At 46.7% G+C, this 70611-nt stretch overlaps 2 protein-coding genes across 7 annotated transcripts in view; one reads left to right on the forward strand and one right to left on the reverse strand.

Annotated features, from left to right (window-relative positions):
• Positions 1 to 573: 573 nt before the first annotated feature.
• On the reverse strand, positions 574 to 44739 carry SIDT1 (SID1 transmembrane family member 1). Of its 4 annotated transcripts, XM_030471997.1 has the most exons (26): positions 44313 to 44739; positions 30101 to 30222; positions 28935 to 29105; positions 28678 to 28723; positions 25815 to 25916; positions 24547 to 24630; positions 23829 to 23922; positions 22679 to 22750; positions 22195 to 22288; positions 20594 to 20637; positions 17455 to 17526; positions 16164 to 16312; positions 15467 to 15540; positions 14865 to 14931; positions 13668 to 13741; positions 12972 to 13095; positions 11785 to 11902; positions 10726 to 10862; positions 9021 to 9129; positions 8600 to 8614; positions 7844 to 7920; positions 6784 to 6830; positions 5517 to 5622; positions 5079 to 5189; positions 4526 to 4639; positions 574 to 3625 (listed from the first exon to the last, which is right to left on the reverse strand). In XM_030471997.1, the coding sequence occupies exons 1-26, from the start codon at positions 44553 to 44555 to the stop codon at positions 3563 to 3565; spliced, it is 2529 nt and encodes an 842-aa protein (XP_030327857.1). In that variant the 5' UTR covers positions 44556 to 44739; the 3' UTR covers positions 574 to 3562. The 4 variants fall into 4 exon arrangements, with proteins under 4 accessions (XP_030327857.1, XP_030327858.1, XP_030327859.1 ...); XM_030471998.1 differs by lacking the exon at positions 8600 to 8614; XM_030471999.1 differs by lacking the exons at positions 574 to 3625; positions 4526 to 4639; positions 5079 to 5189; positions 5517 to 5622; positions 6784 to 6830 and having other exon boundaries at positions 7890 to 7976.
• Positions 44740 to 51357: 6618 nt separating this feature from the next.
• Positions 51358 to 70611, forward strand: part of SPICE1 (spindle and centriole associated protein 1) — a 23429-nt gene continuing 4175 nt past the window's right edge. For 2 of the 3 annotated variants that reach the window (XR_003989445.1, XR_003989446.1), the window contains exons 1-13: positions 51368 to 51471; positions 51941 to 51988; positions 52972 to 53112; positions 57297 to 57399; positions 58174 to 58295; positions 59992 to 60089; positions 60393 to 60532; positions 60757 to 60897; positions 62342 to 62604; positions 64049 to 64180; positions 64821 to 64968; positions 66302 to 66526; positions 68953 to 69344. Coding sequence is in view for 1 of the 3 variants with exons in the window: in XM_030472001.1 (XP_030327861.1) it covers positions 51388 to 51471; positions 51941 to 51988; positions 52972 to 53112; positions 57297 to 57399; positions 58174 to 58295; positions 59992 to 60089; positions 60393 to 60532; positions 60757 to 60897; positions 62342 to 62604; positions 64049 to 64180; positions 64821 to 64968; positions 66302 to 66526; positions 68953 to 69344 (2037 nt within the window). In the remaining 2 variants the exon portion in view is untranslated. Of the gene's footprint in view, positions 51472 to 51940; positions 51989 to 52971; positions 53113 to 57296; positions 57400 to 58173; positions 58296 to 59991; positions 60090 to 60392; positions 60533 to 60756; positions 60898 to 62341; positions 62605 to 64048; positions 64181 to 64820; positions 64969 to 66301; positions 66527 to 68952; positions 69345 to 70611 lie in introns of all 3 variants that reach the window. The other variant, XM_030472001.1, reaches the window with a different exon arrangement.

The following is a 70611-nucleotide window of genomic DNA, read 5'->3' on the forward strand; positions in this document are numbered from 1 at the left end:
CCAACCTGGTTGATTTCATGATTCTCTGATTCTACCTTCCCCGAGGGCAGTCACCTGGAGGAGGACAGAAGGACTAAAGGCAGAAGCTGCACCTCAGGTCAGGGCGGCTGCACAGCAGAGCTTGACATGGAACTCCCAAGGGCCCAGCCAGGCACCCAGCAGGGAGAGCCATGGAGGCAGCGCTGCAGCCACCGGGTCAGGGTGGGCCCAAAGAGCTGAAGTACAAAGAGCAACCAGCAGACAGGGCAAAAACAGAGGCACAAAAGCAGCAAGGAGACGATTCCATCCCTTTCTCCCATCTCTTAGGCTTGAGATGCCTTCCTTGCATTTATTTTAAGTTACTGCATGTTTTCCTGGTTGTTCCGTGCTGTTCTCCACCCTCTCTCTCCCTCACTACTACCACCTTGCAATTTTCATACTGTGCTCATCCCTGCTTAGCTCAGTGAGCCCATATGTTGCTCTTCTACCTCCCACGTTGAGCCTTCCAACTGCTGCTCAACACTATTTTTTTCTGACATTCCTCTTTATTGAAGATATCAGCTTCCCAGCTAGAAACAAAAACAAGCTTGGACAAGGTCTGAGACTGTAGACTATGGAAGACACAGGGAGAAGGAATGAAAATGTGTGTCCAAAACTGGACAAATTTTGGGGCACACAAGCCCCTTCTTCAGTCTGGCACAGAAGTGATATTCCTGCTACTCGAGGGCCTTATCCCAGAAATCCTTGATTTCTGCACACTGCAAAATACATCAAGAGCAGAACATACTCGTAGAAGAGGAAAAGCTGCTCACCCTTCTCCACACCTAAACACAAAGTAAGGACAGTCCTGCAAGGCAAGATCCCATCCTGCACCTGACTAAGCAGGGGTGTGAAGGCAGCGCAGTGAGCAAAGAGCACTTCAGGTTAGACTCACAAAGAGCAGGATCCAACACTGGATCCTCCAAGCCTTGCTCCCCCCACCCCAATTACCTGCTTGTACACCAGTTACGACCATCTGCCAAGACCAAAAAGTGTTCGAACTAGTGTCACTCTTCTTCCCATCTCTCTGCCTCAAGGGAACTGAGGGAGGCAGCATTTGCTAATTCTAGTAAGAAACCACACAGGAGTCTCTTGGCCAGACTTGTCCACTTCATATGAAAACACTCAGTGAGCTCTGGAGTGCTTTACAGCTGCTGCAAGGAGTGACTGGTGTATGGACACCAGAGAAACCAGGCAGTTAGAAGATTAAAAGCGAAGCTCCTACAGGAGGCAGATGCTCTAACTGTTGAGCCTCAGGCAGCAGCAGGGCAGTATCTCCACTTCAAGCACCTTTAATCACTCCAGAATTGCTTCCCACCTTGCCAAGCTCCCACCTTAGATGAGATCTACACATCTCCCTCCAGGTCCCAGAGGAGCAAGACAAGCCTTGACTCCAGTGGCGGCTTCCTTTGGTTTAGCACTTCATGGGAGTTGGTGCTGAACCCACTAGGGCTGGCAGCCACTTCCCAGAAAGTGCAAGGAAGCTGCAGGCAAGCCTGAGTAGCCAAGAACACATGGCAAGGCTGCAGGGTGGCTGAAAGCAAAGTGTGGACTCTCCTCAGCTTGACCCTCCTCTGCTGGTGCTACTCAGACAAAAGCAAGTGTCATCTCCTTCCCTGCAGCCCATGTTGACACTGTTAAGGAAGAGAAGCTTGTGCTTCACAACAAGCCTGAGAAACATATCGCTATGTCCAACATGAATCATTCACAACCCCATCCACACAGCAAACCTCCCAGGTCAAGCCCAAAGCACTGTAACACCAGGCAGCACACAGGGACCACCACCTGCATGTTCTGGCATGCCCTGCCTGAAACACAGCTCCATCTCTGGGAAGGTAACAGCTAGCAGCCTTTTGTGTCATTCCTCCTCCAGCCTCTCTTCACTCTGCTGAAGGGGTCTCAGTGAGAAACAAGTGTCTGATCTTTATTTAGCCTCACAAAGGCAGTTGGGTTCAGAAAACAAGCAGGTTGTCTGCACCTATGCTTTGTGAAGGTCCTAGGGATGACAGCAGCTCTGTGACACCACTGAACACCCCTCTGCCCTGAGTGCTCTCTTTGCTGCTGTTGAAAGCTGGAGCAAGAAGAATTCAGCTCACCCTGCAGAGCAGGGAACCAGGAACATTCATTTTATTGACCATCTTGACAAACTCCAACTTAGGAAAAGTAAAATAAAAACCAACTAGTGCAAAACCTTTCCAGGAGATGCAGACTTCTCCAAGGAGAAAATTACCACAGCCTTCTGCTTTGGTAAGCACAAGTGGAATGGAGCCTTTGCATCACCAGGTACATGCACATACTCCAAAGGAAAAATGCTCAGACAATGACAAGAATAAGGACAGCAGGCCTCAAAGAATACTTTTTTAATTCAAAATTAGCAAAACAGGTCACATTTTAGATGCAAGGCCTGAAATAATTCACACCTTATTCTTGTTTTTTAAATAACTAAGAACTGAGGAAGAATGCAGAAGCCATTTAAAAACTTATTCCAGATGCAGAAGAGTTGGAGAGCAGAGAAGTTTGGTCCAGATCTTTAGCCAAAGAGCTCAACCCCAACTGCCCCAAAATCTCCTCCACACTCCCAGCCCAACAGGGATCCTGCTTTGCCAAGTTTGCCTAAAGCCAGCTTATGAAAGGAGAAAGTCTGAGGCTGCTGGATGGCTTCTCCCTTCCACCTTGCTCCTTTAGCAAGGCCATGCAGCAGGAGCCAAGGAGCTGCCAAGGAGCTGCCCAGTGCACAAGGCTACAGCTTCATCACACTGTCTCTCTTAGGGCCACTTGAGGACAGCAGTTCTGGTGTTGCGAAGGACACCATCACACTGAGAAGTGCTTGCATGGAAGCCACCAGCGAGAACTGATGCTGTTCAATATGAGTAAGAGAGGGGCTGCAAGAGCAAAGCGGGAGGTTCTGCCCCTGGCAGAGCACTGCTGGGCAACCCTAGTCCATCATCTCCCTGCAACACTGCAGTGGTTTGTTACCATGGCTCCCCACCAGCTACAGGAGGAGCAGTGTCCCACTGCCACCTCAGTTTGAAGTCCTTTGCTCCCTTGGCGGCTGCAGGATAGGAACCAAACGCTCTCCCCATGATGCCAAAGGAACTCTCTGAGGGCAGCAGCCTGCAGGGCACAGGCACCAGCTGCCAATGCAGGAGGAGCTGCACTGCACTTCTCAAGCCTGCTCACCAGAGAGGAAGCAGAGCACATCAGCAGGGAGGAAGGAAAGCCAAGGTCTCAAACACACCTCCTGCTTCCTCCCTCTTCACTGGCTCCAGCACCCACTGCACCTGTAAGCCAGAGGGCTGTGCACTGGCCTCAGCGCTGGGTCATGCCTGCCCCAGACGATGTGGTGGGATAAGAGAAAACATCATCTTCCCTCCCAGTCCCACCTCAGTTACTGCAGCACCCTTCATACTTGCTGTGGGATCTGGCTCCCCTGCTCCCACGGTGCTGTTGGCCACAGGAGCAGGCTCATTCCCCACAGATGCCAGTGGCCCAGTGGCTTTGGCTGAGCAGTTTGGGACGCCCCTGCGCCCCCATCCCCTGGCACTCAGAACACCGGGATCTTGTCCCTGCGCACCACGTCCAGGTCATCATCCAGGGTCAGCAGGACCTGAGGAGGAAAGCACGAGGCAGCTTCAGGTCTCGCTGGCCAGCCCACAGCTGGGGAGAGTGACCAGCGCCTGACAGCATCTCATCACAGGGGGGTTCCACCCAGGCCACATCTCCGGCATGTACAGGAGTCACGACAGCAACCCATGGAGATATGCCAGATTCATTTTGCTTCCGTAATGCTCCCAGCAACTCTGGCAGCACAGCTGAGAGGTAGCTCTGCCTACAGTGCTGCCAGAACCTGAGCGGGTAATCGTGCCTCAACTATGATGGAGATGCTGCTTGTAAACTGGTCCCTCATCACTAGCCTCTGGAGAGAGCCATCCAGGAGGCAGCAGGGTGGGAATTGCTTGAGCGCAGCTCAGGTGTTGCAAGTGGCCAGGCAGTTCCTTCATAGTTTGCACCTTGTGCAGCTAGGGTTAAGGTCCCCCTTTTTACTTCCCCAAAACAATATGCTCTGACCCCATCACAGGGGATGCCTCCACCTTTGCCACCACACAGACCATCAGGCCCGAAAAGAGGTTCCAAGTAAAGGAGCATAGGAGCCAATTATGGGAACGATAGAAAGCTGAGGAGTGAGGTAGAATCCCTTCCTGGGAAGTCCTCACAAACCTGTAAGAGGGTTGGTCACACCAGCAGCCCCTCAGCTTCACCACAATAGCTGTGTGATCCACAGCCCCAGAGGGAATTTGATGCCAGGAAGCACAGGGAGGAACAAGCCAAATGCCAAAGCCTGATCCCTGATCCCACTGTGAAAGGTGTCAGGAGGCAGAGCCAAGCAGAGGAGTTGGGCACTTCTGTGGGGTCCTGAGGCAGCCACAGCTCCATGTGCACAGAGGGACAAGGAGGAAAAAGAGAGCATGAGGCCATAGAGCAGAGTGGGAGGCTCAGCAGGACTCACCAGAAAGGAGAAGAACAAGGCAGCCGCGGAGAGGAAGTGCCAGACATCATGGTCATCAAAGAAGCCCAGCAGGATGCAGGGCCGGTTCTTTTCCCGGGACTCTGCTGGCGTCTCCTAGGGGAGCAGGCGAGGGGTCAGCACCCAACAGCCACTCACACAGGGACCTTTCTGGCCATGTTGGACCCTCTGGAGATCACCCTGTCTTAACTCTCCATGCAGAAGCCAGGAAAAAGCACTGTGCTGGCTGGATATGTGGTGAGAGCAGGGTGGGAATGCAATGTCATACTTAGACCTGGAGATGGATCTGGGGCCACACACCATGACTGGGGGTCCCTCTGGTCTCCACATCTGAGGTCCTGCATAGCACAAGCTGCACAGCCCCCACACAGCCTCCCGTGCTCCCATCGCAGTCTGCTAAAGGAGTTGAACCCCTTCAGCTCTCCAGGAGCAGCCCAAGACTCTTCCCCGGAGTATCTTTTGTGTAAAACGAATAACAGGAAGGAAAGATGATGAGACAGAGATGGACAGAAGGTGAGTGAAAGGGGAACTTTACCTCCCAGCTGCTGAGGGTCTGGAAGAAGAAGTAGAGGGCAGCTGCCCACACCACTGCTGTGGCCACAATGCAGAACATAGGGATGGGCAGGAGCTTCTCAGAGCTGCGGAGCTGCAGACAGGGAAGTAGCCTCACATCATGCCCTGAGCCCTTCCCAGGGTCTGGAGCCATGCATAGGACTGACATGCCAGCCAGGACCAGCTGCAGCTACAAAGGGCTACCCACCCCAGGGAAACACAGCCCAGCCAACCCCGAGATGGCTACACAGCATCCCTCCCCAACACCAACACCTTGTCTCACCCTTAGCCCCACAAAGACCCTTCCACATCCCTCTGCAGCACCACAGGAACACAAACTGCAGCCAGAAAAAGATGCCCATCCTTTCCCCTTTGAGAGAGTTGCCCCAGGGACAGGACAGCTACAGCTGCCTCCCTTTACCTTCATGATGATGTAGAAAGCCAGATACAACAAGAGGTTACAGATAAAGATCCCCAGTATGTAGGAGGCGAAGTCTCTGGGCCGATACACCAGCCCAAAGACAGCACTGAGAGAGAGGGAAGAAGGGATGTTAGACAGCCCTTTCACTGGGGACAGGGTACATCCCCAAACTGACAGCCACCCGTTGCCCCTCAACCACAGGACACAACAACACTGCCACAGCCTCCCAGTTCCTTGGAGGAAATGCACTGTTTGCCTCTGCTCCCTGCCAAGCAAATTTGGCCATGGTCAACCCCTGAGAGCAACCGGAGACCCCAGAGGACAGACAAGGGCCCTGGGTTGCTTCCAACCTACAGCTGAACACATCTCACTCAACAGGAGTTGGCTCCAGACCTGTAGGTTTAGCAGAAGGCATGTCCCTGAGAAGCACCTTTTAGTGAAAAGCAAGAGCTTTCCACTATGATTTTAGGTCTCACCCAAGAGCTAATCCCTCCCATCCACACAGATACTGCTGAGTCAGACTCTGTGACTAACAAGTGTCTGTCAAATCTCCTGCACCTTGGCTGTGCCAGAGACCTTCCAGCTACACAGAAAGCACATGTACAGCACAGTGCAACACCATGGCACCAGACCAGGTATGCCTCACATGGCTCTGTAGTGCTGCACTGCATCCTGTGATAGGCTGAGAACATTGGGGCTGTTCAGCCTGGAGAAGAGAAGCCATGTGGAGACCTCAGAGCAGCCTTCCAGTGTCTGAAGGGAGCTACAAGGATGCTGGAGAGGGACTCTTCATCAGGGACTGGAGCGATAGGACAAGGGGTGATGGGTTCAAACTGAAACAGGGGAAGTTCAGGTTAGATATAAGGAAGAAGTTCTTTACTGTGAGGGTGGTGAGGCACTGGCACAGGTTGCCCAAAGAAGTGGTAAATGCTCCATCCTTGGCAGTGCTCAAGGCCAGGCTGGGCAGAACCTTGAGCAACCTGGTCTTGTGGGAGGCATCCCTGCCCATGGCAGGGGGTTGGAACTAGATGATCTTACAGTCCTTTCCAACACAAACCAGCCTATGATTCTATTCTATGATTCTATGGATCTGCTAACCACCAACACTCATGAGATCAAGCTTCTTGCCAAAACATGTCAGAGGGGCTCCAGCACAAGATTATTGCACAGACACTGTTGCATTTCCCCACCACTTCAGGCCACCCATATGTCACTACAGAATCCTGCTGCCCATGTGTACACAGGACATCAACACCCCACTACTTACAAGGACCAGTTGACCAGGTTTCCAACAATGAGCAGCACCATCCTGTCCTGGGAGAGAAGACACTGATGATCATATGAAAGCAGAAGGAAATGCACAAAGAGGCTTCTGCCTCAGGAATTCATGATATCATCATGTGAGGATTTGGAGTCTGGCTCCTGCAAACACACGCGCACCTGGCTCTTAAGCTTGCCCTGCAGGAGCTTTTTCCAGATGGAAACTGCTCTGGCCCTTGCAAATCTGAAGAAAGTGCTGCAAGGAGGAGACTAAACATCTAAAGAAGCACAAGCCTAGCACTTAAGAATCAGCCCCAGGAGGTTCTGCAAAGCCTTTGACTGTTTCCACTATTCTCCTCGCAAGATTCCTTCCCTCTCACCATTTTACAGAAAAAATTCTTGCACAGAGGGAGGATGTGCTTGAAAGAGGCAGCAGGGGAAGCTTTGGAATACCATCCTGCACATACCCACAGGGCCTGTTTTCACCCATCTCATCATTAGCTAGGGAAGCCCTGGAACTGCAGCAGGCAGAGAGGTTACATCTGTGGAACATGTGCATTTATGCTTACAGCTGCTTTCATGATGTAGCTCTTTCAGGCCAGCCAGGCTTACTTTATGCCTGAGTGCACCGAGTTTGCTTGCAAAACTTGGGCTGACACTTATTCAGAGATAGGAGAATAAATAAATTTTAAAACATATAAACAGGATGCTCATGGATAAAAACTTCATTTGGCTTCAAGCCCTCATTAGCACTCTGTGCCAAGAAGAAAGTCAGTGGGACACAAGGTAGCAGCCACCATTTCTTACTTTTTGCTGTGTGCCCTGAGGTGCTGTAGAAATAGCAATAGCTGTTGCTTAAGCCACTGAACAAAATAGTTACTGCCCTCCCCAAAGAGGGAAGCTCTGTGTGCTGCACAGAGCCTCACAGCCATTCCTTTGAACATTGGGGAAAGCAAAGAAAGGAAGCGGGGAGCATCATTTCTCAAACAGCCACACCTCTTTCCTCTGCACATTGCCTAGAAAGCGAGCAACTGCTGAGAGAGGTGCCAAGGTGAGAAATCACCTACCATATACATTGGTCGACTGCACCGCTGGATACAGTCTGTGTACAGCACCATCACTGCCCGTCGAAACATCCCCAAGTCTGTCAAAGAAGAGGATAAAAAGCCAGAACAGCCAGCAGAGTGAGCTCTGAAATGCCTATGGGGGAAGACACAGACACCCGCTAGCTGACAACAGAGAACTCAGCTTGTGGATGGTCAGGGTGTCAGCAGATTCATTTCTTGCCCTTTGGGAGCAGAAGGGAAGCCACCATAGGATGTGGATAGCATGTGGCCAGAAGAACAAGTAAAGCTTTGCAACCTCATCTCTGGAAGAGAGGTGTGTGTGCAGGAAGGGGGAAAAAAATCACCTTCCATGGAACAAGCTGCCAGAGCAGGGAAACATCAGGAACAAATCCCACAGCCCTGAGAGGGTCCTAGAGGGCCAGAGCAGACTCAGGACACTCTTGCTCTGAAAATCACTGCAGAAGCTTCACTGGAGAGCCATCAGTGGCAGTGGGATGGATGGACATGCATACACACACACCAGCCACAAATGTGGAGCTTGAAAAGGCTCCTGCACCAAGATCAGAGCTCTCCTGTGCTGTATCACTCCTTTCCTGCCAAGGAACAGGGCTGGCAGTGCTGCTGGCAAACTGACTTTGCTTCTCAAGAGCCCACCCCAGGTGGCACACACATCCCCACACACATCCATGCATCTCCAGCTGCTACACCCCTGCTTAATCCGTTCAACAGAGAAAAATGAGAGCTGCTGACAGTTACCTGAGTCAGGGCCATCTGAGGCAGACAGGAGCAGAAGAGGAAGGAGAAATATGTTTGCAAGCAGAGCACAAGAACCAGCTTCCCCACCAAACCCTCTTCCCTCTCATTCCATGACAGGGTTTTTTATGTAGCTCACTGCTCTGAGCACAGCGCTAGGTAGAGCTGTGCCCTCAGAGCCCAGCTCTTCTGCCACCACAGCGCAGACAGGTCCTGCTGGTTCCCATGGGTCTGGGAAGCAGCAGCACGAGCACTTCAGAAGATGCCAGAAGAGCATCGGGTGGATAAGAGGACAGGATAACCCAGAACACAAGCACAGGCCACGGGACTGTGCTCACAGACACGCTGCACAGGCAACTCATGCAGGTGAGGGCAGGAGGCACCTGCACACCCGAGAGCAAGCTGGTTCAGTCACAGCACTTACCGATCTTGAAGCGGCCCATGTAGTAGATCTGGGTGCTGAGAGCCAGTGAGGCCAAAACATGGATTATTGAGAAAATGACCCAAAACCAGATGTCATTTTTCCCAAACACCTGAAAGCAAAGACATATTAAAAGCAAATGGAGCTCAGTTATCAGCAGGTTAATCCTTTCCTGTCCTGTATCATTGTGGGGTATTTGACAACCTCACTGAACATGGAAGAGAAACCCCTAATCTTCCAACCTGAGAACAGATCTATAAATGCAAAACAAAGTTCAGAGAAGCAAAAGGAGCTCAGCATTCTGGAGAGGAGAACAGTCTTTCTGAACGCCCCTTCAATCAAAACCAGCAGCTTGGAAGGACAGCAGCTGGCCCAGGGAGCAGAAATGGAGGGACCCCCAGGCCAGTCAAGTTCTTTCTGCTGAGCTGGATTTCTACAAAGGCTGTCAGGGAATCAAACATTAACAAATGCACTGCAGTAGGCCAAAAAGCACAAAACTGCTCTGCAGGCAATTGCTCCACACTTTCGCTTTAAGATCTGGAAGCGACATACAAATGCAAGTTAATGCTATATTAAAACCTTAATTTTCCAGTTATACATTAAGGAGTCCAGAAACTCAGGTCTGCCATCAGGCTGCCACCACACACTCCCCTCCCCTGGGGCACAGAACTTGCCTGAACTTTTTCTTTGGTGGGGGAATCAAGCAGAAAAGCCATCTCTATATGAACAGAGCAAGGGAAACATGCAGCTTATAAGCTCCACTGAACAGCTTAATAGCATCCCATAATAAAACCCCAGTGTTTTGAACCTGGGTGTGCAAATCTACCATAGCTATCAGGAGATTCTTAGAAAGTCCCAAGTTCACCAGCTTGCCTTATTGGACAGTCTCCTACTCAGAGGCCTATGCAGAATCAACTGGTATTCTGCTTTATGTGTGGTAATAAGGGGCTGACAGCCCACTGGGATCTAGCTGCTACTTCAGAGCACCTGAATGGAAATGAGTCCCTCAAAAGCAGGGAAGCAGAGACCTCCAAGGTAAAGCACAGGTTGGGGATTCAGGCAAGCCCAGCTCAGTACTTGCAATGCTATGAGCAAGTAGGCAAAGCCCTGCACGAGTCTGACCTGTCCATGACTACTGGTGCACAAGAGCAATTCTGGTGACTCCTTCTGTTCCAGTGCCCTTCTACAGGCAGGTCCAGTCCAGAAACCTGCCTGGGAGCCCCCAGGCTGTTATTGTAGCCCCGCACTTCCCCAAAGATAGGAAAGCCAACTGCAGGAGCTGTGCCCAGCAACACAGTGTTTTCCAAAGGCAGAAAGAGGCACAAGCCATCTGGTAGAGCTTGTCCTGGAAGCTCAGCCAGCCTCACCCCCCTCCTCCAAGTTGAGCCACCATACAAGAGACCAGCTGCATGCTTGGACACAGACACCCTGGATACATGAATTTTTCCACTTAAGAAGGAGGGCATGTGGTGGTCAAAGCCCAAAAAGGAGCTCAACTAGAGAAAACTGCTCTGCTCTTCCCCTCGCTGCAAACCCAGGGGAAGGAAGGAGGAAAACCCAGAGTACCAGAAATCCAAATGCTAGTAGCTGCTTAACACACTCTTACCCTACTCTACTGCTCCCCCCCCAGCCGTTTGCCCACTTAAGCTTTGTTCCCAGGCACACCATTTCCTCCCCAGAGAAGCAGGTAGGTAAGAGGGACCCATACCACTCCAAGGACAGCCAGACAGATCACCACAGCAAACGAGGCATAGGCAGAGTAGGCACTGGCATTGATGTCTGGGTGGCGGGTCTGGTAGAGCTTCAGCATGCACAGTCCTGCGATCATGTACATGAAGGAGGTGTCTATAGAGGGAGCACAACAGGAACAGTTAAAACAGGTACTGTCAGTAGGCTGAGAAAGCTGCTCCGAGTGCTCATAAAGAAGTGCAGCAGCAGGGCCAAACCCAAGGCTGGCAGACACAAAGCCCTGATGCTGCATTATGTTGTACAGCACTTTGTGCTTTGACATCTTGCAGAACATGCCCCATGCTCTGGGGCAACAAAAACTAAAAAGGTTCAAAATAAAGGCCCACAGAATGTGCCCACAGGGCAAGGAATCACAGAATGGTTGAAGTTAGACCAGACCTTTGGAGGTTGTCTGGTCTAACCCCCCTTGCTCAAGCAGGGTCAGCTATGAGAGGGCAGTGTCCAGTCACGTTTTGACTATTTCCACTGAAAACTTCACAACCTCTCTGGGCAACCTGTTCAGTTTTTGGTCACCTGTTTTCCTGGATGGAGTTCAGATGGAACTTCCTGTGTTTTAATTTGTGCCCACTGCCACTTGTTCTGCCACTACCACTAACAAGAGTCTGGCTCACTCATCTTCATTCACTCTCATTGGGTATTTATGCACATAGACAAAAACCAGCCTGAGTCTTCTCTTCCTCAGGAAGCCAAAGGAGGCCACAGAGGAAAGTTTCCACAGAGATGGCAAACAGAGGCTTCCTAGGCTTGAGCACTTTGCCACTCAGGCTGTGTGCTTACTATCTTCAAACACTGAGCTGCAAAAGGGAGATTTTGCCAGCAGTGCACTACCAGAGTCTGAAGGTGTGGAGAGGAGGCTGAAATGTGCTAGTCCCCACTGCCTCCTGACTGAGCCCTGGAACAGGCAGATTCCAGGGAGGTTTGCAAGGGTAGAGGGATGTGAAAAATGAGCAACTCAGCGGGAGACAAAGCATGCTAAATCCTACCTCCAGCTCAAAAGCAGTAAGGAAACTCAGCTTACCAAACTGGAAATTGGAGTAATTAGGGCAGACATGGTAACAGGCACTGAGCACCCCTTCCATCATTAGAGCAATGCCCATAGCGTAGAAGAGACCAAAATGCTTTGGGATCCCATAGTCCTGGAAGAGAGCAGAGCTGTATAGTAAGTACTCTCGCTGTCCTGATGTCAAAGCGAGCTTCCACTCTCCATCACTCCATCCCTCCTAACCCCTACACACATCCTTCAGTCACCAGTGCAGCACAGTGTGTGCTGTGTGCAACCACAGGCTCTGCATTTAGCCACACTGCATAGCCAGGTGAATCTACAGGCAGCAAACCCAAGCTAATCGCACAGAAACCTCTGGTCTGGAGACCTCAGTGTCTTGGTACTGACACCCTGAGACTAAAAATCTCTTCTCCTGTACCTTGTGCCATGATACATCCTGCCCAAAATCGAGAGCACTGGGGACCCAGAATAGCAGCCTTGCTCTTGTGGTCAGTAGGGGGTTAAAAGCACCTCAGGAGCAGAGCCCATCAACCCAGGTGAGACGGCATCTCCATCACAATCTGGCTGAGATCTCATTTGAACATAAGCAGCAGACCCTTAAAACTGCTAAGACCTTTACTTGGTACCAAACCAGTGAAAATGGAATTGTTTGTCCCCAGAAACCACCAGCACCACTGCCCATGGGGCTGCAGATTTCTCCATCCTCTCCCAGACCATACTGAAGCAAGCTCTGGCTACAAGCAGCTTTGCTTCAGAGCTAGAGGCAGCCACATTCTTCTGGGTTATCATAGGCAGCTCTATTACCTCTTGCTAACAAGAATGCCAACAAGGAACTCTTGATTGTATAAGACAAATCAAACCTCACTTTAAACAAAAACATCTTGGGACACTCCTACTGTCCCAGTTCCTCCACAATAAGCACTGTGCCACAGCCACGGGAGTCATTCCTCTACTCATCTCCTTGTCTTCGCAAGCCCAGGCTGGGTCACAAAGGCAGTATGGACATACTGTAAGCAGCCAAGTACTGGGGTGTGCAAGAACATAAGCATCCCACTGAGACCCTTTCCCAGGGTTGGAAAAAAGAGGAGGATTCAACCCTCCAGCAAGGAAGGCAAATGGAAATCCACTGTGTACCACTCTGGTTTTCAAGTTCTCCCTGTCTTTTCTCCCTCCACTCAGCCCCATGCAGCCATGCTTCCTACCAGTGTATAGACATCTTTCATCTCCATGGCGCGACGGTGGAGAATGTCCCTGCGCAACACAATGAGGAGGAAGAGAAAGCCCAGCAGCATGTGGCCCACGTTGCTGAGGATGTTGTTGAAGGCACTGCAGGGAAAAAGGTGGTTTAAGACAAAGGCAGCACAGCAGCAGGAAGCTGAACTCTGGGCCATGATAAGCTGAATCCATTTTGCTTCCCCCCCACCATCCTCCACCTCAGCAGCTACCAAACACCTGCCAGTTTTACACCCTGGATGGCAAGTTTAGGTTGAGTAGTTCACTTGCAGAGGAAGTGTTAATTTCACTGGGGCAAGATTCCCAACTCTGAGCTTTCTTTGCACTCCCACATTATTTCAGAGGAACGCTGCACTGCAAGGTCTGATCTGAACTTCTTTGCTGCTCCTTGGATACAAATTAAAGTGTCCAGAAGAGCATGGGAGCACCTCATTGCTGTGCCATAGGTTTGCTAGGAGAACCCACGTGCCATCTGATCCTGGATGCATGTGTCTCACTGCAACAGAAAGCCACTGCTGAGCAAAAGAGAAAGCTCAGATTCCTAAACTCTCAGTGGTCTTAACACTCTTACTGTGAGCCTGGCAAGGATAAAATCCTGACTTGGGTTCAGCACAAACTCTCAGGAGGCACAAGACAATAACGCAGTGACCGCAGGGCTCACTCACCTCAGCACCCCAAGCGGATGAGCGCACAGGAAGTTGTAGTAGCAGATGTCCTGATTGCCTGTCACATTCACTACCTGGACAAAGGGGAGATGGGAGACCCGATATTAGCAAATCCTCCTTGTTCTGTGGGGTTTGCTTCATGCAAACACAGCACGTACACGAGGTGTACCAGGACACAACCTAGCTCTAACACTGGCGCAGGGGGGTACTGACATCTGCAAGTGAAGCTTTTAGGGGGTGGCCAATATTGCAGAGGGGTTGGACCAGATGACCTTTGAAGGTCCCTTCCAACCCGAACTATTATGTGATTCATAGAGTCATAGAATGGTTTGGGTTGGAAAGGACCTGAAGATCATCCAGTTCCAACCCCCTGCCATGAGCAGGGACACCTCACACTAGACCATGTCACCTGAGGCTCTGTCCAACCTGGCCTTGAACACTGCCAGGGATGGAGCATTTACCACTTCTCTGGGCAACCTGTTCCAGTGCCTCGCCACCCTCACAGTAAAGAACTTCTTCCTTATATCTAGCCTGAACTTCCCCTGTTTAAGTTTGAACCCATCACCCCTTGTCCTATCACTAAAGTCCCTCTTGAGGAGTCCCTCTCCAGCATCCTTGTAGGTCCCTTCAGACACTGGAAGCTGCTCTGAGGTCTCCACGCAGCTTCTATTCTCCAGGCTGAACAGCCCCAACTTTCTCAGCCTGTCTTCGTATGATAAGATCTTGCCACAGGCCACAAACCTGACAATGGTCTTCAGAGGAAACATATTTTGTGCTCTCAAACCCACCACTAATAGATCTGGTTGCAGATACCTGAATAACAGCAGGATAGCCAGGGTGGGGAGAAGGGAGGAGAAATCACTCATATCACAGCAAACCCTACTTGCTTTCAGTTCTCTTTTAGAGATAACAGCAGATTCCTCCTGCCTCTAAAATGAAACAGGCCCCAAATGAGACATCAGATGGGCAGGAAAGGCAGCTACGCTCCCACTTCCCAAGCAAAAATAGCAGAACTGCAAGCTTGGCAAGCCAAGCCCCAGTTGACACAGAGCAGAGAGAGCAGCTAAGGCAAACTGCTCCTCAGCCTAGCAGGGTTCCTGGGTTTCACTGTGACTGTCATCCTTACACCATGCAACCACAGAGCAAGTTTAACGACAAAAAGACCCAAACAAGGAGGACAGACAGAACCCAACGCACCGTCTGGTAAGTGATGACGAGCTGGATGACTGGCAGGGCATAAAAGACTGCAATGGTGATGATGTTCCTGGAGAGAGGAGATAGTAGAAGCAGTTACACACACCAAAACAATTGGTGCACACCCAGGACAGATGCCCATAGTGCTTGTGGAGGAAGGTGTACACCTTGATGCCTAAGGGCACAGACCCTGCAAGCTTTATACCTCTGCCTATGATCTCCTGAAGCAGGAGATTAAACAAACGTGGGGCAAATGCTAAAGGCACAAGAAAAAACAGCATGCAGACCACAAGCTCATGTGTTCGAGTGCCCATTTCTCCCCTTCCCCAGTATGTTCCAGCACACCGGTTGTTACCACGCTTTAAAGCAATTCCGCAAACCAGAATCCATTGCCAGGATCACATGTGCACTGGTCCACAAATATCCTTATTTGAGGTACGTGGGATCTGCAGTTACTGGTTGGAACAGGGTCAGAATGTGTAGCAGGGTGGTTCAAAGAATATCCTCATGTCTAAAGTGTGGTTCAGAAGAAGGGCACATGGACAGACTTCACAACCAGAGACTGGTTCCAGAGCTTGGGCCTTATCAGTTTGTCTTCTCCTTACCAGAAATAGATTTTGTATTTTTTGCTGACAATCCTTCGGTCCTTCCTGGACAGGTCTGATAGATAGAGGAACACCTAAAATGTTAGTGGGAGGGGAAAGATGAAAGAAAACAGAAAAGAACTAATGAAGACTACAGAAGTATTGGGACAACATGCAGCTTGGTGCTATCTGGACCATTTTTTTTTACACAGCAAACTCATTGTGCCCTTTGATCCTATGGGGAATGAGTTCTGCAAACCTCTTTGGCCTCCAGGAATGGCTCTGACCACACGGAGCCATGCGGGTTGACAAAAGGAGGCATTTTGAGAGCTGCTAGCTTAAAGGCCCTCTGTATATGCACTGCAGTCACGCTGCTTATACCAGATAATGACATACTCTTGCAAATTATTTCCTCCCTATGCTGTTGCACCTCCTTGGACTTTTTGGGACATTCTGTGATTCTTTCTCCTTCCTCAACAGTTCCCAATACATTCTGATTGTCCATATTAAACTGCTCATTTCAGCAACACACTCAGCATAGCAGGAAAACTTTCTAGACTCTGACAAAACCCACTAAGCAGCACATTCAGCTTTATTAAATTAGATCCACCTAAAAGAGAATCTGAAACTTCAAATTCCTGGCAAGTGACTAGTGCTGGTCCTGGCCTTGGTGTGTCCACGGGCAGCAGCACGGCCACAACTGCCGCACCAGCCATACCTTAGTGCGGATGATGTTCTTATCACTTTCAATCTCTGGCATGGTGTCGAAGTCACTCTCCTCCTCCACAGAGCTGTCTGTGTCAGAACCAGCCCGTGGCCCGCCCTCAGGGGAAGAAAACTGTCGTCCACCGCTGGAGCTGGACTCATCTGGAGCAGAGTGAGAAGGAAACAGGCAGGGTAAAGGCTAAATCCCTCTGTGCACAGCAAGAAGAAAGCTGCCGAGCTCCCAGCCAGCACACTGCTCATCCTGGCACGAGTAGAGCAGAAGTTTCTTCTTCATTTCCCAAATGCTTTTAAAGTGCTTCCTTGGGAACTGGGGAAAGGGTGGTGCTGAACTGAAGCCCTCTATTCCAGGACTTAAATCCTCCTGAATTTTTCCCAAACCTCATGAAGTATCAGTTCTGTGCTTCTTTGTCAAGCATTCAGAGACATCACACCTTCACAGCCTAATAACTGGATGACATCTGGAGTATCAGGTGCTGACTTTACACCACAGTGAACAAATGCATCCTCAGCAAGGACCAAAAATTACACAGAGCTACTCTCCTCATTTGAGCAGCTGCCTCATGCTGCCTTGGACCTGCACCACCCCACCCTGCAACCTGGGTCCCCAAGATGTCAAATTCCAGGATTATGCTCAGAAGTCCACAACACTGAGCTATTCAATACCAATCCCTCCACAGGAGGGAAAAATGGTTGTTAAGGACTAAGAAATACTCTGGCAAAGGAAGGCACTGCCCATCATCTCTGACTAACAGGACCATTGAGAGGTTTTCTTCCTCCTCTGCTACCAGGGAGTAGTTCACCTGTTGACTGACATTATTTCTCCCATAACGAAACCACAATAAGCTTTGATTCTGTCTTGCCTTGCAGTACACAATTCTTCAACCTTCCAGTGAAAGGCATGGTCCCAAGGCAGGCTTGATGAGACCATGACAGATTCCTAGAAGCTTGGTTGGAAGGGAGCTTTGTCAGTCCTCCTGCCTGAAGCAGGATTGGCACCAACACTTACCAGGTGACTTGTCTAGCTGCAATGAACATTCCTAATGACAGAGCCTCTCTGGGCACCTCTTCCAGAGATGTGCCACCTTTCTGATGTAGATGTTTTGCCCTGAAGCGCAACCCGAACTTCCCAAGCTGCCATTTATTTTTGTTTTTCCAAGTAGTTGCAAGCTGCTCGTAAAGCAATTTGCTGGTTTACTCCCTTCTGGCTTTAAAGCACCTTAAAGTTCCTTCTCGTGCTCTAAGCAGAACCCTCCCCATGCCCCCAGTTCTGGAAGATACTGTACCAATAGCACCATAGCTGCTTCCCTCAGGGGTGCTGGCTGTGATGGGGTGTGAAGACGTCATGATCCCAGATCCTGCCATGGAAGCAGACCCAAAAGGGACAATTAGTTTCATGTCAGTGCTTCAAAACATATCTCTGAGGTGAACACAAACAGCTTGAAGAGCTGGAGGGCTTAGGAAAAGCATCGGTTCTCCAGACAGATGGGAGTCTCCCTCTAGGGGCATACTGTGCAAAAGGGAAACCTCTGCTTTGCAATGGGAAGCAAACCCATCCCTTTCAGCCTCCCCACACAGGCTGCACAGAAGTACAAGCCTCCCTCCACCTCCTTGTAGGGATCACATTATGGGGCTGTAAGACGTGGCAAGTTCTAGAGCAAGTCTCCCAATACTCAGAGCACCCTTCTGAATTTCTAATTCTTCTCCTTCCCCACCTCATGCATTTGTTCATTCAAGCCCAAATTATTGCTTTCCTTTGACACATTCACAGTGGTGTTGCGGCTGTGGAGAGCTGGTCTCCATTTCAGCTTCTCTACCCTCCTGCCTCATCTCTCTAACAAGGCAATGAACAGCCCTGAGGAGCATCAGAAGTGGACAAAATGGCATGGACTGAGAACCAGAAGGAGGGCTCTGGCACACTGCAGCCCCCCACATGACACCCCTTCAGCCCTGAGATGGGATTAGCAGGGTGCTGTTGTAGGTTGCCACAGGACTAAGATCCACCTTCTACTCATCACCTGCTGTGCAACCCTCCCTTCTCTCGTGGCAGATTTTCCTGTTGCTTTAAAGTCATTTGGAAATCCAGATCACTGAGAGGAGGGTGAAAGAAGCGTTCTCCCATGTTCATGGCACCACGCACAATTCCTACTCCTGTCCATCCTATCCCACAAGAACGCTCCCTCCTAATTTTAAACCAGGTTTTATCCTCTCAAGGGACCTGTCAACCTTTTCTCCCAAGTAACCAAGGAAAGATTTAAACCTGGACAAAGCAGGAATGACAGGGAGAAGAGGTACTCTGCCCTAACAGCTGCTCTGGACCCAGCTCAGGCACTAATTTCAGTCCCACCTCACAGTGTGCAAGTGAGTCAGCAAAGTAAATGTACCACACTAGGTGTGGTTCCTCCAGCAATGCCTCCACCAGGTAGTGATGATGTGGAATGGGAGGTGTACCATGGGCTTAGGAAAAAGTTAACCATAAAAACTGGGCATAAGGTGGGTAACAGGAGCAAAGGGGCACATGAAGTTACAGGATATTCAAAAACAAAGGGCAGAGACAGATTGCTCAGCACCTCCATCCACACTTTCTTGGTGGGGAAGGGGAAAGAAAATGGGAGCAATGAAGGCAACAAGATATAGGGGTACTTTAGAGGAAGAGAAATTCCAGTGGGTGGGAAGAGGAGAAAAAAGAACAAAAACAAGAGAGAAAGGCAGCATGCCCTTGGTGATGTGGAGGACAGGGAGGATGCTAGTTACCATTTTATAGGCATCAGTCAGACGCACACCCTGCAGAGACACAATAGAGAAAGCAACAGCATGTGGGCAGGACACGGTTCCTCCCCAGAGGAGACGTGGCTCTGATGTGCAGTGCCAAGCATGTGAAGGTGCCAGAGTACAAGGAACAGGACAGGTCACAGAAGGAGAGATGCCTCTGGGAGGGGCTGTGAAGGAACTGTGCTCCTCTGTCCTGTCACAGGGCCGCTGTTCAGCACTCCTCCCTGCCCAGGAACCCTCCAGGTCTGTGCTGAGCACAACATGTGTCCTGCAGCTTCTGGAGGAACTTCCCAACCACCAGAATTTAACTTGCACCTCTCTCCAGGGCAGCTTGGAAAGCAGCTTCTGAGCTGCCTTCAGCACAGGAACCCTCAGCTGCAGCACCAGCAGCACGCCCTGGGGCTCCTGGTCTTAGGCGGCTGAGGCTGTGCCTCCTTGCCTTAGACAGTGATCCCTTGTCACCATCCTGGAACTCTTCCATGGCCTCCAGCCTCTGCAAGGTCCCTTCAGTTTTCCCAAACTCCCCTGACAAACAGGCCCTTCCCACTTCTCCGGTGTCCTAAGACCTGCTGTTGTCTCACAGCAGGATCCATCCCAAATGACTTAAAATTAGAATATTTTTAAGTGCATCTTTTACAGTCCCCTGCTCATTTGGTTGTGAAGAAAACCTTTCACACACATTCTACATACAAGGATGCATACGTGGACCTCACTGGCTGAAGAATCCATATGTCCCCAGGTCCTCAGCAGAAACATTAACCCAAGTAATGCCAGGTCAGAGCGAAGCTCCACTGTTGATCTTTTAAGTACAGCTCAGTTATACTAGTATGCTTATCTGGTGGCATGTAGCAGACCAGAGAGACTGAAGGAGATGAGGATTAAAGAAGGGAACTCAAGAACCTTTCAATGCTGCCAAAAAATAACATCTTCCCTTTCTCCAGAAGAGGGGTACAAATGACAATGCCCTTAACATCACCAGTGCTTTGAACTACTCTGCAGGCACTAAATATTTAAACAGCCTCCAACACTGCTCCAAAAAGCAGGAATTCCCAGTGCCCCCCCTCACATGATGAAAATTTCCATCTTCTACTGGTAGCCTCTCAGATGCAGCTATGTTTGTATAAAGCAGAAATCTGCAGTATGTTGAAAAGTGGGTGCAGCATAAAGTAAACTGAACCCAATACCACAAGTAAATACACAAACACCACTACCTAACTGTATCGGTCATTCACTCACTTGTTAAAACACTTCCAGTTAAAAACAAACTAAAATTTAAATTAAATTAAAAAAATTAGAGTCCCTATGCTTAAAGCAAGGAGAGGAAATCTTAAAGTATAAAAGCTGGCTAACTCAGAGTGCCTTGCTTAGAAATGAACAGACCTGGCATCAGGAACATTAGTCTGTAGCCAGATTTAGACAAGGCTTGCCCTTCCTCCACCCCTCTAAAAGCCAGCTCCTTGAGGCAGGGTGTCAGGACCGGGTTCAGGAGGGCCTGCTTCAGGTGCTCTTGTGAGCGCAGAGAGAAAGCTCTAACATCTTTTATTAGCACCAGAGACTATGTGGTACATGTACAGGGAAAAAGGCTTGAAGGGATAGAAGGTACTTGCTGTGCTGTTCACTTAAAGCTGTCACATAAGGAAAGAAAAACCTTACCATCCTCAGGACACAGCCTCCCAGCTGAAGCCTTCCTCTGAACCCTGAAAAGGAACACACAGCGCTTATGAGATAGATAGGCAACAAACCCCACCACCTGCCAGCCATGGCAGGATTATCTAGGACACCAATAGGTAAATATGGTACAACCTCAAAAAACCAAACCAACCCGATATAAATAAACCATAAAAGAAACAAACAAAAGCAATAAAAAAGGAAAATACTGTTTGGACCAGCCATGGCTCAGCCGTGACTGCCGGCTACCCAGCTCTCCACTTCCCAAAGCAAGAGGGGATTTTTACCCCCTCAAGTGTCCACCAGAGGCAGGACAAGCAGTTACATGACCATCCCCTCCTACCCTGCTCAGCATGGTGGGAGAGAGTCTTAGGCCACCTTCCCAAATCCAACTCCCCTGCTCAGGGGACAGAGTGTGTAAGAATCTACTGAAAGGGGAGCAGGACCTAGAGGTGTGCATCAGCACAATGCTTAAGAAACCAATACCACCTCCTCCAATGCGGATGCTGAGCAGGGGAGGGGAAGAAAAAGCCATATACCAACAACAAAGAAAAAACAACAGCAAAAAAGAGCACACACACTTCAGTAATTTCACACTTCAGCCAAGCCCCTATCTTGAAATTCTTCCATTTCAGAGCATCGAACTTTTAAGATCCCCTCTTCTGAAGCAGCTGAAAACCTCTTCCCATGTTTTTCTGAGGAGTGAGGAGCTGGCTGACAAGTGATGTTCCCACAAAACCAACCTGTTTTTTGATGAAAGCTTTACATGACTCTTCTCATGCCAACCTTTGCCCAGTAGGGCAGGAAAGTATGAGAAGGGGCCTCCCTCCTCTCAAGTCTCCATGCTTTGGACAAAGGATTTACTTAATGGTTATCACTGTCTACACAGGCAGCAGTGACTGATCCCAACAAACGCCACCATCCCCACCACCTTAAGAGCACTTGCCAGCTGCCCCACCAAGGTTCTCATCTCTCATCTTGTGCTAGCTGTTACCCACACTACAGGGGCAAATCTTACCTCCCTTTTAGGCTACTGTCCCCTTCCTGTCCCTCCAGTCCTTCCTCTCACTCAAGAGGACTTCAAGGTCACCTCCAGTGAGCAACAAGGGACTCTGGGGCAGCTGGGAAGAGTTTTGTTTGTCATTTTCCCCTCCTCCCTGCTTTTTTTTGCCCTAGAACAACCTGTCATGGTACCTGTGCCCAAGTTCACTTCAGACACAGATATTCTCAACACAAGCCCAGGCTCCAAAGTCTGGGCAGGGGAGACAGGTCAGGAAGGAAACCAGCACTCTCAGGACTCCACGGCCCTATTTGGGTCACTGCCACTTATTGCAGTACTCAGTCCAGCACTCTGGGAAGTACCTTTTCTCCACTCCTTTACGGGCTGGAGAAAAGGTACCCTGTATCACACTGCCATGATCCCCATCTGGCTGATGGTCAGTAGGAGCCTATACTGAGTAGTCATGGGCTTCTTTGGCTGCTCTGTTCAGAGGATTGCTGCCCCACTTGCCCCAAACGTACTGCAGGGTGAGGCATCTCTGAGATGACAAACAGAAAGGTTGTTCTTGTAAAACCCCTCAACTCACCTGATGTAGTGCACAAAAGCAACAACCACTGAGCCCAGGTAAAAGGAGAGGAAACTCAAGAAGCTGAAGAACATGGCCTGGACATAAACAGACTCTGAGGAAAGAGAAGGCATCAGTCAACTCAGAGCAGGGACAGCCCCTCTCAGAGCCAGAGCTCCTATCCTGCTCTTCCCACCACCACCTGGTGACAACACCCAGCTCAAAACAGCCCTCCAAAACCCATTCACTTTCCTAAAGAGGAATTGCCAGAACCTGTTGCAAGGTCTCCCCCCATTTCTCCACCCCCAGCCCTAGTTGGTCTGCCCATGAGATCACCCTGTGCCACACAGCAGCTCCTGGAAGGGACCAGGGCTCCAATTGGGTTTTGACTCCTTTGCTGGTGCTTTCTGCACTATCTATCCCACCAGAGGGCTGCCAGCCCAGCCATACCCTTCTACACAGAAGTGCCAAGTAAAGTTGCATTGCTCTGCCCAAAGGCACTGACTTTTAACAGAGGGCACAATCGTCACTTGAAGGTTCTTTGTCCGCTGCAGGTTCCAGGTACGGTTGGCACTCCCTGTGAGATGCAAAGTGTACAGCAAATATAAAAACAAACATTAAATCTCTGGCCCTGATCTTAGGTCTCTGCACTTGCAAAAACACCAGCATCTGGCTTTTCACTATCACCTGTGTGTGGTTTTGCTCTAAACCTTACTCAGACTTGTCAACATACAGCCTTTTCTGTATGGTTTCCCCTTCCTCTGTATCCACAACCTGTTTTTCAGATAAGAAGTCCCTGCTTGACCCTTCTATACATTGCTCAGGTCTGAATGCCTGAATCCAAAGAGCATCTTATCTCCTATTCATCTAGGCCCCAAAGGGCACTTTCTCTCACTACAGGTACTGTGACACCATTTTTCCTTTGGCCAAAGCTCTGCTGGCAAATCACTTCTGTGCAGGTTGCCGTGCTACTGACTGGCTCGGTTTCAGCAGGGCCCAGCACACCCTGCCAGTACAACTCTACCTGATCCTAAAACTATCAGCAAAGACAACCAGAAGGTGCCAACTCTCGTTTTAGGGGTGAAATTAGGAGAGGGGTAGGAGGAAGGGGCTGTAGAGGGAGCTCAGTATATCTGTTGGTTGCAGTCTTGTTTCTCATACAGGAGGAAGCCATCTGATTTTGAGGATAGGAATGTCCCCACTCCAGCTACAGCCACCACATGAGCGGTGGAGACTTTGCTTTTACCACTGCCCAGGAAGTGGACACAGTGTTTTCTGGTTGGGAAAGGCAACAGATTTGTTCTACTGCCTTTCCCAACCAAAGAGACATTAAAAGTCTCTGTGAAATTTTCTCCTAAAATTACTATTTTTTCCAAAAAGCTGTAAACAGCATTCCCTGGCCATCTCCCAAGACTCCAGCGACTCCTCTGACAAGCACATAACCCTAGCAAGCCAGGCGCTGTACCAGTCAGCCACCTCCTAGATTGGCCAAGACTTTTAACCTACCCAACAATATCAAGTTTATACTTTACTCTTCCTCACAGCTACTCGGAAAAGACAGAGCTATGTGACCATCCCGTGCCATCCCACAAGAAGGTCCCAAAGGACTCCTGCTGCTCCACCAGCAACCAAACCCATCTCCCAGCACAACTTACCATGAATAGAAGAAGGCACAGAACCCCCACAGGCATAATCCTCTGGCTTGATGACGAATACAACGAAGAACTGCTCACCTGGAAAATCCTTTCTCTGCGCAGAAGGATAGAAGAAGACAGAATCCATGAGACGTGAAGGAGCCTCTCCCTCCAATGCAAAGCAAAGGCAGGGCTCCAAAAGGCCAGAAATCAGGTTTTAGTCACTAGACAGGCACCAGCCTTACAGAGACCTGCCTGTTCTGCACAGAGCTTGGCTTCTGGGGATGCTCCCCTCCTCCTTGCTGACAATAAGCTGACTGAGTCCAACACTATGCAGTACAGCAGTGCCCCAGTACAAGCAAACTAATACTAATGCATTTATTTACTTTAAGTACTGCAAACCATCTGCCTAAGCTTTGCTTATTATAAAGGCTCTATTACCACCACTCAATGGTAGAAGAGCCAAGGTTCAAACAGAAGGCACCTGGCTGCAGCCACTCTGATCCAGAACCTCAGCACAAAAAGCGTAACACACCTACCTAAACAAACATAAGCGAGGTTTTGTAGTAAAAGGTAATATCACTTCTTCCACTTATATCAGCTGATCTGAAAAGCAAAAGCTTACAGCACACCGGAATCTAAAGCAAGCTAGGAATGCACAGGACAAGCCAGTAAAACAGACAAACAAAACCAAAACTAACCCAAAACGACAACACTGTGACAAAAATCAGCATCTCACCTGCACCGTTATGGCTGCCTGCTTAGTCATAGACTGGTATACACCGTTGAACTCCACATTATGGTCCAGGTCATACACTGGGCACTAAAACAGACACAACTAAGGGTTAAACCAGGAGCAGAACCTGAACTAATTTCACAGAGAGCCTGCAAGAGGACAGAGCAGAACAGCAGAAAAAAGGCCCTGCTCAGAGTGGCAAGGAGAACAGAACAACCAGGAGCCATTCAGAAGTGAGGAAAGCTGCTCTGAAGACACCAGTTGTGGCCTGCACTCACTGATCTTGGCATTATCACAAGAGGGCTGCAGTTTAATCCCAGAAGCATTCAGCCAGATTGATCACTCCGTCATTCCCACAGGGCAGTGTATATGCTCAGCTGTACACCGGTTGTGCCATGCTTTGCAGTCTGTACTATATGCCAAGTGCTTGCCCTCATTTTACTCTTTCCATTATTCTTAATACCTGGTAGGTTGAAAATCACCTGTTACAGTCTCCCCTCCTGCCCTTCTACCATTCAAACACAACGATGTGGGCAGGAGTTGATGTTACTCATTTCTCTCCTCACCCCAGGTATTAAAGGTGACTGCCAGGACTTCAGAGCCAGCAGCCAAGGCTGCTGCACCTCTGTGCACCATCGTGTAGCTCTGCCACCATCTTGCTGCTTCCACAATGCAGGTCCTTGCATCATTAAGGGAGGTGGGAAAGAAACATAAATATAGGGCTATTCCCAGCTGCAAGCAACAGCCAACTTCCACGGCAGGGAACAGCTGATATGTTCCCATGAAAGGGGATCAGTAATTGCATAGAGAGGAAATAGAATGGGAAAGGAGGAGAGACCTGATGTCTGGAAATCAGAAGCTCCCCATGCTGCCCTGAGCCAGGGGAAGGCTCCATCAAGGGAACAGCACTGTCCCCTCCCTCAGCCACCAGCATCCCATCCAACACCACTCCATGGAGGCACAGACCCATGTCACAGTGCAGCAAGGTATTAAACCTCATGAGGGGAACATAGCAAACTGTATACAGGCTGCAGAGGATCAGCTTGTTCACCTATTTGCTATAAAAATCTTGGTACAAGCTGCTTGAACTCAGCAGCCCTGTCTTTGCCTCCTTCCCAGTTTCCACTCCTCTTTCAGGGGCTCTCTTCACCACCACCACACCAGGCTGAAGCTGCTCTCAGGTCTTTTCTCTCTGTCGGAGCAGAGGCCCCCTCCCAACAGGACACAGAGCTCCAGCAGGCAACTCCTTCCCCTTCTCTGCTCAGGCTTACCACAATGTCCTGGACGGAGACAACGGAGCAGGGGTAGACTGCATCAGACACCACTTTAATGATGACTGAATCGACATCCTGAGGAAATCTGTACAGAAAATACTGAGGAGAAAACAGAGTGCTGAGAGTTATGGTCCAGAAATCACCCTTGCCAGGAGCTTCAGAGCCATCCTAAGATACCTGCACTGCTCAAGGTGGACTTTGGGCTTGGATGTGAAGGCCTCTCACAAAAATTCAGACTTAATAGGACCTTACGCTACAGAAGAGCGGATTAAATATGTACGGACAACTCTCCACCTTACACAGCACACTGTTAGACACAGACATCTTGAACATGCAAGATACAGCATAGTTTCGGCTCCCCTTAAACTTTTTTTCTACCTGATCAAACTAAAGTAACTTCATTTTATACCCTACTCCATTCTATGTTGCTTTGAGCAGTTTCCAGATGTTTCCATACTGCTAGCTGTACTTTATGTGGAACATATCATAGGAGTTCCTCTCAGATGGATTGACTCAAAGAGAGGCTGTGAGAAGTATTAGGTCAAATGCTTGAAACTCTGTCAAGTTCCCTAAATAAATGCCTGATATTAGTTTTAGGATTTAAGGGTTTTGGTTTTGAGGGCAAAGGGTAATGGGGGTTTTATCACTTCAGCTTTGAAAAGAATTCAGCTATAGCTCTGAAAAAAATCGGGAGATGCTAACACCTACCAATATTCCTACTTTTCCTCTGGGGGCAAGGAATGGTGGGTTTTGTGCTCCCATACTTTGAGCAGGCCCACAGGACAGTCTGTGGGGTCAGGAAATGCCTTTCCCTGTCCCAACAAAGGTCTTTTCAGATTTGGGTAAAAGATGTCCCAGGCAACAGCATTATTTGCCTCTTCTTCCACTAAAAGTTTGATGTACTAGACCAACTGGCTGCTGAAGAAGGAGGGTTTTGTGCCAGCAGGCAGGCTCGTCACAAGGGCTCCCATCACCCTACCTGGAGCCCAGATGTGGCTGTGCAGGCTCATAGCTGCAGTTTCCATGAGGGGCTGATGGGCACCTCACCCCACCATAGAGAGGAAGCAATGCTGAGGACTGACACCAGCCACCATCCTCCCTTCCTTACCAGAGCTCCTGCTCTAAAACAGTAGCTGAGACAATTCCCAGCTGGAAAGGAGCTTCCTTTGCACCATATAAACATCAGTGCTGAGCAAGGGCCAGCAGTTTCCTATTTCTCTTCCCCCATCCCCTTCCCAGGAAGCAGGGCCCTCAACTGGAAGGGCAGGGAGAAGCAGTAAATCACAGGGGCTTTTTCCAAGTTTGTCCATTTCTACGATAGCATTTATTGCCATAATCCACCTCCAAGCAGGGTCACTTCGCTGCTGAGGGAGCACCTCCAAGTACAAGTCCTTACAAACGGAAAGCTCACCAAGCAGGTTTCTCTAGTGGAGCACAGTTCTATCTCCACCAAGCAAGGACACTGGCGGCCTGAGCTCCTTGGTTTCCCAGGTGCACTACCCTTGTAAAGTCATAGGTCCTTGAGGAAGTCACCCATGAGGACTCTTCTATCATCATCTTTTTAAGCCACGCTTATACCAGAGTACAGAATTAACATAAGGGCCCTTGAGACCTACAGTTCTCTGCTGCATAGGCTGTGAATAGTATAAGCATATTCAGGCAACACTCCTGACCTATACAACCACATCTAATTTCTCCTTCTGCCCTAAAGCATGAGCTAGGTTCCAGACAACAACTCCTTCAGTTGTTTTCTTGTCTTTTTCCAGTCTTAGGGCTATACCAAAACCCATCTAGATTTTGAATTGCCCTTTTTTTTCTTCCAATTTCCCCCCGCAAACTACTTAATACTTTGATATACAAACTCCTAAGCACTATAGGAATGAAGAAGCACTCATCTTCTGCTCTATAACATCTGGTCTGTAATTAGAAGTCATTGATCTCATATTATTAATTGTGATAAATAACAGACCAAAGTCACAAAGTTAATTCCAGGCCAGATCCTAAAGACTCAACATTCAAATTACAAGATCCTAAGTAATGAGGCTTTAGAGTCACCACCATTCCCTATTGCTTCTATAGCATGTAATACTGCATGTAATAAGACATTTGACAGCAACAAAGATTAGCTGGAATGCCTGGTAATAGGAAACCTAAAATTAAGTGGTGTTACTAACAGTGATAGCACAAACAAAAGTGGAGTACCAGACAGCCTGGGTAAATTACATACTTTCCCAGTTCTAAAAGCTCCTGTATCACTATAGTTACTGCCAACAGCATTTTCATTCAAGAGAGGACTTGTAGTATCTGCAGGGCTCTAAACACAGCTGCTCAGCTGGATGTGCTGAACATGTGTGCTCTCTTCTGAACTAATAACCAGGCATTTAATTTATCACCTCCCAACTCACCTTGCTGCCATGAGCAAGGAATAGCAGTGTGAGTTCTGCTGTATCTTTAGCTTATTTATGAATTTATTTTTCTCCAGCAAAGACTGTATCTCGGCAATTGAACCAGCACTGGCTGGAACAAGATACACCATCTCCTTTCCTATTAAGTGCAGCAGTTCAATGGCCTCTGGACTTCTGTACATTTCTGGAATTTCCTGAACTACAGACACTCTTCATTTGCTCTGGTCATGGTTTTTTGGTTTACATAATTGCTTTGCAAGAGGACCCAAACACGCCCCTAGAGGGGCGGAGGCACTGTTACCTCTTCACTATATCCACAGAAAATTCACGAGTAAAGAAGTTTCCCTGCATCCTAAGAGAAATGACCTAGCCATGTAAGGCTTTTGCTATCTCTAACAAAAAGGATTGCATCAACCATTTGCATGTGGTAAGACACACACAGGACTCCTCCTTACCTGGGGCTGGGAAGGGCTGGCAGTGAAGTTAAAGGCTTTGTTGGTCCTAGAAAAGAAATGCCAGCATGTTGAAGTCTAAAACTTTCAGAGCTGGAACACACACAAAATACCTTTAGATTAAACAAAATAAAACATAATGCCCTTTTTTTGTTGTTGTTCTGGGAAGGAAAAAGAAGGGAAGAGTCGGCAGATTAACCAAATCCCTGTAGAACAGATACATGAAGAAATTACATTTGCGTTCTCACATCCCAGCTTACTCAAGTTGGAAGTTCTCAAGCCTGGTGACTAGCAGCTCATACGCAATATTAAATGGTGCCATGGAAGCGACATCCACAAATATGATCTGGTCAGAGGATCCTGTCTCAGGTGTTGGCTCAGAGGGACAGAGGGTCCGACTCACTTCTTGGTAATTGTAGGTCCTCTGATAGCTACAACAGCCAGGGGAAGGAGGGAAGGGAAAGTTGGATGGAAAAGAGAGAGAAAGCAGTTAAAAAGTTGTTTGGCAGTTCCAAGAATGACATAATCTTCTGCTTGCATAACTGAAATACTAATCTGAACGGCCAAGACCATCGAGCCTTTTATTCAGAGCTCAGACTCCACCTCTGTTGCATCTTGTGGTTTGCACAAGGGATTGGCCATCCCCAACATTTCATTTCCCTCGAGGCTGTCTGCTCCATCTGCAGATCTAGCACATCTGCCATTTGCTGGAGGCAGAGAGAGCAACAACAGTCCAGGACAGCCACTGCTGTAACCTGCATCATTTGCCCTGCATCAGGCAAAAGACTGCAGGATATCTGCTGCCAGGCACCAGGATTTCAGTGACAGGATGAAACTTCCCATCTCAGATGATCTAAGGTGCCTGCAAAGTCTCGGTACTTGCAGCCTAATGAGCTCTGAGATTGCTGAAGATACAACAGCAGCATCACTTTCACAAAGAAAACATTCCCAAAACAACCACCAACCCCCATAATAGACTCAACTTCGGTGTACGTGGGGTGACAGAGGAAAGCCCTTATTCCCCAGAGGCACTGTAACACAGCAGTTAGGGTGCTCTTTTGAGAGCTTGTTCAAACCCTGCTCCACACTAGAGCACAAGAACTACTTGCACACACTGTAAGCAACTGTGGAAGTGACAACAATGCCATGTGGTAGATTCACTGACTAGCAATACAGGCAGATCCCCAGCAGACAAACCTGCTGCTCCATGTATGTATTTGAGAAACCAAGAGACAAGAGCAGGCTGCCAAGTAAGAGGTTACCTACCAAATCCTGGTCTTCCTGTGTTCAGCTGACAGTAAGCAAGCATGCTTTGCAACCAAGCCCTGCGGTCTACACAAGCAGCAAGATGTAGCACTTGAGGAAGGCTGATGAAGGATATAGCTGGCAGACAAGTGTGTTACAAGGAAGAGACTCCAGTACTTACAGGCCTCGAAAAATTAGCGGGACCTGCCATGAGAGCACTCCCTTCTGTTGGCGAACCACAAACAGGACAGGATATTGGAGGTTCTCAGAGCTGCTGTTCACATACACCCGCACTGCATCGACCTGTGGCAAGAGAAAGGAAAGTACAGATGGGTGTTAGCTGAAGGGAAAGAACAAGACAGCTTCAAATCCAGGTGGGAGAAGCCTGCTCCCCTTCCTCAGTCTGACCTAGATGCTGGCAATATCCACAAGGGGACCAACACTGTCACTGGGCTGGTTATTCAGATCCAGAGGTCATTTACAGAAATGTCTCCTTGCTGCTGCTCTAATCCAGAATCACAGCCCTGTCCCCAGGTCACAGGTGATTGCCAGACAAGACACAATGGACAGATGCAGCAGATGTAATAATACATCCACTTACCCAAATGGAAGCAACCCGAATAACTTGTGTTATAAAAGCAAGCAAACACACGCACAAAACACAGACCCAAGGCTACAACTGAGAATTTTCTTGCTTGGACTCTCATGTACCCAACTCAATCTACATTACATCAAAGATGACTGACGCCAACATTTATAGTTAGGAATGAAAAAGCAGGTTAGCAGCTAGCACCTGGCTCTGCTGTAAATGATAGTGAGATGACCATAACCTATACATACACCACCTAACAAAACAAGATACACTGCTGACTGCCATCAACTACACAAGGAAGGCTGTTTTGGGTTGTGAGCAAGGGTTTTAATGGAACCCACTGCACCAGCAACTGGAATTTCTCCTTATGTTATGTAGCCACCACACAGTTGCAGAGGTAGGGCAACTGTGGAGTACACCACCTTCAGTTTACTACTTGCTCTGAGAAGCAAGCAAGCAGTCTGTATGCACCAAATGGCAATGCCACCACTTCCATTTCCATTTGAAGACAACATCCCATCAGCTTTCTCTCCAGAGCTGCACACGCCGCTCAAGAAAACGGGGGATGAGAATGCATAACTTATCAGAAGAGACAGTACATCTCTATTGATGACATTGATGGCTGATGATATACCGATGATATGATGTGATATGAAAGCATATTAAGTAGATAAGATATACACATTTTAAGCCCACCACATCTTGAAAGATTAGAACAGTCTCTCACTTGATCAGTGAAACACTTTTCATAGATATCTCAACTATATGCCCTCCAAGAGCAGCAAAAGTAGAAAAAACATCCAGAGTTAGCAAGGTAGCAGAAGGGCAGCTACTCCAGATGGCAGCTTATACATACACTGAGCAACCACCTTCACAGGTAGCTCACTGCCTGGATGAGACAAGCCCTTAAATCCAAAGAGGACAGGCAAGCCTTGGAGCCTAATTTCCTTGGGAGCCTCTATCAAGAATCCATTTTGAAACAGCAATTCCTGCCCTTGCAGGAGACAGTAACTCACAGCACCTAACATAAGCATCCCATCCTCGCCTTTTGTAAATTTACTGCATCTTGCTCAAGGCAGAGTTGCTCAGGGCTCAGTCAGGTTCTGGATATCTCCACAGATGGAGATCCCACAACGTCTCAAGCAACCTGCTCCAGTTTTGGACTTCCCTCACAGTTAGGAAAAAAGAAGGAACGAGAAAAGTTCATGTGGAATTTCCGTGTTTCAGCTTATTGCCCCTTGTCCTGTCACTCTTACCCAGGCACCCACTGAGAAGAACCCGGCTTCCCCCTCTTCCATCAGGTATTTATACACATTAATGAGATCCCCTCTTCCCCGGGCTGAGCAGTGCCAGCTCTTGCAACCTCTCCTCATAGGAGAGATGCTCCATCCCCTTAATCATCTCTGTGGCTCTGCACTGGACTCGCTCCAGTAAGTCCATACAATTGGTGTACTGAGGAGCCCAGAACTGGACACAGTATTCCAGGTGTGAAAGCTTTGTAACTGCCCAAGGCAAATCTGCAGAGCGTGTGACCCCCTATCTTTTACAAGACAAGGCCACCTCTGTAAGAACTTCCTGGACAAGCCCAACAGTTCAACTGCTCATACAGGGACTCATTAGTGCTCCATTCACACACATTTTTACCCTGACATCCTCCTGCTTGCCTTAATGTCTGTTGTTGAATCCAGCCAAAAGATTTAGCACTTTCATTTCCTGTGAAAGGAAAGATGATGAAGACCATGGCTGTGGATGCGATAACACAGCTGAAAAACTCTGCAAGCTGGACCCAGTCAAGGCCCTACTCCGCTCAGGCCTCCTCCTGCTGCTGCTCCTCACGCAGGGTATGTCCCTGAGCAAGAGCTACTGCCCTTGTGTGCACAGAGCTACAAACTGCTGTAAACACCAATAGCTGCTTCTCTCTCCTTAATCTACAGGTGAATACACTGAATTATAGAATACCAGGTTGGAAGGGACCTCCAGGATCATCTGGTCCAACCTTTCTAGGCACTGAGCATTTATTTTTTGAGATCTTAAGGCTCTCCCACATTAAATGCTTTACTAGACTAAGCAGTCAAGTTTCTTTCAAGGAAGGGGGGAGAGAGAGAAGAGACGGAGAAACCTGGCTATGAATCAAAGCCTATTAGATGTTTACTCCACTAACAATAAGCAATGCCAATATTAATTCATGCTGTTAAGGACTGATCATCTATTTTCAGGCAGCCCCAATGCTGTGGCAACTGCCACTCCAGATGCCTGCAGGGCCTGCTCAGGTAATCAAAGACTTTTGTGAGTTTTAGCTTCCCCCATATAGTTAATATGCAACTACTTAAAGGCCTCTTGATTTTGCAATGACATGCTATATGCCCACAGCAGTCATCATCTCTGTTTTACAGATGCCGAGACTCAAGCGTGCAAAAAGAGACAGAAGGGCACAAGCAACATGCTCAGAGATTAACTTGTGGCAGTGACTGAGACATTCAAAGCCTGAGATCTGCTCCCTGTATAGTTTGCGCTGCATGACCCTCAGAAACATCAGGTTAAGAGGCACAGTGCCATAAAGCCTGCAGCTCACAGCTCTGTCCCCTTCCTGCTGCAGTACTGAATGGCCGAGAAGCTGCTGCATTTGCAACTACCTGGGGTGCACATTCCCCCCTCCAAGTCACATCCCTCTGACTCCTTGCAGCAGTTGCCCAGCAATACTCTGCTCCCCAGATGACAGATCTGTAGTCTCTCTTCTGGGCAGCACTCAGGCATCCCACTCTCCTCCTCTTTCATGCTCTGCTGATACCTCACGTGGAGCCCCTCGCCTGTTTTTTGAACCCTGGTGCTCCTCAAAGCTCCAGTCTTTGCAAACAGACATCAAAGCAATTTTGTTCATGCAATTACACAAATTCTCATCCCAAGGTTGTTATAAAATTAGTGGAAGTGACCTCCTCAAGATGAAACCTCCATCTAGCCTAATCTTTGATCTTGATGACCAAAGCTTGTGCAGGATGAGTCCTGGAGGACACCCAGTGCATGGCTTACCTGTGTCTCTTGTACCCTTATGCTAGAGAAGGGCTGCAGCATTTCCCTGGGAGTATCAAAGAGCAACAGCTGCCTCAGAACAAACATTCAGGACTAGGATTTCTGCTCTGCATCTAGGCCAGTATCAGGAGATACTGCAGCCTACACAAGAAAGGATTTATCACTGACCCTGTGGCACTTCTTCATTTAAAAGGCAAAGGTCCAGGCCACTAACATGTTTGGTGCCCACCATGGCATAAGGCTCAACATCTCAAAAGGACATTGCTGTAAATCTCAGAATCCCAGAACGGCTGAAGTTGGAAGCTCATCTAGTCCAATGCCACTGTCCAAGCAGGGCCACCTAGAGCCAGTTGCCCTGTCGGGTTTTGGCTGTCTCCATGGATGGAGACTCCACAACCTTTCTGGGAGACCTGTTGTGGTGTTTGACCACCCTCAGTTAAAAACCACAAGTTTCCCATCTATCCCAGAGAAGGGCAACAACAGATTTGGTGATTAAAGCTTCAACAAGGAGAAGCCTGAGAGGGGTGAGAAGGTCCCTCCTCTCTGCTGTGATTGTGCAATTAGACTCCTCATTTGGTTTCCCTCTCTCCACAAAACTGAGCTGACCATACACCATCTACACCATTTACTCAGTTTTGCTGCAATTTCCATTATCTTATACTATTGCTAGTAAGAAATAGGATTACCAGGAGGAGGGAGGCAAGATTCTCAAGGCTCAATATTCTTTAAAATCTAAGCACTTACTCTCATTTCTTACCCGTGAAAACTAGTATATGCTATACTACCACCATACATGACTTCTCTGCACCATTCCTGTGTTCAGCACTCTGTACTTGCTTCCTGTAACAGAGGTTAGAGCTCCTTTGCCCTGTTCCCATGAAAGCCCATGTTCAGGTGCCTTGAGCTCTTTTAGATCTGATAATACCTGGGGCAGCATCCAGCTGCATGAAGGTAGGACCACCTCTGGTCTAAATATGGGCTTACAGGAGTGATCCCATTACTCTTCTTTCACACCTCTCACCTTTCTCTCTGCACTCTCCACAGGCAAAGCTGCTTCCCAGGTCACATTCAAATAGGGTACTTCAGACAGAGAGGAACATCAGAAAGTCAGGAGCAACACTAGAGAGCAGCTCATTATGAAGATCCCAGAGTACCTGAAATTTCACCTCAATATACTAACAGTCCACTTGCAGATACCTGCAGTTAGGTTTGAGGTGGTTCTTGGGAAACAACTTCATGCACCAAATGCTTCCTTTGAAAGCCTGCAATAACCATACTGCTGCCCTTTGCACCGAGGCAGGGGCAGGACTGCTTCAGAGACTTCTGCTCCTCGCATTCCTTCCCATTGCCAAACCTCTGCCATGTGCGACTTCTCTCTTCACCAGCCAAGCTGATGGCAGTTTTGTTTCTCAGATGAATGACCTTGAGCTTTTTTCTGTATTTCAAGGTGGCCAGAGCACTCAGACAGCTGAATAAAGAGAGGGCTCTCAGCACTATATAAAAACGTGTTAGACCAGGAAGGACAAATATTTGTACTTTGGTTCTATCACCACCCTGGAGATAGGGGGAGGGGGAAAAAAGTAAAGAAATAAAAAGAAGTGTATCTGAATCCCATACTCTAGATGGGAACAGGCAGAAGGAGCCAGGCCTGAATTCACACAGCTGAACAGGACCAACATGGCTGCAAACATGAAGGAAAACAAACTGGACTCTTGTTGACACAGAAGAGTCCTTGGACTGTTTATTAAGTCTGCGTTTCCCACAGAGATTACACATCATCTTAAAACTGTGGGGATGTGAATTTAAGGGCAGGCACGAGGTTGCAACAAGAGTTCCTGCTGCAAGCAAAGCTTTTCGAGAGGTTTCCTGTGGATTCCTTTCCACCACCTCACACCAAGCAAAGCCTTCGAATCACACCAGGGCTCCGCCACGTTCTCTGCCGCACCTACAGACAAGCCACTCCTTGCAGGACCTCTGGGGATTATCAGTCCACATTGCGACAGCACTTGGGTATGGACCTCAGAAGGCACCCAGCCAAGCCAGTGGGCAGGGAACGCATCCGGCAAGCAAACACACAGGCTGCTAGTTACAATGGAAGGTCTCAGTGCAGGGTGCATCTACAAACGCCACGGAATTACTGCTGTTGCACAAGAAAGAGGTGCTTCATCTTACATAAACCCCAAAATTAAGTGAAGGATGGGCTGCAGCAATTGAAGCAATGAATGAAGCACATCGTTGTCCGTGCCTAACTCAGCTGCTCTTCCCACTGACAATGCAACAGTGGGAAGCTGAGACCCTGAAGGAATAGATACAAGACAGTGACAGGCGTTACAGAACCTCCTTCCTGCCCTCTTAATGAGACAGGAGCACCACTTCTGTCTGACAACAAAACAAATGGAGCTCAGAGGAGCATTCCCCTTCAGCCTTTCTCTGTCTGACTTTGTGCCCTAACGTCAGTAAGTCTTAATTGCCAAAAGCCATCTGTCAAATAACCTTGGCCCACAGTTTTCTTACAGCATGTCTGCCAGGAGTATTAAATACCCAAAGCAGCATAAACTAAGCAGCAGACTCAGTATGTCAGGCACAGCCTCAGCCACGTTAATGTAATTGTTCCAGGATTCATATTTTTCATTTCAAAGTTCCACTTTGTCCAAACATGCTCTGTGGATTTACAGTCTGCCATGGTCATTCCCAGGAGTTCACTTGTTTGCAAGAGTATCTGTGCAGCATAAATGGAAGACAAATACAAAGCATGTTAATATTTACCTTTTCCTGGTTTTGAAATCTTGTCCTCTAACCAATGTCACTGGGGAGCCTCCAGGACGGCCAGAAAGAAAAATCAGGAGTTGTCATGCTGGATGAAGGAGGTGCCTGTTCCTGACCACCCTCAGGCTTCAGGAAGACATTAAAGAAAAGTTCTTTTTTTGAACAGCCAGTTAAGAAACAAACTATTCTCTAACAAATAGCATCTTCCTAACCCACAGGAGCTGGAACTCTGGCTTAGGGCAACCCTTAAAACAAGTGTTTAGAACCTTTCCAAATCTGCTGCCACCCAAAGCTCACAGCAATAACTCCAGGGATTACTGTCACACCACCAACATCTGGTCCTTTCTTGGGTCCCAGGTTCTTCACTTCAGCAACACTTCAGATGTGCATTGAGTTACATATCCCACATGTTGCCTTCATCTCTTTGTTTAAAACTATTGTTCATTTGTTTTCAACCACACTGAAGTAGCTGTTTCCATGCCCAAAGAAAAACATAAGCATACAGTAATGAAGGCTGTTTCTGAAATCCTGTGTTTCTCTAAGTACACGCAGCAGAAAATAACATTTGCTTATGCAAACATACTAAACTATATTCTCAACCCAAGCAGATGGCACACCCTTGCAATACAGCTTTTACAGACTGCACTTTCATTCCCTAAATATCCCCCAAAAGAGCAGATGAGGGCTGTATAGGAAAAGCTTTCTACCCAACAACTTCTGCACAAGTTATTTAAGGACATTTCAGGCTCCACTTACAATGCAAATGTTTGTAATACGAATTGCTGCGCTGTTCTTGGAAAGGGTTCAAACCCAGGAGAGACTTTTTGATGAAGTTACTCTTATTCAGCAAATTTTTAGGGTTTTAATCTAAACATTTTGGGGGTGGGAAAGGGATGGTGAGGGGAGACAACAAAACCTGAGCAGCTTTGATTTCAAACAACAGGACAGCCCAACAAGAGAGTGATTTGAAGATTTAGGACAAAATCCAAATTCAAAAGAGATGCTTCAGTTCAATGACAAGTTATCAGGCTTGACAGCATTAGCTTACACATTAGAAATAAAACTAAAGCACTTGCCAGCACCCAAGTCACCATCTGAAGGTCTGCAGGCCACTCTGCAAGAAAACAGAGTGGATCTCTCAGACTTTTTTCTTAAAGCCTGCAAACCGACATCCTCCTTCAAGATGTGCTCTCTTTTTCCCCTCCAGATAGGGAAACCCACAAAGAACAAAATCCTATGAAGCTAAATAGTAATTTAAGTTTGAAGGGATCTCAGGTGGGCACATGATCCCATCCCCAGCTGAAAGCAAAGCAACCTCCCACACTGCCTTTTCACTTAGGATATCCCATTTTTGCCAGAGCCAATGTTTCCAAGAGTGTATTTTCTGCTGCAGAAAACAACAGTCCAGCTCATGTTTTCAGCACATCCCCACTCCACTTCTCTCATAGTTTACTTTTGCTTTCTTCTGCAAGCAAGAGGTTTTCACACAGGGTGAGGAGTGGCCAAGAGACCCCACTGAGAAGCAGCAAGAGCATTCCAAGTGCTGTGTGCTCTACATGGCTATGCTGTCGTCTCCTAGGGTTGGTTGTTTCCTTTAAAAGAGATTAATTACATACACAAAAATTATTCCAAAGGGATTCTGTTGAACCTTGCTTGGCTTCAGACATCATATACTAGAACTTGCTTTGATTTTTCTTGATCTGACATTGTGCCAACATTTCTGCCTCATAAGAAGTTTAATACTAGGCTCCAGAAATGGTGTGCTGAGGCCCTTCCAGCATGCTGTGGTGAACAGACTAGTTCCAGCAACCAAAAAGTAACAGTGTTCAGGTCCTGGAGACCCTGCAGTAACAAGAGCTCTACTGACCTTAGGAGATCTTCTCATTCAAACATTCATAGTCTGCCCAATTTATTTGGGTTTTACCTGCATCTTTGTGGCTAAAATGCTGAGCTTCCACTCAGCATTACTGGAAGACAGAACCTTACCTGTGCTCCCCAATACAGCTAAGGTTCAGCCACTCCCAAACAGAAGATTAGCAGTTTTATTGTATGCATGGTATAGCTGCAGGCTGAAACTTGAACTAGAGCCAAGACTAACATTATGGGGAAGATGCACAGGAGAGCAAGGGAATACTTTGAGGTAGTTTAGTTCCCACCTGAAGAGTTCTACACATGAAGCCCAAAACCAGCTCAGAAGCAAGAGGTGAAAAAGTGGTTCCCAGAGTTGTTATAACAGACATGGCTGCTGCTGGAGTGGGACCTACATTCACATGTGAAACAGAAGATTTGATCATTGCCACTTATTAAACCAGGTTGCCCTGTGCAGCAGATCAAGGAGTTTCCCTGCAGCTATGACAGATGGCTTTTGTCTGAGCAAGTGACTCATCACACAACCCCAGAGGAACGTATGGGTGAATTCCAGTTCTGGCTCTTTGCCTAGAGCAAAGGAAGCGCAGCTGCCATCTACACCTGGGATATAAGAGACCCATTCACCAAGGGACAGAGGAATCCAAATGCATTATGCCCTTTGGGCTGGAAAAAGCACTTGGTATCTATTAGAGGGTCACAAAGCTTCAGGCATCTAATTGAAAGACTTCTGTTCTTACTAGTGTTGACTTCCCTCTTCCTTTATATCAGCCAACTTTTTCACATCTGCAATCATGAACGAAGGAAGGGTAACGATGCTAGCAACCCTCCATGAGCCTCTCTCACTCATTTACTGAGGGTAATTCTTTTTTACTTATCACTCCTCAGATAGACTCCACATAGGAAACAGTCACTCCAGAGCTACACATCCTCATTGAAAAGTCACTCCCGAGCTACACATCCTCATTGGAAAGAGTCACTCCAGAGCTACACATCCTCATTGGAAAGAGTCACTCCAGAGCTACATATCCTCATTGGAAAGAGTCACTCCCAAGCTACACATCCTCACAGGGCACAACTGCTCAGCAGAGAAGCCGCAGCTTAATCTACTGCCAATCACAGCTTACAGCAGGGCTGGGCCATATGGTAACTGAGGCTCTGTTCCTAGTCCTGGCAAGGGAGGAGGAGGAAGAGGAGGAAAATATCACCCACTCTTTCTCCTAAAATAGGTGCAGCCCACTGCTCAGCTTGAGCTCACCATATAGGCGCAGCCCACTGCTCAGCTTTTGGGCTCATCATATAGGCGCAGCTCACTGCTCAGCTTGAGCCCATCATATAGGTGCAACCCACTGCTCAGCTTTTGGGCTCATCATATAGGTGCAGCCCACTGCTCAGCTTTCGGGCTTATCACAACTAAGATGCACTGCATGAATGTCCAAGAGCTGTGTCTGGATTACAGCAGCTTTGCTTACAAATGGAAAGATGGAAACTTGTTCTCCCGAGAGATATCTGGACTATATTTAGGAAACCAAGTATCTCCCAAATCATGCCTTCAGCTGACCTGAGCTCCAATTAGGAAGAAGAACTTTTGTTGTCTCCAGCAGTCTTCTTCCTCATAATACTGTCCTATGCCGCTTGGGACCTGGTACAGGAAATACTCACATGCGCAATATTAGTAGCATTTGTGTTTTCAGCAAATCAACCACTAGCAACTGCCAGAGCTTACAGTGGTGGAAAGAGTCATTCACTTTTAATTCCTTTGGTACTCCCACACACACATTTTTTACTTTTTGGAAGCCTTTGTATTATTGCAAGCACGGAACTAAGCAGCTTCTCTCACTTGTCACATAAAGGTTTCTCCAGTAAATGGTAAATCCAGCAGAAATATGCTACAACTCTTGTTCAGTCTTCTGGGTAGGAACACAATGCACAGACAGCTCCAGCAAATCAGTTCTCCTTCTTTCCAGCCTCCCAAGTAGGGACATGTTGAATATGTTGAATTGGAGATGCTCTTGAGTGTGCCCATTTTTTCCCCATCCTGGATGACTCCAGTTTAAACAATACTAAAACAAGGAATCCTATTTGCCCAAGTAACTGTTAACCAGACTTGTGATAGTCACATCTGCCTTTGCTGTTAGACCAGGGGTGCACAGTGACAGGCACAACAGCTGGGTTTATTACTATCCTTTTTACACTCACAGTTAAACATTAAACAAACAGCTGTGCAGAGGGAAAGATTTCCAAGTGCAGCCAGGAGGAGGAGAAGGGAACTAGGAATGCAATAAGGCTACCCCAGAACAAATGGAGACTTTCCACCATGAGGAAGGAGTTTCTCACACCCCTCTGTTCACAGGCCAACTCGAGAAGACCCTTGCAGCAAAGGTGGCTTTGCTTCTCCTCACACCGCTTTATCCTACAGCTCCACTTCAGGAATTAAGTCCTAAATCCTAGTTGCCAAGTTCAAAAAAGCCTGACATCTCCTGCCTCAAGACACAAGATGAAGTGTGCACAGCACATAGGAGGATTTTTCCCCCTCCACACATGGAGACCTGGCAATGTATACATGCATAAGAGTTCCAGTCAGGTGACTTGGTCAGCATATGAGTAACCTTATTGTCATTTTACACATCCAAGAGTTGCACAGAAGGGCAGTCACTTGCCTGTCTCAAAGCGGCTCTGCTCCAGAGACCTAAGTTGTACTTTCTTCACTTTGTACACATCTGCTTGTGAACAATCTCATAGGACTTGCTTTTCTCCTTCCCTTGTGCATGCAATGCATACCTGTATCCCAAGGAGCAAGGAAGATTATGTGGATGAAGAAAATCCTTTGAGATCAGGCAAGCACAATGCTTCTCAGAAAGTGGTAAGTCTCTAAAGCACCAAACAGGATGCTCCATCCCTGGCAGTGTTCAAGGCCTGGTTGGATGGGGCTTTGAACAAGCTGCTCTAGTGGAAGGTGTCCCTGCCCGTGGCAGGGGGGGTTAGAACTAGATGAGCTTTAAGGTCCCTTCCAACCCACACCATTCTCTGATTCTATGATATGATTACCTCCTTTCTCTCATCCATCATTCAAGCACTGCTCTATCCAGCTGCACTGCCAGATGTGTCCAGGCAGCCACAGCACATGTGCAACCAGAACAAATCCAAAGAACTGATGGGTCACAAGCCAGCCTTCACGCCTTACCCTTGGCTCTGTGTCGTCCCTTGCTTTGTAGGCCTGCCCTCATGGGGGAGAGCAGCAGAGAGGGGAAACCAGCAGAATTCACAGCTCAGGAAAAAAAAAAAATCCCTGTTTCAGAGCCAGACCACTCTGGCCCTGGCTCTGCTTCAGAGGGAAAGCCATTAAATTCACCCACTGCAGCTCTTCCACATGGAAAATGCTCTTTTCATTCAATTATATTTCCTGTAACTAAGGTTAATGGTCCATGTGATATCTGCCTCAAGGTATCAGAGCTTCTGGCTGACCTGCCATCAGCACAGAGACAGGAAGAGACTGAGAAAGCCCAAGACGAGCAGAGAGCTCACAAGTGGCAGGCAACTGGCAAACGCTGGCTGACATTCCACTCTCTAAGAGTTCAAGGCTAAAGATTGCAGCAGAAGGCAAAGACCAGTACACCGAGTTTTTGCAGGACTTGCATTCCTTCAGAAGATCCAATAAATACCCAGAGGGCAGCACATCCCTAAGTATCTACACAACTCTTGCACAAGAAAAACCTGCCCGCAAGAGCATGGTCCCAAATTAAAGTCAACATTTCCACCATCAAGCTTCTAAACCTTGAGGAATCCTCATCAGCAGGGAGATGCAGGACCACCAGAACAGATCAACCTCTGCCTCTGACCAGGCTTGCGAGAGGAGACCCAGCCATGTTTGCCTCTCATTAGTTCAGGGCTACAGTGGGGAGGGGGCTGCACATACCTGCAGCCATTATCCCAATTAGGCCAGACACCTTCTTGCAGGCTTCTGCTGGCTCAGCTCAGGAACAGCATCTTTAGGGCTTCTCAGTGAGGAACCATAGAATGGTTTGAGTTGGAAGGGACCTTTAAAGATCATCTAGTCCAAACACCCTACCATGGGCAGGGGGACATCTTCACTAGATCAGGTTCCTCAAAGCCCCATCTAACATGCTCCCAATGATGGGGCACCCACAACTTCTCAAAGCAGCCTGTTCCAGTGCCTCACCACTCTCATCGTAAAAAAATTTCTTCCTTACATCCAACTCAAATCTATCCTCTTTCAGTTCAAAGCTGTAGCCCCCTGTCCTGTCACTACAGACTGTTTAAAAAAAGCCTCTCTTCATCCTTCTTATAAGACCCCTTTATATATAGAAAGGCCACAATAAGGTCTCCCTGGAGCATTCTCTTCTCTAGGACCTTCTCTCTATCCTCAGAACCTGTTCTGGGCATCCCTCGCCAGAAAGCCTGGGACAGTCCATCTGTAAGTGGTCTTTCTCTTCCAATTTAGGTTTCACAGCAGGAGCTGGTTGCACAGCCCTTTTAAAGCACATTCCTGGCAGTGCTTAGAGAGTTCTGCATTTAAAAAATATTAAGCCTCAAACCTGAGGTTTCCCATCTTAGATATGCCCTTGACCTGCTCAGCATCTCTGCAGCGATTTCACGTTCCAGCACACAGGAACATGGAGATTAGTCCACTAAAGTTTACGCTTAAATGCAGCCGTAGTCTGGACTAGATGGCTCTTCACAGCCATAGGAATGGTTTAGTGTCTGAAAGTAGCCATTGAGCAGAAGATGCATTCAGATGCCCACAAACACCACGGAGCAGCCATGTGCTCCCTGCCTGCCTCCTCCCACTCTGCCATCACCCTCGATCTCCTTCTTTGTGGAAGGTGTCTGGCAAACACACATTAACAGACATTAAATCAAAAGAACTAGATTCCTTTTAGCTGCAGTCAGTACTTGCACTGTCACTACTAACAAGCCCTACTAACATGTGGCCTGCCAACAGACCCTCATCCTAATGCCCAATAGCTTTAATGCCTGAAAAAGCCTAATGTACATCACCACCAGCTTCTACATGCCCAAAGTGTGCTTTTGACCTACTGGGTTCAGTGGTGACACCCAACAGGTAAGTAATGCCGGGCTCAGCTGCATCACAGCCCTGACACACAACTCCTGCCTCATAAATACCAGCAGCATTTTATTACATAGTACCACACATAATAGAAGAAAGAGGAGTCTTTAAAGCTCTGGAATTTCAGAGTAAAGCAAAGCCTCCCAAAAGGATGGTTAACACCATCTCCCCCTGCTTCACCTCCTCCCCCTTTTTATCATGCTCTCTACCAACTCCCTTCATATTGAAATATGACAAATTTAGCGTGGGAAAAGCAATGTTTTCCATTTTCTCATGTCCTGTGCAACTGAGGACAGCAGCAAAGATTCATTTGCCTGGTTCACCATCTTTTTGGTTCATCAGAACATCCTGCCCAGCAATTAACACCCAATCCAAACAACGGGGGCAGAGTTTCCAAGGTACCACTTAGCTCCTTCAGATAAACACGACATTAAAAAGGGGAGGGGGGGGAAGGGGAAAAACCCGCAATAGCTATGACAGGTTTCCTCCCCCCATCACACAGCCATGGCTTTAGCAGTGCTGCTGGGCAGCCTCCTCACATCGCACCTTACTTGTCTCACCTTCTAGGGGAGCGCACTCTGATCCTACGGGAGCGCTCAAGTGTGGGAAATGGTATTTAAAAAGGCTTATTAAGTGCACAAACATGCCCTCATCCCCTTTAGATATATATATATTTTAGATAGTACTATTATCCTCTTAATTCCCCTCTAGACTTTAAGCCCATGTTGCTGCTGGAAGCACTGGCTACCGAACCCCCATGGGGGGTGGTGCACCGCCCGCCCCGTGTCCTCTGGCCCCACAGCCCCGTGTGCCCCGGCCGTGCCAGGAAAGCCGGTGGGAGGGCGAGCGGAGCCCGCCGGTGCACCGCGGCCGGCCCCCGCGGCGGCGGGAGGATGCGGGCAGGAGTCTGGCCGCGGGGGGACAGCCCGGCCCGTTCTCGCACAGCGGCGGAGCCGCAGCGGCACTGGTTCCCCCCACCTCCGGCCACATCGGCTGGAGGAGGGCGAGGGGGCCCCAGTACACGGAAGCCGGCGCTCCGCGGGACGCTCCTACCTGGCCGGGCTGGCTGCGGTAGGCGAAGGCGTAGACCCGCTCCGCGCTGATGTTCACGTTGCCCCGGTAGACGCGGCCGAAGGCGCCGGGTGCGGGGCTGCCCTCGGGGCCGGCCCCCGCCGCTGCCGCCGCCGCCGCCGCTGCCCAGAGCAGGGCGCAGAGCAAAGCCCCGGGGGCCGGGACCGGGGCCGGGGCCGGGGCCGGGGCCGCCGCCGCCACCACCACCACCACCACCCCGGCCATGGGCTCGCCCGTGCCGCTGCCAGCCCCGCGGGGCAGCTTCACGCCCGCCGGCCGGTGCAGCACCCGGACCCGCCTCCCCCCGGCTGGGCGGGCGCCGAGCCGCTTTATTTGCAATTTAAATGAACAGCCCGGCGACACGCAGGGGGAGCAGCCCCACACCCCTACCCGGGCAAGGACCCTCCTGCGCCCGGCCGGAGGCGAAGGGAAGGGAGGAAAGGGAAGGGAGGCCGGCGGGCTGGCCCCGGGGAGGAGGGTCTCCTCCCTGTGCCCGGCCCCAAATTCTGAGCCGGCTTTGGCAGACGGTTGTCAGGGAGTTTTTCCCCGGGGAGCTGTGTTGTGAGCTGACGGGCACCGTCAGGCACATGGGGATGGGGCCACGGCAGCGGCATCCGCGGGGCTTCAACATCCCCGGCCCACCGAGTCAGCGTTCTGCTGGCTTGCACCTGCAATGCATCTTGCACGCGGCCGTCCCCAGCCTTCATTTTTGGCTGCTCGTAACTTTGGGATAAATGCTTTGTCTTTTAGTTCTGTCCGAAGGTGTGAAAGACTGCAGCAAAATGTAATTTCCCTAATTCAAGCATGGCTTGGTGCATCTTGCGTTCTTTGAGTCGTTCATGAAACTGCTACGACTGTAATACTCTTAACCTTTCAGCAAGATGGGAGCGATACTGTTGGGCTGTGAAAGCGCCAGAGGTCTCCTGCACGGCTTAACTCTCCTGTGTTCTGCTGAAATCACCAATGTGTCAGATCCCATGGCGGAGGGATGCACTTCTAAGTCAGAGAAGATAGAGCATTACTAGAACACAACTGGAAAGTTTTTTCATTCTGAGGATGAACATGCAGGAGACCCCGTTTTATAAAGCCAGTCTGCAGTCTCCAACTGCAGCGACTCTGGCCACAGAAGTTTTCCAAGCTTAGGTTTTGTTTTCAAGACTCAGAGATTTCCTGGGGGTCACTCAGCATCTTCAGAGGAAAAGTTGCAAAGCTCAGCAAAGCGAGCCAGCATGCATTATGCCATAGCGTTGATCTCCGGGCCTTTGTATGATATCTGCCAAAAGAAACAAAACCAAAACACTTGTCAGTGATTTCTGTGTTCATCCTGAAGCAGGCTGTTGTTCAGGTCACCCCGCCTTTTGGCAGAGTCCCAGGAGGTGGCACTGAGGGCAAAAAAACCCTATTTGAGATCTGCTAGAAGATGGACACTCCAACAGGAAGGGTTTGCCTTTCAGCCTGTATTATCCTGCTGTGCAGACCAGGAGACCTGTGCAATGTCACCTCTGAGCTCTTGTGACTCTGTCTTGCCTCTTAGTGGGGCATAGTATGACCTGTCCTGGGGGACTTCAGGCAGTGGTGGCACTGGGAGACTTGCGGCTCCCCTTCCTCATCCTGTAGAGCCCAGGGCTCCTGAATCTACAGCTCCTTTCTCACCCACTGCCCCCTGGCAGGGTGAGCAGCCCTTCAGCAACATCTTCTCCCAGAGAAGAGACACTTCATGCAACAGGAGGAGGTATGGCAAAGCGAAAGCACATCAGGGCCATGAGAGGTTGCTCAGAGCAATGTGACAGATGGCACATGGCCAGTATTCTGCATACCAAGGTAGTTTTGGCTGCTGCAAATGATTTTTGTGTCATTTGGTGCTGCGTGTATTTCAGATTGGGAGATCACTGTGTTGTCAGTGCACTGTCCCTTCCCAGTTATGCTGTCTTCATAACGAAGAAGTGGCTCTTCATGTAGTCCACAGTTTCCAATGCGGAATTATGGATTTCTTAAAGTACTTGCCCTGCAATGATGTACTTTTTGGTATCTTACCAAAGGCTACACATTTTTTCCTCATTTTGAATTTGAGAATTCAACTTTTAGAAGTGTAATACTTTGTTCTTGTCTTCATTGAGTTTCATCTGAATGTTTTGAGGCTCTTTCTGCAATTTAGTGATGTTAAACCTTTGTTCAAATCTTTGCCTCCAAAGTGTGGTACTGCCCTACTCACTGCTACTTGCGGAAGTTTGAAATCATAGAATCATAGAATCATAGAATCGTAAGGGTTGGAAAGGACCTTAAGATCATCTAGTTCCAACCCCCCTGCCATGGGCAGGGACACCTTGCCCTAAACCATGTGGCTCAAGGCTCTGTCCAACCTGGCCTTGAACACTGCCAGGGATGAAGCATCCACAACCTCCCTGGGCAACCCATTCCAGTGCTTCACCACCCTCACTGTAAAGAACTTCTTCCTTATATCTAATCTAAACTTCCTCTGTTTAAGTTTGAACCCATTACCCCTTGTCCTACCACTACAGTCCCTAAGGAAGAGTCCCTCCCCAGCATCCTTGTAGACCCCCTTCAGATACTGGAAGGCTGCTATGAGGTCACCACGCAGCCTTCTCTTCTCCAGGCTGAATAGCCCCAACTTCCTCAGCCTGTCTTCATATGGGAGGTGCTCCAGCCCTCTTATCATCCTCGTGGCCCTCCTCTGGACTCGCTCCAACAGCTCCATGTCCTTTTTATGTTGAGGACACCAGAACTGTACGCAGTACTCCAAGTGGGGTCTCACAAGAGCAGAGTAGAGGGGCAGGATCACCTCCTTCGACCTGCTGGTCACGCTTCTTTTGATGCAGCCCAGGATATGGTTGGCTTTCTGGGCTGCAAGTGCACACTGCCGGCTCATGTTAAGCTTTTCGTCAACCAACACCCCCAAGTCCTTTTCTGAAGGGCTGCTCTGAATCTCTTCTCTGCCCAGCCTGTAGCAGTGCCTGGGGTTGCCCCGACCCAGGTGTAGGACCTTGCACTTGGCTTGGTTAAACTTCATAAGGTTGGCATCGGCCCACCTCACAAGCGTGTCAAGGTCCCTCTGGATGGCATCCCTTCCCTCCAGCGTATCAACCGAACCACACAGCTTGGTGTCATCGGCAAACTTGCTGAGGGCACACTCAATCCCACTGTCCATGTCACCGACAAAGATGTTGAACAGGACCGGTCCCAACACCGATCCCTGAGGGACACCACTCGTTACAGGTTTCCAACTGGACATCGAGCCATTTACCACAACTCTTTGCGTGCGGCCATCGAGCCAGTTTTTTATCCACCGAGTGGTCCATCTATCAAATTGATGTCTCTCCAATTTAGAGACAAGGATGTCATGTGGGACAGTGTCGAAAGCTTTGCACAAGTCCAGGTAGATGACATCGACTGCTCTGCCGCTGTCCATCAGTTCCGTGGCTCCATCATAGAAGGCCACCAAATTGGTCAGGCAGGATTTCCCCTTAGTGAAGCCATGTTGGCTGTCACCAACCACCTCGTTGTTTTTCATGTGCCTTAGCATGTTTTCCAGGAGAAACTGTTCCAAGATTTTGCCAGGCACAGAGGTGAGACTGACTGGTCTGTAGTTCCCCGGGTCTTCCACCTTCCCCTTCTTGAAAATGGGGGTTATATTACCCTTCTTCCAGTCATTGGGAACTTCACCTGACTGCCAGGATTTTTCGAATATCAAAGGTCAGTTCCACCATTCAAGTCATTAGTTACAGTAATCAATCCTAGCAGACAGATCAGATCTCGTAATTTGATGTACCTTCCTATAGACAGCAAAATATCCACTGCTACAGTTTGGGAATTGTTTTTCAATCACACACACCTTTCATGTTAATACCATCTATTTGCCTTTATGAGAGTTGTGTTCCAGGCAATGTCAAAAGCCCTACTGAAGTCAAAATATGTTTCACCTATTCCTTTCAGCACCTATTTAGTCAGTTATCTCAGCAAAGAAATAAATTAGGTTACTTTGACATGATTTGTTCTGGACAAATGCACACTGTCTGTTTCTCATTACTTTATTGTTATTTAGTTGCTTGCACACTGATTGCAGAACGGCTTGTTTCATTCTCTCTCCAAATAACAAATGGAGGTCAGTTGATTTATAACTCTTCACTCAGACCCTTTGATAAAGATGGGTAGCCCGTTTTCCCTTTTCACTTCTACCTGGATCTTGTTCTTGAATGGCAGCGTGTATTCTGGAAGAAAGAAGTCATCCTGTAGGAGACAAGATGCTGATCCAGACAAACCATGGGTCTGGGGTCAGTGGAAGTGGCCTGATATTCTTGTATATGCCACAGTACTCTGGCATCAGGGCACAGGGAGGGCCAGTTGCCCCCTGAAGGACAGGGAGCTGAGTGCTAGAACATGGCCAGTGGCGCAGGGACCTCACTGGCCAAGGTCTCATCCCACAGGATCTGTGCAAGGTGAGCAGGGCAGGCCTGGAGATGGCAGCTGGGGTCAATGGAGCGTCCAGATTGCCGGACAAGCACATGGCGATGGGATAGGTCTGACAAGTCAGGTCCAGTGACAGCAGTTGGTGCTGGGGACAGCCCTGTGATCAGCAGGCAAGTCCATAGCAGTGAGGCAGGTCTGAGATCTGGCCAGGAGGCTGGTCAGCAGGTCCATGGGGCTACAGGCTGTCACAGAGCTGCAGTGGTAGCCCAGCCCAGCACCAGAGCCTCGCTGAGGTCTCCCTGCAGCCCTGCCTCCAAGGTCGCTGCAGGGAAAGGGGGCAGCCCTCAGCTGCGCTGTCTCTGCGCTGGCAGTGAGCCCGGGGTGTCAGACCTCCCCGAAGGGGGTGATGCTCTCAGGGCCCTTGCCTCTGGCTGTGTGTGGGGCACGTATTTCCTAATGTGGCCTGTTTTTCCAATATAAGCAAAGCCCAGGGTTGTGAGTGTCTCAGGGGAAGGAGGAACTATGCTGAACCAGAGGCTCACAAGAGAGTGGGTTTGGTGGTTTTTTTCCTTTTATTTCTTTTTTCCTTTCTTTTCTTTCTTTTTTTTTTTTTTTTTTTTGGCTATAGCACAGAAGTAGAAAATCTTGTTGCTACTGGGGAGAAAAAAATCCCCACAGTAGAGAAATGACATTTCTCCTGGTAACCAGAGCTGCAAAAACATCCAAGATAAAGGAAAGATCTTGGTTACAAAGGAATTCCCCAAATCATACTAGCTTGGAAGGGAGAAGAGAAAGAGTATAAACGTATAACAAACCAAATTGTTTGGTTTTATATCACTGCTGTTTGAATATGTTGTCTCCATCTTATGTAAGCTCTGCTGTGAGTTAACACATGCTTTAGATGCTCAGCTGCCTTCTGCAGAGATAAAGCAACATTTTCAGACTTTGCTGTAGATGCATGTGAAGAACAAGAACTGAAAGGTAGACAGGCTTTTAAGACGTCTGACAGGACCTGCTCCCCATTTTCTTACAGGTGGCCGAAGTGTTTGAGAATAGGCTGGTTGAATGAGAAGTGCCTCTGGCTTGTATTAAGTATTTAATGTTTATATTTGATTGTAATTAATACTCACAGAGAGGTTTAAGAGGTTTCAAAGTGGATGGTGTGTTGATCTATTAATGACTTTATTGCTTTCTTCTTCAGTAGACCTTATTCTTTAAGACAGTTTCAGGCCATAGTAGGAGAGAACTCCAGGTGCACCCTTGATTTATGCTTTTGGGCTCCAAATTTTCAAACAGAGAGTAATGAATCCAGTTCATTGCCTTGCACATGTGCCTAGGAGCAAGGATTTGTTTTACCACAGGTGTTCAGACATTCAGTTGCAGGTTGTGTATGGTATCTATGTTTAGTGCCTAGGCGGAAACTGAAGTTCAGATGCAACCTCCAGTATTAAAAAAGACTTAACTACATTTACAGCACTTCAGCAGAGGCAACTGCTGGTAATATTTCTCTGTCACTTTTTTCTCCCCTCATAATTTCAACCTTTTCTTTTTGTATCACATGCAATGCAATTCCTTCCCTCGGCATATTAACCATTCACACCGTCACACGAATCTTTCCACAGTGATGTTGGTAAAGCCAACAAGGACCTTAAACACCAGGAAATCTTGGTGAAAGGGAGTTTTCCTCTTTAAGGAAGGAGTTTTGAAGGAAAGGCTGATAAACTCTATGTCTTCACTTTCCAGCTCCCACAGACAAAATACTAAGCTCATACTGTAATACAAGATGTTAACTCTAACCCTTCAGGGTAATTTACATCTTATCTCCAGGTATGTGACAGGGAGGTGGAGGATTTGTCGCATTTTTGTGGGGTAAGTCTATAGGAAATATATTGTGTAAGTTAAACGACTTGTTTAAAAACAGCCAGCTGCTTTCTGGAAGCCAGAAATTCCTTGTGGGTATGGAAGCACACCCTTCCTCAGCGGCACAGCTGATGGGATCTGTTCATTAATACACCGCCGAGGGCCACTCGTTAATCTGATGTGGTCTTAATGTAATAGTTCGTGTGACATTGTGCTCTCAATCACCCCTAATAGGATCTGAAATACATATTGTAGCATGGGGAAGTTTCCAAGGCTTCCTCAGAAGGACACTGAGAGGTGGCCTGGCAGGGTATTTGCAGCGAGAAGGGATATAAATGAAAGGAAAATTAATGCTGGAGGTGGAAGACATGGCTGACCGGCAATGCTAGGAGTAGCTCATGTGGGTTTTTAACCTGTGGAGTATGAAGAACTCCCTCCAAACAGGGCTGGAACTGTAGGGCGCTGAAGTAGGCGCTGCCCTACTTCAGGGGCAAGAAAACCGCGGGTCCTTCTGCCCCCCTGAGGTACTGCCCAGCGGGGCGGGCAGGGGCAGCGGCTGCTTCCCCACAGCAACCCCATGACGGGCGGGGAGCCGCAGGCACCGGCCATACCCACCCACCTGGCGGGGCTGGCGGCGGGAACACGGCGTGAGGTGAGGGCCAGCGAGGATGGCGGGCGGGTAATGGCGCCGTTCCCATGGCAACGCCGGGAGGTTCCAGCCTCAGCCGCGGCGCCGTTACGCTCCCGCCCCTTTCCCGCGGCGGGGCTGGCTATGTCGCTGCTGCGCGGGCCCAGGCCCCGCGGCGCCGGCAGGAAGGGCGCTAGGAAGCCGCCGCCGGTTAAGCGGGACTGGGACGTAAGTGCTTCCCCCTCCCCGGGTGCCAGGCACCGGGCCTCGGGCCCGCTCCGGCCTGGGCGGCTCTTCCTGCGCCTCCTCTTCCTTGCGGGCCCGGCGGCGGGGTTGTTTCAGCCGGGGGACGCGCAGACCGCGCTAAGGCCTCTGGCCGGCTGGGGAAGAGCCGGGAAGCCTCCGTGCCCACCGAGGTGCTGGCTGGGCGGGAGCCGTCCTCCGGGGTGGGGGTCACATACCGGAGATTGCCGGTTTGTGTGTGGATTTGGCTCAACAGGGATGTCGGTTTTGCTGTTTGCCTACGTCGCTGAGGGTGGAATGCTTTACAATGGCTTAGAAATGCACCGTTGTGTAGGTTTATGCTAATTATATCGTAATTTAGAGTTGTGTTTTGTTTTTTTAAGTGAGAGTTGAAAAAAACCCTGGTTTGTACCCAGTTCTGGCTTTTGATATGTTCTTTGGTTCCTGTTTGCAGGGTACCGTCCATGATCTGACAGTCCACCGTGCAACTCCTGAGGACATTGTAAGTGTAATAGCAGTATCTCTAGCCAGGAGATTTAGCTGGTTATCTGACATAAGTATTTACCATACTTTGTGGGATATTTTCTCCCTTTTTAAGCTTCTGAAAATACCCTCTGTTTAGTGTTAGTTCTTGGTTCATGATATCATGCATCCCCAGCTCTGGTGGTTGGTGGTTTTCAGTTCCCTGTTTCCTTGGGGAAGCAATAGCCATGGTTTTTATTTCAATAAACTGTATACCATCATAAAAACATAAAACCATACATGCATAAAAACTCAGTGGGTTTCGAAGTTAAGTCTCATCTCTGCTGGAAGGACTGAAAGACATGCTTTATTTTAGGAATCTCTCTAATTCAGAGTGTAGTTAATTTTCATGTAATGGCTTAACATAACTTCTTTATACTGAACAACCTGTTCATTATAGAATATGTAAGCTCTATTTCATTTTCCTTGGTCTCACTGATTACCAGGATAGAACAGCAGTATGAGCTGTTGTTGCTTAAGAATTTTCACAGATTAGTCAGGACAGATGGACACAATAGCAGAGGGAGGCCCGGTTCTATAAATGGTTGAGTTGATAGCTTCCAGACACTTTAGTAAGTGTTAGAAGAGAGAATATTGCTGGTGACTGAGAGTGTTAAGTCAGGAAAATGCATTATGTCTTTTAATGCATATTATAGGTGCTAGTGTTTGGGTTTTTTCTCCCTTTACGGCTGAGATGACTCTTGCTGAGTCAGTGGTGTGGGCCAGGTGAAAACTATGAGACTTTTCGTATTCATCTTCAGACCCACTGTAAATTTGGCTGGTACTGATGACATTGTATGCTTCTGGATGCTTGTGAGGCTGTCATTGGTACTACCATGAAGTTAACATAAAAAGCATTCAGCGCATGAATGATAAATCAAGAAGAGCTAGTTAGCATCACTCCGCAAGTTCTGCTTTAAATCATCCTCTGATTTTGAAATGGTTTCTTTCATGTTTATGTAGCTGCGTCGCCATGAAATACACAAGTCAAAAAACAAAGCACTGGCGCAGCTGGAACTGCAAGAGAAAGCACTGAAAAAAAAATGGAAGAAGCAAAAGGCTGCTGATTCCTTGGAGAGAAGGAAATTGATTCTGATGCGTGAGGTGAGAGCTGAACCCACACTTTCAGCCTGCTGCAGATTATTTGCAGCAGTACTGGAAAACTGCTTTTGCACGTGGGTCAGCATTTGCTCATCTTGTTGGATAACTTGACTTTGTATATGCATACACTCTCCCTCCTCTATGTGCTGTGTGCATGCAGTGATTGGAATAGGCTAACTCATCTATACAGTTGTATATTTGATCCTTGTTACCTAACTATGCCCTTGTAATTTTGCAGGCCTTCTGGCATCTGAACAGGTTTGCAGAGTTAAACTCTCTGTTGTGAAAAGTATGTGTATTCTTTGTGTTCTTATTGCTATCTTGCCTTTTCCTCCTCCTCTCTAGTATTTTTCTTTGATGGAAATATGAGCGTTTCTCTTTCTGAGAGGGACATCTTTATCTGCCATAGCTTTTATAAACAGAGAAAATGCAGAGTCATAGGGGCTGAAAGGCTGAGGCAAGAAGCTGGTGAGGAAGAGCTTGCCTGGTTGGAAAATTGACACAACAAAGGTTGAGGAGCTATGGCTGCTAGCAGACAAGCTTATCATCTGGGAATTGAAAAGGTTGTTCTGAAGCACTCTGACTGGAAATGTATTGTTTTAATTGTTTTTAAATACTGAACTGTAGCAGGAAACCTAAGCTTAGCTAACAGACAGTAGATGTCCCTATCTGGAAAAAGATTTCAGTGGTAGACATCCTTTTGTTTCATATGCCAGACAACTCCTTGCCATATATTGAATATATTGATGAAAACTAGTCTCAAAACAGGGTCGTTAGCTTTCAGACCTCATCAGCACTTGGACAAACTGAGAATTTTCTTGTTGGTAAAAAATGGTAATGAACAGTGTTCACCTACCAGTTCAGATAAACAAGATCTGATAGTCCTGTAAATGTGCAGTGGGTTAGCCATCACAGACCGCTTTTCTCTTTCAGTTTCCCTGCGTTTTCAGAAGTCTTTTTTTGATCTCTCGGAACATTCAGTCGTAGACAGAAACAAATGAAAGTACTTGGAATTGAAGTTCACCTTCTAGTTTCCTGTTTGACACCTGCTTCTCTGCAATCCCAGTAGAATTTTTGTGTTAAGGATATCGTGCTAATCAAGCCTCAAAAATTAATTTTTACCTTTGTTACTTTCATACTTTTCTGGCAAGTGCATTGTAGGGGAGTATTCAGAAAAGCTATGGGCTTTTATACAAATTTCTCTAATGTAATAGCAAGTTAGTTTCAACAAGACTTCCATGCAGAAATAAATGATTTTTCACAAAGGTAGACTTGGTAGCTATCACTCTATGATTTGGCTGCACTACCTATTATGTGATTTTAGTCATTTCACAGATGTGGAACTCATTGATAGGAAATAGTCTTCTGAAGTTGTTGCCATTTCTAATGACAATGCACAAATATCAATTCCTCCTGAGTAGCTTTCCCCTTCATACTTAAGAGATTACTTTATTCAACATACTCTGTGTCTACTTCTGAATCAAAGAAAAGATGCTTCCAGACAGGAGGACAACAGGAGATGGTGCCAGGCAAGATAAAACCCATCTGGCTGTTGCTGTTTGAAACACTGGCGTCTTCTTGGGTGGAGAGAAAAATAAAATAGATGGAGGAGAGTCACCGCTTCTGCCTGTCTGGAGCTTAAATCTTGTTAATTACTAGGTCCTGTTGTTCAGAGTAACTGGGGAGACTCTTTAGTCTATGTCTCCCAGTACAACACACCACTGTCTTCTTGTCTCTGTTACCTTGGTGATCTTTTTTCCTTTACTGCTGCGAGTGCAGCTTTCTAAGCCTCTTGAATCCTACTCAATTGCAACAGACTCAGAGACAAAAACTAGGAAGATGCTGCTGCTAGTGTGTGTTTATTCTTGTAGGTTGAAAAATTATGAAATGGATAAGCAAAATTTTAATATTTTGGGATTTGTCTGCCTAAAAATCTGAATGAAAAAACCAACACGCGTTTGCCTCCAGCACAGGGTTGTGAATGTGTAGGTGCCACACATTAATGTATTGCACTGAAGGGTAGATGGTGAATGGATTATTGCAGGGGGGAGGTTTTAGGACTAGTCCAATTTAATTATCTTTAATAACAATCTTAAAGAGAAGATGAATTTTAATGAAATTCACAGGTGATACTAAACTGGGACAAAGTACAGCATTTGTCAAGGGCACGTAAATGAGCCTAGAGGGGTTAGAAGCAGATACCACATTGTTTTCTGCTGATCTCAAATACATATGAGCTAAGATACCTTGGGAACAATGTTCTGAAATGTTCATAATGGGTGCACCAGGAGAGTGAAGCTTCAGAACCTGCTGATGCTGAAAGAGATCTAGTAGGGAGAGTGAAAAATGAATTGGGACAGTTTTTGTCTGATTAAACACACCATCTTAGTTTTAATTGCTTTGGGGAAAGAAATTATGTTTTGGGACAGGTAAATTATTATTTTCCTGCCCTCCCTGCCTTCCTTGCCTTCTTTTTCCTTCAGATACAGCATAACTTGTCTAAAAACCTGCATTGTTTTGACATCAGATGGTGGGATGGAAAGACTAGATTTAGTTGGTGTCAAGTGTGAAAACTGAATAGTGATTTGGAAAAGTAGATCTGTGAGATGATTGAAAGATGAATCTTCAGTGGTTTGCTAAATTGCTTATGAGGAGAAGTGTAATGTACTGCAGCGTAATTTAGGCTCAAAAGATTAGAAAGACATGGAAACTAGGTATGTGGGGAAACTTCTTGACATGACAAAACATAGTAAGATATGGGGGTGGGAAACAGGTGAAATTGCCACTGCCTAGAACCAGCAAATTTATCAATGGACATTGAAAGAAGCTTAGTGGAGATAATGGCATATAGTGCTCTGAAACTGCTGCAGACAAGTCCCTCTTATGATTCCTGGGGGAGCAAGAAAGGTCACTCAGTTCTCAAATCTTGAGTAGGAGGGCATACACAAGCCTGTCTTTTCTGCAGGATCTTCTGAAGTACTTGCAGCCTCTCTGGCTTAATTGAATTAACCACGATGAAGTGGAGGTCACTCACACATCTGGTCTCTTCTCAGTCTTTTAAGAATAACTACCTTCTTCCCAAGTTCTGGGGGTGTAATTTTACTATCTTGCCATTTCCAGCTTTGTGAAGGAGACCACGAGTCCGTGAAGAGTTTTGAATTGTGTTCAGTTCAAACTGGGGACCCAGGAAGCCATGTCCCCACTCAGCTCCATTCAGCTCACAGTAGCTGAATGCCTCTAGCTTTGCCCTTTAAGACCTCTGTGGTGCTATTGATGGACTTCAAATACCGGGGGAGACCGACCTTGAATACAGGATCTGTGCCTTGTGAGAAATGTGTGGAGATTCCCAAAACATCTTCCGATGCCAGATGTAGTCAGCTGTGTTTATGTCTGTTGAAACTTCTCTGGTGGTCAGTGGCTTAATGTTTTCAGCAGGATTTTCAGTAGTCAAGGCTGAATGAAGCACGTCTGCCTGAATTGGTTTGGATCTCATCAAATAGTGCAGTTTTGGTTGTCTGTCAGATGTATATAAGTGTTCTATGACTCAACAGCATCATTATCATTATCACGTCTGATTGTTACCATGATCAGATGTAGATAAGGGTTCTTTGGCTCAGTATAATTATCTGATAATTGACTGTTAAGTAATGGTATTTATATTATATATTGTAATTAAATTATTATCATTATCTGATAATTATCATTATCAGTTCATAGAATAGTTAGGGTTGGAAAAGAGATCTAGATAAGTGTTCTTTGACTCATTATCATTGCATCTGATAATGATATGCGTAGAGCACTTATTGACAACTCAGATCAAATGGTTTGAGGATACATACTGGGGTTTTTTTAATCGCCAGCCATATGCCTTTGTTTTGATGAGTGTGTCAAACACACTCTTGTGTCAAGCTGGGAGGAGGAGAGGGAAGTGAAAGGTTTAGTGAGGAAGAGTCAGTGCAGATGGGGGCCCCACAAATCATAACACTTTAATTTTTCAGAAACCCAAGAATGAAGTGTGTTTTTCTGCTCTATCTCAATCAGAATCTAATTGCACAGTACCAACTTTGCACACATTGTCGTCTTGGCTGTTCTCTTGCTAGCTGTTAAGAAGAACAATACCAAAAAAAAGCCAAAGGAAAAATTGGTCTGCTCAGTATGGAATATTTCCTTATATGCTATACTTTCAGATTCTGTCTGATCAATACCATTTGCAAGATGTATTGGAACGAACTGATCAGGTTATGGCTGTGGCAAAAGACTTGGTTGGGGACGCTCCTCGCACACGAACAGGTAGACTATCTCATTTATATGTGGTAGCACATTTAAGATTATCTCTTTGCTTTTCTTAAATAGTCTCACTTTGCAAAGTGTTCTTTTTAACTGTATTCATCTCATCATCTAACATAGTACATCTGATCGTGTTCATGTTGAATGAAACACAGATAACACCTCCTATGGCAGGGGAGAGTGACCCATGGCTGATTATGCTACTGTACTATGGAACTGTGGATCACTTGTGGAATTTCAGATCCTTTCTTGTGAAACACCTCATGCTTACTGTTTCCCACAACCAAGCTACTGGCCTGTGCAGAGCACCAGTCTGAGCCACTATAGTAGTTCTGATTCTCATTACCACATTGGTTGACTGCTTGGATATTGTGGAAAATTCATCAACAATTTGTGAACAAGGCTTTTCATTTTCTTATCCTGGTTTGTGGGTCCTTATGCTGCTGGAAGGCAGGATTGGCTGCTTTCATGTGAAATATTAAACATAGGTTCTTTCCTCTGTAGGCTGTCATTGTATTTTGCTTATAATGACTGTTTCGTCCTACATGCTGCTTCTGCACAAGTGTATTCACATAGGTGAGAAGGACAAAAGCCTGGTATGTGGCCAAATGTATTAAGATAACACGATAGTTGGCCTTTGGCAGTTGTTTAAAGCATTGTACATCCCTGTGACTCCTTTTGTGCAAAGTATGGGAACTTGCTTTTTGGTACAAAGTCTTGTGACATACTACAGACCGAGTCCTCTGTGTTCTTCCCTGTTTTGTCTAATTCCTCTAGGTATCCCCAATGTGACAATGGCTCCTAACTGTGACCTAGAATCATCTCAAGGACCCATTGTACAAAAATGTGATGCTCCCACTCAGCTTTCCATCCTTAGTGAGTCTGTCATGCGTTCCCAGGTAATGTATGTCCTGTTCTGTGGCATACAGAACACCTGTGGCCACCTCCTGTGGCTTTTTTGTTTGCACAAAGGAAGAATATTCAAAGGTAGAGTTTCCAAGCAGAAACCTGTCTTTTGTGTGTTGTATACTATGTCGATAACATGTAGAAAATTGTGTTAAATGGAGCTGAGTTTGTTTTGTGAGACTCTGAGAATCATGATTTTTGATTTCTTAAACTTTGAATATGAGCAACAAACGTGGCGTAGAAGCTCTCTCATGTTTGCAAGCTCTCCCTTTGAAATCCTGGAATTAGCAGCATGAGAACAAATTACAGACCAAGAAAACAACTCTTCTGTCAGTTAACTAATTGCTACATACTGAAATACATGTATATTTCAATATTTAATATATATTTATATATACACATATAAATAGTATATTTAATATATAAAACATACCTCTGATTTTCTAATTATGTCTGCATATATGGGGACGTAGCCAGTTGGGCTCCAGTTTGTTTCTGATAACACATGTATGTGGACTCCAGTTATCTCTACTGCCTTGATTAGTCCTACAAGTTGAAGTTTTAATACTTCACAGTATTTTACAATTATTTAGATCTGTTTAAAAAGTTTTAAAGTTGTTCTAATTTGTTTAAAATTCCATTTAGATAGGCCTTATGTTCTCTTTTCATAATGTGAGTTTTACCAGGAATGCTCACTGTGGCTTGAGAATAGGCATATGGCACTCCCAAAACAGCTCACTGATGAAGACAAAAAGGGCTGTGGGAGCAAAAGTGATGGTGTGTGTTATTCTCATGGTTCTCTAATCCTGTTTCCTACTATCTTGCACAAATATCTGCAATTGGAGTCGCAGCACTTCTCCGTCACGTATTTCAATGTGGTATTTGGTTTTGGGGTTTTTTTTAATGTGAGGAATTAAGTGTAGCATCCTTTGTGAGCTGTGTCACTGGATGCATGCTGCAGGAGAGGCTTACATTGAAACACATACTGATAGTTGTCTGCTGAGCTTCTGTGAGATTTTCTTTTCCTTGTTTGCCTACAAAAATCATAGTTAAAGGCTCTCTGGTGAAGCCTATCCAGAAGCATAGAGATCTGGTAATTTGAAGAACCCTAATTCCAAATTTGATTGCGTAAGTTTGGCTATGAATGTAGGGCATAGAATTGTATCTTGTTCTGGTTGCATTTTACACATAGAATATAAGTGTAATTTTACAGATCTCATTGCAAAGTTGTTCAGTTTGTTGTTTCAAAAGGGTGAAATTTTAGAAATGCTATAATTTAAGTTGCTTTTTCCATCCTCTGCCTGCTATATCTCTGTTTTGGTGCAGTCTTTAAAGCTTTTTTTTATCCTCCAGTGTGTGTGTGGTTTTTCTTATTTAAATAATAATAAAACCTAATATCGGATATTGAATTAATCACTTGCTGTGATATTTTCAGAGGCAATTGTCAGCATCAGGATTTCATAGGTACTGAAGACCCCCAAAATTCTTGCCACAGAGGAGTGGGTTTTTCTTTGTTTTTCTTTTTTTCTTGTTTTTCTTTTTAATTTTATTGTGGAAGTGGAGACTGGAACAAATGTGTTTTGTTTTTCTTGGAAACAGTTTCTGAAAGTTGATCTCTAACTTCTTCCTAAAAACAAACTGAAATTGCTCTGAAAGTTCCTTTTGTTTCCTTTGTTGTCTCCTGAAAAGGCTCTTAATGAAGTGGAAGAGGAGGCATCATCAATCTATCGATCAGAAGATGGACATCATGACTCTCTGCATTTCAAATCCAGCATCAGTTCTGACAGGTCAGTACAAATACATCCAGTCAGGTTTCCACTTCCTTAACACTGGAAAAAGATTTTTTAATCTGTAAGGCATTGCATGGTTGTAGTTAAGTTAGTTTTTCAGTTTCCCCTTGTCCTCCTTTCCTGACCTCAGAATTCTAGGGAAAGCCCTCCTTGTAACACTCAGACTGGGAATGAATGTGAGGAGGGAACTCACCTGAGCAATTACAGATATTTTAAAAAGCTCTTTCCAGACTCTACAGATAACTCAGAATCATGCTTTTATCCTGTTACAATTCACTGTTATGCTTGTTTTGAATGTAGACTACTTCGGCTGTTGAGAGAAGAAAATTCCTTGGAGAATTCCCAGTTGTGGGCTGAAAAGGATATGAGAAAAACTACCTTATCACAGGAATCAAACGTGCCTTTGACTCCAACTGCTTCTCCATCATGGGATCAGTCAGGTTGGATTTGCTAAATCAGCCTCTGAAGGGTGGTGAAGCTGTTCACAGAATCCTGTGTGGATTCCTTTTTTCGGTGGGGTGAGAGACAGAGACGTGCTAATTTGGCTTGGATGAATTTCCAGACTAAAAAGCCAGTTCTAATAAAATTACTTTATAACATGTTACTGTTAAGAACATTCCTGAAATATTTCACTTATGTATTTTTTGTGTTGTGTTTAAATCAGCCCTCAATGGTAGCAGTGTAGTCAAGAGAATCCATTCAAGACTTCAGAAGGAAGATGAAGAAGAGACTGGAGACTCCATTTACAGTGTGAGACAAGTGCTGAACCCAAAGTCAAGGAAACAAAAGCAAATTGCAGCAAAAGGTTTAGTACTTACCTCCCTTTGACCAAGATCCTCAATATCATAAGGAGATGTAGGTTGAAAGGGATCTTTGGAAGTCATCACAGGGCTAGCTGCTGGATTATGGAGAACCTTGTCCATACGAGTCTTGAGCATCTCTAAGGATGGTCATTTCATAGTCCCTTGTATAACATATTCCCCTGTATTCTGCACATTCATTTGCAAAGCAAATTCCATAGGAATCTGGGAATCATAAATACGGCCCTTTGATGCTACCTGTTACTTTGCAAGCTGTGGAGTTCCTTCCTGTGCTGGGCTTTCCTATTTTGTAGAATCACAGAATGTTTTGGATTGGGAGGGACCTTAATGCTCATCCAGTTCCAACCCCCTGCCACGGGCAGGGACACCTTCCACTAGAGCAGGTTGCTCCAAGCCCCTGTGTCCAACCTGGCCTTGAACACTGCCAGGGATGGGGCAGCCACAGCTTCTCTGGGCACCCTGTGCCAGTGCCTCAGCACCCTCACAGGGAACAACTTCTTCCTAATATCTAAATCCACCCTCTTTCAGTTTAAAGCCATTCCGCCTTGCCCTGTCATTACATGTCCTTGTAAAAAGTCCCTCTTCAGATTTCTTGTAGCCCCTTTAGGCACTGGGAGCTGCTCTAAGGTCTCCCCAGAGCCTTCTCTTCTCCAGGCTGAACAAGCCCAGCTCTCTCAGCCTGTCTTCATAGAAGAGCTGCTCCAGCCCTTGCAGCATCTTCATGGCCCTTCTCTGGACTCACTCCAACAGGTCCATGTCCCTCTTGTGTTGGGAGCCCCAGAGCTGGATGCAGTACTGCAGGTGGGGTCTCACAAGAGTGGCGTAGAGGGGAGAATCACCTCCCTCGACCTGCTGGCCACGCTGCTTTTGATGCAGCCCAGGATACATTTGGCTTGCTGGGCTGCAAGTGCACATTGATGGGTCATGTTGAGCTTCTCATCAACCAGTTTCTGTTACAGCTTTCTATTCTATGCTGCAGTCTTGTGATGCATTTCAGTACCCATATTCTACACACATTTGTATGTGGGAACTGATACCAAATACAAACTGTAACATGAAGGGACTGGTGTAAAAGAGTTGCTCACTAAATGTGAGACCTGAGAGCAGCTGGTATTTTTCACTGGCTTTTCACTGGCAAATGTTTCCATGCTTTTAGCTGAGAAGGAGGAAAGTACAAACAGGTATCAAAGATAAAAGCACCAAACAATCATACCTGAGAGGCACTAATGTGGTGGTAGAAAATGTGGTTTTTGATGACACGAAAACTGAAATGACTGGGTACATTCTTTGATGGTCCATTCCAGCTCAGGGCAAGAGAGGGCCTCTCCTTTGATTTGCTTTAATAAACAATGTCATTTCTCTGGTATTGCAAAGCTTTTATAAAAGTTGAAATTCCCATTACACCTTTTATATTTTTTTTCTCCTCAGTGAAAAGGAAGGAAACTGCACAGAACTCTGCGAGACAGAGGAGAGATGGTTCCCCAGATGATTCAATCCCCATCAACCTTCGGAGGGACAAATCCAGCCTGGATGTTCTCAACCACATGATACATGAAGTGGAGCATGAATTGGAGGAATATGAGCGATGTACAGGTCGCGTGGTTCAGAAAACTGAGAGAAGTGAAGGGCTCGCTGGGTTTACCTTGTCACTGGTGAACGCTCTCTGTCGTCTGATGCGCTACCTCAAAGAGGTGAGAATACGCTGAATGGTTTCTGTAGAGTGAATAAAAAGGCGTATAAAGCTACTTTACAGACATAAACTTTGGTCTTTTCTGGCTCCCAGTCGGTTCTCTTTGAAGCCTGATTATCGTTGCTTATTATTTGGATTGCATGCAATTCAGAGTTAAAACTTGGAGTTTGTTAGAAACAGGTATCCCTGGTGAAAAGAGAGGAGTTGATTGCAGTGAATGTCTCTCAGTGACTCTGAGTGGAAAATACCAGTTGAAATAATGTGAAATTTGGAGATGGGGTGTATTTATCTTATTCAAGGATTCCTTTATGTAAATGCAGGCAACCATCAGGGAAGAGCTCCATCTGCTAGTTCTGACGTGTTTAGGTGACTTTGGAGCCTCTACTCTTTTAGTAGCGATGGTGCAAAAAGTGGCAGTCGTGTGTTCCATTTACCCATTAGAGGTGGAAGGGACTCATGTCTCGTATAGGAAGCCTGCCTACTGCAGTGATCTATCTCAAAATAATAGATTGATAATTTGTTTAGTAATTGATAATAAACTGATAGTCTGGAGAGGGACCTTTTACAAGAGCATGTAGCGACAGGACAAGGAGAATGGCTTTAACCTGACAGAGGGGAGATTGAGATGAGATCTCAGGCACAAGTTCTTCCCTGTGAGGGTGCTGAGGCGCTGGCACAGGGTGCCCAGAGAAGCTGTGGCTGCCCCATCCCTGGCAGTGTTCAAGGCCAGGTTGGACACAGGGGCTTGGAGCAACCTGCTCTAGTGGAAGGTGTCCCTGCCCGTGGCAGGGGGTTGGAACTGGATGAGCTTTAAGGTCCTTTCAACCCAAACCAGTCTGGGATTCTATGATAATATCTTTTGAGGGCAAGAGGTTCATTACAGTAAGGTAATGCTTTTGCCTCATGCTCAAGTTGATTATTTATCATATAAAACTTCTTAGCTTCTTTAAAATAAAAAAAAATTAATTAAACCCTGTAGAACTTTTCCCTGAGAGATAACATTAGAAAACAAGTACTTTCTCTATTTAGTCAAATTTGTCTTTATTAATGAATTAAGAAAACTAAAGAATAGGCACAAGTAGCACTGGATACTGACAAGCATCAGCACATCTGAAGTTATGTGGTTGCTGCATGAAGATTCAGTGACTTAAAAACGAGTATCCATGCAGAGAGACAATGCTTGTATAGTTACAGCCTGGAAAAGTTGTAAAGGCAGAAAAAAAAGAGATGTACAGGATTCCTTCCAGTGTTGTGGAGCAACAGAGAAGGAACAATAAGCTTTCTGACAGTTCTCAAGAAATGAAAATTGGATTTACTGTGTAAGTAATGAAGTCAATTTAGTGGGAAGAGCTGTTGCAGTATGACCTCATATTGACCCATTCCTGGTTCTAAATATGAATCTGTACTGGGTTATAGTGGGTGTTTAACTTTTTCTCCCTCTTTAGAGTGAAATGCAGCTGCGTGAGAAGGAGGTGGTGAGGCAGCAGCATGAGGAGATGTTGAATGAACACAGAGAACTGATTGATGCCCTGACCGCAGAAATACTTCTAGTCAGGGAGGAAAACAATACTATGCAGGTACTGAGCCCTTTTGCCTTACCCATTAGGATGACTTGTAGAGGTACTGAGTTGTGTTGCAAGTATGGGCTGAGATGCATTGTCTCATGTTCAAGAGATGATAAAATTGAACGAGGAGCCTGAGAATTCTAACAGCAGGTAGGAGGTGTGGGGAAGGAATGTTTGGGAGGTCATTATTTTACCTTCATTTAAATTCAAAGCCTGAGAAAATGCTAGTTCTGTGAAATTGAGCTTTACTTTATCAATCTAAAAGTTTAAGCATCTTCCTCAGCACTTCTGTACTGGTAACACTCCTGGAGCAACTGAGTAGCCTGGATGTAAGACTGCATTTTCTCTTTTTTTCCAGTTTGCAGTGGATGTAGATTGGTTCAATGGTTATGTTTGGGGATGAAGCAATAATGCAACCTTGGAGAGGAAGTGGGGTCGTAAGTTAGGAAAAGGAAAACCGAATAATTTATTTGAGTCAGGAGAGGAAACAAATGAGAAACCTGGAGACACTGGTATTTAATACCTCACTGGAATCCTACAAACACATGGTATTGACGCCAAATTTCTTCACAGGGCTGCTTGAAGTATCTAATTTTCTAATTCGTGGAATACAAATTTCTGTATCACTCTCCTTTTTTTCTTCCTCCTTTAGAAGAAGCTTCAGCAATACATGACAGTAACAGATGAACAGCTGATGTCTCTCACACAAGCATTTAAAGGCCTCCCTTTGGTAGAATCCAGAAGAGAACAAAGTCCAAACCATTCTGGAATTGCAGGCAAAGGTCCAGCAAATGGCCAAGGTGTGTGTATGCGTGTGAAGGATGAAACAGGAGTTGTGGCTTGTTTATCGCTGTAGTGGAAAATCTGGTATTTAATAGTTATTCAAGCAGGCATCTATGTCTTGCATGAGCATGAATCTCACTTCTGGAAATTCATATGCCACGGGTTCTGCTGTCTTTTGCTACAGATTATTTTTTCACAGTATTATAGGTTATATTCCATCCCCATTGGCATCATTCTGTCTGGATCAGGGCTTCAAGATTAACCTTAAAGCAAAAAAAAACCCGAACAAGCAAACAGCAAACTGAATCGGGATCTTGCCATTCTGTTGCTGAGGCAGCCTGACAGTATGAGATCGGTTCTTCCATCAGACGCTGGAGGTCGCTGCTGATCAGAAATAGCAGCTTCTGAGGCCTGTTGGCTAACCAGACTGAAATCTGTTACTTGATACTTGTAAACTGAAACAGGGAAGGTTCAGGTTAGATATAAGGAAGAAGTTCTTTACCGTGAGGGTGGTGAGGCGCTGGCACAGGTTGCCCAAAGAAGTGGTAAATGCTCCATCCCTGGCAGTGTTCAAGGGCCAGGTTGGACAGAGCCTCAGGTGACATGGTCTAGTGTGAGGTGTCCCTGCCCATGGCAGGGGGTTGCAACTGGATGATCTTCAGGTCATTTCCAACCCAAACCGTTCTATTACTTCATATCAGAGGTAGGTGACCAGTTGAGTGATATGTAACATAGATGCAGGCTGAGTTAAGCCAGTAGTGCTGATGGCCAAACTAACCAAACATGATTCACCTTGTACCTTTAATGTTCTTTCATCATGGAGTTTTCTCCCAGCTGTCTTGTTGGTTGGTTGAATGCATTGGGTTTGCTCTCAAGGTCAGTAGCTCCTTATAAATCCTAAGACTGCTTGGAGCTCTTTGTATCTCTTAGTTAAATGGTGGGTTTGTGGACATTTTTGTGGTCAAAATCTTTCTTCCTGACTGTTTTTGTGGGGTTCTCAGGTAGAAGCCACATACCAGATCCCTTTCTTTGTGATTTACCCAGGCTTTGTAAAAGCAAACAAAAGAACCACCCTCAAAACAATCAGAAAAAAGCCCCCTCAGGATAAAAAAAAGAGGGGGAGGGGGTAGAAGAAATTTGTATTATGCTCGAGTGAAGGAGTTCTGTATCTGTGGATCAGAAGGAAGTTTGGAGTGTGTGTGGAACATACTGTAGTCTGTCTTTTCAGATTCCTGAACAGAAAAGTTGTTATTGAGATGTTTCCTTCCATTGCTATTGCACTAAACCTAAATTTTTTAATTTGTTTATTGTTATTTTTCACTTTTATCCCTGCTTTGTCTTTTTCTTTAGAAAAACCTGACTTGAGCTATTCTGAGCCCAGGACTGATGCAGACAACAGGGAAAATATGCTGAAATTCCCGCAGGAAGAACTTCCTTTCATGTGTCCCCCGAGGCCAGGTACCTCAGGTGGTGTAGGATCTGGTGGAGGTTTGCCAGCTCACATCTTCCAGCCAGCTGTGCTGTTGTCACCCCCGCGGCAGAAGAGCAGTCAGGAATTGTCTCCGCTCCAGAACGGTGAGATCTCTCTGGCTCTCATAGACTTGGGAGTCTGTAGGGTGTTGATGTTTCAATCTCACATTACCTTTGGAGATATATTTTTTGAAGGACATGGAGCTGTTAGGGCAAGTCCAGAGGAGGCCACGAAGATGATCAGCGGCTGGAGCACCTCCTGTATGAAGACAGGCTGAGAAAGTTGGGGCTGTTCAGCCTGGAGAAGAGAAGCTGCGTGGAGACCTCAGAGCAGCTTCCAGTGTGTGATGGGGACTACAAGGATGCCAGAGAGGGGCTCTTCATCAGGGACTGGAGCGATAGGACAAGGGGTGATGGGTTCAAACTGAAACAGGGGAAGTTCAGGTTAGATATAAGGAAGAAGTTCTTTACTGTGAGGGTGGGGAGGCGCTGGCACAGGGTGCCCAGAGAAGCGGTGAATGCTCCATCCCTGGCAGTGTTCAAGGCCAGGCTGGACAGAGCCTTGAGCGACATGGTCTAGCGTGAGGTGTCCCTGCCCATGGCAGGGGATTGGAACTAGATGATCTTCAGGTCCTTTCCAACCCAAACCATTCTGTGATTTTCTATGAAAATCTTTTAATCTGTATACTTAGACACATTGGTCTGGTATGGCTGGAACACCCAACTTCAGCATCCACAGAAGCATTTCTTTGCTTTCTATGCCTATTGCTAGATTTCCTTTAGACTTTCTGTCCCCTGCAATTCTCCATCTGCTGCCTGTGGTCCTGTGAGTGGCAATCCAGACTGGCACTTTTATTTTGTACTGGTGTTGATTGTCACTTCTGTATTATTGCTGTAGCTCTTTGATATCATCACATCATCTCAGATTTCCATCTACTGTTGGTGCAGTCCAGCCTCCATCACCTTTAACAGTGGGACCACTGAAGTCTGTAAATTCACTGCCTCTGCATTCTATGCTGCAGACAAACCAGGATGTCTGTAGGCTGCATTTTCTTGCTTTGAGCCAGTCTTCCCAGCAGAGGTTTTTCTAAAAGCTTTGGGAGCAGGTTTCCATTTGGTTTCATTTAATACACAGGAAGTGGCTGAAGAAGTTTGGGGTGAATTTGTGTGGTGCTGGATAACCAGGTTAACTCAGTCTTGTATCAGTATCCGTAGGCTTCAGGAGTTTTATAGGTCAGACACTCAATTCTGGTTGTTAGGAGGAAGAAAGTTCATCGAGGTGATTAGGGAAGATATTTAGCACCCTTTGTGGCTCCCCAGATAAGCTGTTTCCTCCTGCAACTGTCATTGTAACCACATCCATCTTACTGGATGTGCTAGGCCCCTGTAACCCCCTGTGCTGACAGGAAGCAGGGCACGGTTGTTGGGTTTTATCTCTCCACCCCTCAGCTGTGTGGCTTTGTAAGTCTTTTCCAAATCAGAAAAATAACCCAGAAGTTCTTTTGATTTCTAAGGAGTTAGCAGGGTAATTGAAAGATTCTATCTAGTTCAACCTTCTGGTGGGCTGCTGTACTGTGAGGAGGAGGCACATCAGAGGAAAATGAGCTACACGTAGTGTTCTGCAAAGAGCAACATCTAGTTGCAGTCCCATTGAGAACTGTCAGATATTGTCTGTTATTTGAAACAAGAATATAAAACTGTATTCCTAGCCTTGGCTACAGTTCAGCTTTGTGAGAAATGTATTGTTACTCTTTTCAGATGGTGAAGGGTGCTAAATGGCTCAACCAGTGTTAAACTTCTTGAATGTTTCTTTATGAAAAACAATTCATAAAACAGATCTGCGTGTAAATTTGTAAATGTCATGCTCTGCTCAAGAGGCAAAAGCTAAAGCTTGGGAAAGAATAGGCTATTTGGCATATAAAGCATAAAAAAATCTGGGTTCGATCACAAAATCCAGCTTGGATTTAACACGTAGCAGCTGACAGTGCAGTAACATGTTCAGTGTGTGGTGTGTTACCTGTTTCTAATGATGACCACACCACTTTTGAGGGCAGAGGGTGGAAGCCCCTTTCCTAGAGGCTGAATAAGTAGCTAGTTTATTCTGCCAAAAGTCTGTATTCTTTTATTATTCTACAAGTTTCGTTCTCAAGCCAGTATAAATATCCCAGCTGAAATGCAAAGTTACAATCCATTAGGTAAAGTAACTGTATTTTGGAAAATGAAGGCCTAAGTAAGAAGTGGTGTTTGATCTATCAGCTAGGAAATTCAAAACAACTTATCTTCTCTCTGACTTCTCTCATTCTCTAATTAAATCATTTAAATGTAATAGGAAATATTACACCTGGTGAGTTCTTCCAGCAGGATCTTGCATAAGAGTTATTTTTGATCAGTAACATAACACCATTCAGGCTAGATGTTACAATTCACATGCCTGCTTGATTGTTGCTAACCTGATGCAGTAAAGTCACTGTCAGTTTCCTTCATGAGGATCACGTCTCTTTCCCTACTGTTCCTTTATTTCTTGTGTGCAGCATTCACAGTCATTCCTCAGTCTCCTGAAAACACCGAAAGAGAACCATGCAAGGAAAGGAGCTCACCTTCCTCCCTCAGAACACAGAGCACAACTGAGAACTGTCTCATCTCTCAAAGGCAACCGGTTCCTCCTGCAGACAGAGACCTGGAGAGTTCCCATGAGAAAAGCAGTCTGTCCTGCCCCCAGGACACTAGGAAAAGCAGCCCAGCTGAAGAGTCACTTCCAAACGGCGATCTGCTGGCACAGATAGCTGAGCTCACACGGCAGAACTCCCTCATTAAAGCTCAACTCAGCAAATTCAGAGGCTTCTCTGAAGACACAAGTGACTACCTACATCAGCTAGACCCAATACAAAATGCAAATCCTAGTCCAGCCTCTTCACAAGGACAGGTGAGAATGTAACAAAAGTTATGGATTCCCCTTTCTGCTGATCTGCTTTTCTATAGCTTACTGATGCTTTAAGACTGTTCCTTTTCTGTTGTGAAGAGTAGCAAACCAAATAGTCTTTTAATTCATTTGCCTGGAGGCTTGTGATTTTTATCGTTGCCTAGGAGCTCAACAGTAGTTTCTCATATTGGGCCTATGCTGCATATTGAGTGCTGGAAAGTGTGCAGCACATTTATAAGTTTAGGATAAGGTTGTGATGTAAAAAGGAGGTGTGATTGCAACGTCATCCTCTTGAATGTTGAATAATATTAACAGTGAAAGCACTGCACCAACCCACAGGTTCTTGTCAAGCTTGTACATTACATATTTAAACCTATGCCATATATCTTTTCTGCTACTGTGACCTAAAAGCCCATGAGATTGAAGTTAGTGCAGGTACATCTCTTGCAAATACTTGATTACAGTGTATGTACTAGTTGGGTTTGCCTTGTTAGTCCTGTGGTGTGGTGAAAATCCCAAGATTGTTGGGAAAGGGAGAACTTGAAGGCTTCAGTTCACATAGAAAACCTTTTAATCAGAAACTAAGCAGCTATTCAGTGGCACCCCTGAGTGGAATGAACATCACAGAAATGCCTAATCCCTGCCCTTGCTATTGTCTTTGCTTTTGTTCCATCACAGTGCCTGAATTACTGATCGGTTAAGGATCCTAAAGATTTTAAATCTTCTCATGTAAATGTAGGCTGAGGGCATTGTTCCTTTCCCCATTCTATTAGGTTGTGTAATATTTACTCATTTAGTTGTACGAAATGATGCAAACTTTTTGAAGTAATGTTTTTGTGGAAGCAGTTCTGGAGGGGAAGAGGTCAAAGTGGGTGAAAACCTGGCTTAAAGATGAGTTCCAGGATACTTCTGCTAAAAATCCGCTTTTGCTTCCCCACACCCTCCTGAATATGTGTATCTCTGAGTAAATATTTTCTTAATGATGGTTAATTGCTGGATGGTTGGGGTTTCTTTTTCTTCTTTTTTCCCTTAAATGATGCAGACAACAGTTGTTTGGGTTTTTTCCTGTCTGCAGGAAGAACAGTTTAAAACACTGTTGTGTTTAGTGAATGAAGGAACTAGCTATAGGACAGTGGAAAGGACAAGATGAGGTGCTGTATCATGATGTTTACTTTTGGTTTGCAAATGAAATCCATAGAAGTACTTGAAGTACACTGTATACTCTCCTTGAAGGTTCAAATTGTAAGTTTTTAATTGGAAGTCATTATCC

Source organism: Strigops habroptila, chromosome 2, assembly GCF_004027225.2.
Source record: "Strigops habroptila isolate Jane chromosome 2, bStrHab1.2.pri, whole genome shotgun sequence".
NCBI lineage: Eukaryota > Metazoa > Chordata > Aves > Psittaciformes > Psittacidae > Strigops > Strigops habroptila.

What these genes read in the sequence shown, in the direction of transcription:
- SIDT1 (XM_030471997.1), bottom strand. Translation starts at nt 44,555, where the DNA reads ATGGCCGGGGTGGTGGTGGTGGTGGTGGCGGCGGCGGCCCCGGCCCCG. An exon ending in GAGGCTGTGTCCTGAGGATG is followed by an intron (nt 17,527 to 20,593) that starts GTAAGGTTTTTC and finishes CTTCCATGGCAG; the next exon opens with GATCTGGGATCATGACGTCT. An exon ending in TCGTCATCACTTACCAGACG is followed by an intron (nt 13,742 to 14,864) that starts GTGCGTTGGGTT and finishes CCCTTTGTCCAG; the next exon opens with GTAGTGAATGTGACAGGCAA.